This window comes from Fukomys damarensis, unplaced genomic scaffold (assembly GCF_012274545.1).
Source record: "Fukomys damarensis isolate Sample0158 unplaced genomic scaffold, DMR_v1.0_HiC HiC_scaffold_33, whole genome shotgun sequence".
Taxonomy (NCBI): Eukaryota; Metazoa; Chordata; class Mammalia; order Rodentia; family Bathyergidae; genus Fukomys; species Fukomys damarensis.
In genome coordinates, this window is record NW_022900945.1 from 12,983,042 (window position 1) to 13,045,237 (window position 62,196).

The 62,196-nt window shown below is 36.6% G+C and overlaps 1 long non-coding RNA gene across 1 annotated transcript; it reads right to left on the bottom strand.

Moving 5' to 3' along the window:
* Positions 1-54,337: 54,337 nt before the first annotated feature.
* Positions 54,338-58,273, bottom strand: LOC104848964. Its single transcript, XR_776615.1, has 3 exons — positions 58,231-58,273; positions 55,585-55,711; positions 54,338-54,404 (listed from the first exon to the last, which is right to left on the bottom strand). It is a non-coding gene; the product is annotated as an uncharacterized LOC104848964 (long non-coding RNA).
* Positions 58,274-62,196: the final 3,923 nt, after the last annotated feature.

Sequence of the window (62,196 nt, forward strand, 5' to 3'; positions counted from 1 at the left end):
ACAGGTGTGTGTCCAAAGAAACCCACTCAAACTTTAAAGATAAAGTCCACCAGCTAAAATGAAACTTCCAAATTATTTTCTAGTTCAGTATAGCACACAAATGAAAATGGCACACAAAATTAGTGCCAGAGATAAAGAAATGGCATAATGCACTAGTATAAGATCTGAACCTCAGTAGAAGTGTTTTAAAGAGCTGACCAAGGTCATTGGCCATCACTGCTATTAAATAGCCTTGTCCTGGAATTACTGGTCAGTGAAAGTGTAAGAAAACACAAAAAGGAGAACGGATATTAGAAAGTAGGAACAAATTTTATTATTATTTTAAGATCATAAGATAAAATATCTAGAAAAACTTTTAATAGTTAAGAAATCCAGTAAAATGGTTAAAGTTTTAAAAAGAAACCTCCTGTGTAAGCAATAACCAGTCAAAAGTGTAGACCTAGCATATAAAAAATTATACATCCCTGAACAAACTTATTAAAAACTGTACAGGACTTGTGTGAAGGAAAACTTAAACATATGTTTTTTAAAAATGTCTCTTTTTATCTAGCAATTTTGTTAACAGCAGTTGACTCAAGATGTGAATACAAACATGCTTATGTGTCTACTAACCTACACAAAATCATATACCTATACACAAGAGAAATGCAAACATATAACAAAAAGCTATTCTTTTGTAGGGAGCCTGTGTGTCAATTTGTAGGAAATTTGATTTTGAGCTCGGGCTCAGAGTAACACTAAGTGGAGAGGGAAGCAATAGGATTTCTTAGATCTTTCGTGGTGATTTAGTGAATAACACTAAGCAAAGCATTTAGTACAATGCCCAGTGCAAAGTAAGTGCTGTCTAAATCCACAATAACTGAAGGAAGAGAACATAGTAGACTTGCATTACTGAGATGAAATCTCTAAGAAATGGTATCATATGAAAACTCAGATAGAATACTGAACCTTTTTATAAAATCTTTTACACAGTACAACTTCATGTATATATGTTGATACTTAGAAGTGTATATGTGAAAGTATTTAAAATTAATTTTTTTCTGGAGAAAGATATAGTATTTATCAACTCTGATTATCCTTTGAAGAATATTTAGAATTAGTCTAAAAGGAAACAAATTTCTATTTTTCACTCTGTGTCTTTTTAGAACTTTAATTTATTTAGTTATCAGCATATTTTACTTTCTGGAAGCCATAATGATATTCTTAAATATAAAGAAAATAAATTCTATGCTAATTTTATGTTTTAAGACCCTAGGTATATGAGTGATATTGTACTAATTTGCATGCTCTGGGGAGATTATAGAATGAAAAATGTAAAAATAGAAAAATATTTTAAGGAAAAAACTGAGAGTGATAGGTATTTTTTATTAACTTATGCTTTCACAAGCAGGTGAAGAAGTTATTATTAATGTACCTTAGTGAGAAAATTGGTAGATACTCTAGGTTGCTCACAGTAGAACTTCAGCAGAGATATTGGTGGAAAAATATTCTAATTAACCTGTATTTTTAAAGAAAAGCAAGAGATTTGTGCAATACTTTTTGTGGCCATGATTAATGTTCACATTTAGCAAACTGCAGTTCCATTTTCTTTTTTTAAGTATTTTTTATTGGTACATTTTAGATATGCAATACAGTTACATTCATCATTAGGATCTTGTACCTTTACATGACATATTTAGTTCTTATTTGTTCCCCACATTCTCACCCTATCTCTGTTGTATAAGTCAAACATAGTTCATACTGGTATGAGAAAATAATAAATTTAGTAACTGATATATCTTTTTTCTGGTACCAGGGATTGAACTCAGGACCTTGCACTTGTGAGGCAGGCGATGGCACCAGTGAGATAAATCCCAGGCCCAGTAACTGATATTTTAAGGTGAATGAATATGTTAGGAACAATACTGTAGGAAAATGATAACTATATTTGGAGTTTTCATAGGGGTATGATGGTTTTGACACCATCTTTGTTAAAAAATCTCAAGTGAGTATCCACGAACTGCTAGAAATCTAAACATTTGCAAATCCGATACAGGGACAGGAAGTATAAAGGGGCCTCTGAGAGTCTCATTGAGTAATTTGGTGATGAGCTCATTGAACAATCTCAGTTGACTTTGTAACAGTGGTGTTAGAGCAGAAAGAAAACCAACCTACTTGAAGGAGGACATTAGCCCCAGAGGGAGTCTTTAAGGACCGTCCGTCAGAGCTGTGATCCATTTCATGTGGAGAATTTATGACTGACACAGATATACGAACTTTTATTGAACCCCGAGCACTTTCTTCTTAGGAAAAAAAAAAAAGACTTTTTGAAGTAGCTATTCTTATAGATGGCTATGTATATACAGATTCAGGTGCAGATAATGACATGAAATATATTCTTTCATAAAGCACTATATTACTATGTGATCCTCCATCTTCTCCCCAAGTTAAGTAATATTGCTTTTATGATGAAGAGATTGAGGGAATTATTTTCATATACTTCTCCACAATATAGAATTTAGAGTGAAGACATAGACTAATGAAAGATGGTAAATGTTAATGCCAGCATGCAATAAGGATATAATTTTTTTTTGCTGAATAATACATGTAGTGTGAGTACTTGAAATACAAAACCAGAAAAACACAATAATTACGTTAAATATCAAGTTGCATTGAACTGTTTGCTTTGCATTTGTTTTCTGCTTATGAAATGAGTTGATTAAATAATCTGAGAGTATAGAATTTTGGTACAATTGAATTGATCTTGGAATGAACTGCTGTGCATTCAAAATTATGCTGTATTGTCTCCCTGAGCACAAGGCAGAAGAAATCCCTCAAGCCCAAGGTTGGCTTGAGCTGAGAATTACCTGGCAAAAGTGTGAAATGGAATTTAGGCAGCTGTATTAAAAAATAAAGTCTTAGCTACATTCTGCATGAGTAAGCAAAACACGATGAAACTTAATTATTTCTCCGAAGCTTCAAAAGTTGTAGAGGAAGGTAATTTCAGCTTTCAGGTTGGATACATTTTCTTTGCCTAATAAGACTGGATTTTAGATCGGTGCCTGTGATTTCCACTTTACTTTATGTTTACATCCAGCACTGTTGTGGCGGTACACTAGGAATATGCTTTCATGTTTGGAATCACAAATCATCGTTTTCTGGAGCTCAGTTTCTGAAAAATAAAATACAGCTCTAGAATTACAAGCAAATTCAGTTCTATTTAGTGAAATATGGGGAATAGCTTTAAATAACGGGTGTGCTTCTATTTCTCTGCAGAACACATGCAAATGTGAAAGCCACACTTACATTAAAGGGTCGCCAGGATATATCCTATACTTCAGATTCAATCTTGAAAACACTACACAGCACGCATACTAATACGATGAAATCCAGTAATTAGATGAAATAATACCATCCTCGAATCCATGAACAGCCCCAGAAGTTGAAAACATTGCAATTGAAGAAGACTAAAGAATCATTCATTTTCTCCACTGCACTGCAACACCATTTGTTTTTGTAAAATGTCCGTTTTGTCAATTTGGTCTTCCTTTAACTGATGATCTCCATCCTAAGAAGCACATGAAAATAGTTTATTTCGTTATTATTAATACACTGAAAAATTTCCTGTAGGTCTATTTGTTTTTCATAGAAAATGCTGGTTTTATGTTTATAAATGTTCTCAAAATCAATAATCGGTCTTATGTGTTATCCATCATGCAATCTTCAGAAAACTGGGCAAAAATTTACATTTCTTCACAAACCCATGTAACAAAAAGAAGAAATAAAATAGATAATTTTATTTTAATGGGATGTTTACTATGAATACTTTAATATTTTACCTCAGAAAAAAATATTTAGCCCAGTGATTATTTTGGAATTGAACTCTATATGATGCATATTTTCAGAGTCAATATAGATCTATGGTCACAGGCAAAGCAGATATGTTTTTACTTTAATCAGATTATTTGTTCCACTTTTATCTGAGTAGTAAATATATCTATAATATTAATAGCTTTAAAAATTTCTAGTCACAATCATCTCATACTCTAACATTAAAATATTTGAGAGACTCAAAATAAAGAAAATATACTTTTATTCTAATAGTGTTTTATAATGTAGCAAATGACTGTTAAATCTACCTGTTCTTAACAGGACAGTTTACTTCTGTGGTTTTCAGCTTGCAGACTTCATTTGAGTCTCACGGCATCCTGGGAGTGTAATAGACAATAAACAAACATGACAGCACATATTAAACAGTTGCCTCTGGCCAGGCCATGTACCATGAGTTAACTTGCTTTATCTCATTTAATTCATTAAACAACACAGTGACACAAACAGTTTTTTAGGCTTAATTCACAGATTCTGAAACTGAGACCCATAACAATTAAGCAACAATATTAAGGCTATTCAATTAATAAATAACAAAGCAATAAAAATGGAAGGCATATTTACTGTTTCCTTGTGAAAAATGAAATTAAGTGTAAAAGATGAGTTATTTGGAAAAAGTCTCAGCAAGTAGGTAGGAAAAACACAAAGATCTAGTTCTCTAGCTCTAAATCTTAAACTATTTCTTTTTTTTGTCTTAAAATATTATGCTATTTGTTTTATAAACTGAACTTGAATTTCATAGAAAATTGCAAATCATATGACATAAAGTAATATGATGTGGACCTGTTATTTTCAGCCTACATTTATAAAATTTTATATTATCCACAACTCTTCATTCTATAGTGAATTAAAAATGTCCTTTGTGGAGTATTTTATATGGCCTCACATACTTCTCATTTTTTGTGTGTTATTTCACTTACAGATCATTGAAAGTCTGTGAAGAAAATATAAGTAATTCGCTTTATTTAAATAAATGTAAATGTTGATTAAAAATTACAGTTCAAATGGCCAATTCTAAAGACATAATTGAGTTACAGATTTTCCTAATGAAAACTTAACTTACTGTTCTATAAAAACTCTAAAGTATACCAGGAAATCATATACAATAAACTAACATAACTTGAATTTAAAAATATTGATATTTATTGTTTTTGTAGAAAGTTTGATATATTGCATTCAGTTGTGAAGCCAACCGGGCGTATGCTTTTCTTTGTTGGGAGATTTTTAATTACTACTGCAATGTTTTTGTGTGCTACTGATCTGTTCAGTTTTCTATTTTTTCCTGATTCCATGTGAATGGTCTGAATATTTCTGGGAATTTATCCATTTCATGTAAGTTTAAAAATGTTTAGAATATAATTGCTCACAATAGCCTCCCTGATCCCCTTAGCAGATACTGAGAGATGTTTACTATTATTCTGATTAAGCTCCTCCTTTCTATTTCTGTAAGTTTAAATGCATTTTTATAAATAATTGATTTTTCACATAGCTGTGCAATATATGAAATAAGCCTGCTAAACCTAGTTTTGTCTCATATATTCTTGAAACCTAGTGGGGAAGAAAGTAGATGATTCTTAACTAAGAAAGGAAGTTAGAGGTTATCGTTACTCTTCCCCCTGGACACAGATGAAGGAGAGGGAAAGGGAAGGCCATTCTAACAATCAATGAGTCCCTGCAGAAACCAGATCTACCCTTTTCTAGTCAAAAAGAAACAGACCTTCCATCATTGGGTTTTATTATATGTAGCAGCAGTGTTCTGGATGACATGAGGGACGCATGAACCTAGGAGCCCTGCAGCCCTGAAGATGGTGGTTAATCCCTTCATTTTACAGGACAGCCAGAAGTATGTTGACTCTTAAGGAATATGGCCCCTGGCCAGCAATTGTGTTACTTCTTCAAAAGTAACACTACAAAAATGAGTCAATCATCTTTTAAAAATATTTCACTAGAAGCCAATTGTCCTTTTATTTGTAGGCTAGTGTTTTTACCTAAATTTATACTCTTATGCTGTCATCATTTTATGTAATCCAACTTAATAACTAAATTTTAATAGAGAAGACAATTTTGTGACCAGTGAAAGAATGCCTATCAAAGTGATGATTTCTTGATAATGCGAGATTTTTTTTTTTTTTAATGCTACTTCAGGTCCTCTTCGATTCACCTGTCACTCCATTCAGCTGTAAAAGTAGGTGCAATTTGCCAAAGCCTCAACTCCGGGAGACACATTTCACCTCCTGTCCCAGGGTTTGTCTGCTGATACCATGATGTACGATTCCACAAGTTCTCCCTCGGTTTTCATGCATGTGCCACCCAGTGTGGTAAACTTAATGCCCTCTTGGGACAACTGTTTGACAAATGAGAGAAGGGAGCTAGTAAAGAAATCATTTTTTTTTCCTCTTTTGCTAACCTAAAAACAAAACAAAACAAATCAAATAAAAAAAACAGTAAAGTCTCCACAAATAACGATATTTATTTGGGTAAAACACTAGTGGAATCTTGTTATGCTATAGTAACTATAAGTGTATTCAGAGGTTGTGGTGAAGGAAAGTTTTTAAAGACAAAAATCAGGATTACACAGATATTTTAAAACAGTGAGCTTTGGCCATAATAATCGTAAGAAAGGCATCAGCCTCAAGTTGAACAGACAGCTGCTGGGCAGGTGTCCTTAATGAAGTACTTTGTATAAAATTATGGTGGTCTCTGTTTCTAAAGTGTCTTTAGTGATAGTTACTATTAGACATTCATGTATAAGAAGCCTTACATCATGTCCTTCTGTCCTTTTTACTTTTTCTCCTGGTTGTGGTTGACACAAGTGACTCCATTTTGAGGCAGGTGGCAGAACCACTGAGCTAAATCCCCAGCAAAGTGACTCCATTTTGATTCTGACAACTTTCACACTTTCTTCATTCACACCTCCCCACACCAGGCTTCCTGAGATATAAATATCAAGTATCCTTCCTAGAGGACAACTGAGCCATATTGAGGCACCATCTTGATAACACAGCCTTCTGTGCTTTACTTTACTTGGGCCTCATTACTTTTTCTTCAGCTTGGGTTAATAAAAATGTAGCACAAAGTTCTTTGCCTTAGGGCCTGTTTTCTGCAAGCCCTGTGTAAGACAATTGGTAGCAGGTAAAATTTTAATATAGCATATATTGGTAGTATCATTACTAAAAAGACATTATGTGTAGTTAATTAGAATGAGCTATAGGAAAAATAGGAAGTGGCAGAATTTATGTTTGTTGTAATTTTCTTTAAGAATCACACTGGTCTATGACAATTTTAAGAATTATAATTGCAAAAGGGGTCAGCTTCTGTTAACTTCATCAGAAAACTTGGATAATAAATGATAGTCTCAGTCCATCAATTGTCAACTGATGGTATGTTATGAAAACCAAAGGGCCTCTATGACAGATTTTAAAGACAGTTTCATCTATTGTAACTAAAATAATTCTGAGTCACTAAGCTTAAAAAATGACTGAATATAGGGCTTCAAATAGATTTTTATGTCAAAGTTAGGGAACCAACAGATAAAGAATGGGACACTGAGTTCATGGATGGTGGTACTTCAGTGGATGAACTTTTGAAATACCATATATGCTTGACTATTCTAAAGTAGAGAAAATGGACAGTTCCCCCTTTCCTAGAGATGAGACTCTTAGATACCTCCATTCCTGAGGTGACTCGCAAAGTGACATTGTTCTCCCTAACATATGGCCTCATCACTTTTCATTTCTTCCAGGTAGATAACCAAGATCAGGTCTTAACAGAATTTGGGAGGAAAAACACAGTGCATGTTACAGGAAGAAATAATTTAGAGAAATCATAGCTTGACCTCATCAATATGTATTAGAAGGAAACAGGAGGATGTATTGAGGTGGATTTTGAGGGTGTTAGATCAAGTGGAGAAGAATATAAGGCTGGAATGAAAGGACTTAGTATCCTAGAAGACTTCACTCATGAATCAGATTTTAATGTCTGGTTAGGACACTTGGAGCTGGTCTTAACAGTCTGTTAGTTAGTCTTTGGGTAACTTAAGCGTGACGATAATGTAAGTTGAGAAGTGTCAAGATTTCCTTGGCACACTGTTGAGGAAGGAGTCTGAAGGCTCAAGAAAATGGAAATGTTAGAATGGATATTTACCAAATAAAAGCTGAGAACCACCATCTGAGTATTTATAAAGGTATTAAGGATAGCACTGGTAGTGTGGGCATAAATCATTCATGGAAAGTCCTGAAGTAGATTGGTGGAGCTGCTGTATGGACTATGATAATATGGGAATGACAAAAGACGTATTGTGACACTAACCATCAGAGTTATGCTCAATTTAGTTATTAAAATGGGCAATAAGGCTATCATTTGAATCCGAATACCTTGACCTGCAGGCGCCTTCGACACTAGTTATGATTAATAAACTATGTTGACTCTAGAAGAAAAAAAATGGCTTAATAGGATGTACTTAATATCTGTCAGAACTTTCACATTAGTTCTTGATCTATGGAATATCATGCCAGAAAGAAGAGTTTGGTCATCTGCCTTCCTCTTTTACCCAAACATGATAGTAAATAAGAAGAAATACCATATATCATATTTGGTTTCAGAGGCTAGTGTTGCCATCAAACACTAAAATCTTTAGATATGGTCATCACAATCTTATTCCAATTCTTTTTCACTGGCATGACTCCATCAAACTAAGCTGATTATAGTGGATAATAGTGAATGGCTATAAAGGTAGTTGGTAGTAACCCCAGTTTCAACTTCTAGGTCAAGTGTGGTACCTTTACTAGAAAATATTCACACAGTCTTTGGCACTTAGTATATATTTATAAATCTAATGAATATATTATTCTCCATTGCCAAGGACTTCATGGCAAGTCATATGGTAGAAACAAAAATAATATACACTTTTTGTTCTTGCACCTGTTTTTAACAGTCACACCTGCTAACACAGTATAGTCCTCAGAGGATTCAGTTTCCTTTATTTTTTCTGGAAAACTTCCTATGAATGACATCATAGCACTAAAAACAGGTGCTCAAGAAGCATGATTTCCTCAGAAGCCCTACTGTATAATAAACATACCCAGGAACAACTGTCCAACTAAAACAGTCAAATGATGTGATGCAACTTTAGTTACTATGCCAAGTTGGGGTGAAAAGCCTAGGGTGCTGGCCCTGAAGATGTGGTATAAGTGTGTGCCAATAACCTAAAAATGGTATTAGTGTCGTCAGTGGTTTATATACATAGATCTGGGAATCAAGGTCTAGAAGTGCTTGGTCCCTCTTACATCACTTCAGTATTTTACTTACAAAGTTTGTAAAGCCATTGCCACGTTTGAGGTTCTGATTTACAAGGAGGTACATTTATCCCAGAGATACAAAGAGCATTCTACTGAAAATGTATCTACTACATGACCAGTTTGAATTTTTCAATGTCAGTTATCAAATGAGTAGAAAAATATTCATTCTAGTAATCAAACCTTGATTATCATGAAAAATTAGTGTTGTTACTTCAACATGGTTAGGGAGAGTACTTTTGGAAACCATGGTGTCCCCAGTAAATATAACAAATAGGTTATTGCAGCACCCATGATCTAGGAAGAACACGTAACTAACAGACTTGTAGATATCTCTCTGTGCTAAAGATGTGTGCCATATTCTTCAGCATTTACCCAAGACCAGTTTGGTCAGTGGCCACAGCAGGGCTTTCAGCTGCTTTATTAACCCCCTTCCTTTGAGTTTCTTTAAAGATTCTGTCTGACCTGTACTTTGAAGGTCTTTTTGCAAATTATTAAACTTGGATCACTTCTGGGAATAATAAAGATCATTATATTGGGGACCACATTTATATTTGGGGGCTAGTGATAATGGAGGCTACAAGCTGATCTGGCAAATATTCAGCCAATAGCTGATGAAAACAAGTTAGTAAATTCTTCCTTTCTCTTAAAAGGTATTATGATATCAGATAAAATTTCCCCAAGATTGACTATTCCTTGCTCTTAGCAACCATCTTGAAAATTATGGAATTTTTTCAGAGTGACATCTTGTCTAAGTTCAACATTTCCCAAAATTGCCTTCTTGCTATATTTCTAGTTAGGACAGAATTTATTGTGATCTTTTATATACTTACACTTTTATATACTCACACACATGTATAATATATATTACTATATTATACTTCTATATACACATGTATAATATATTTAAATGTAAATATTAATTATTATATACAAATTATATCAGTTGTTGAAGTAGGCATATTGAAATTTCCAACTATAATGGTAAGTTTGTTTCTTTTACTTCCTTAATTTTGTAAGACTCTCTTTTATTTATTTTAAAGCCATTATCAGGTACATACACACTTGTAATTGGTAAGTGTTCCTATAAATTGTTACATTTTTAATTTTGACAGTTCTGATAGGTATATGATTTTATCTCATTGTAGTTTTAATTCATATTTTCCTAATGACTAGTGATGCTGGACATTTCCTCATGTGTTTATCTATCATATGTATGATCTCTTTGATTAAATGTCTGTCACGATTTTTGCACATTTTAAAATTGGATTCATTCTTTTTTTATTTTTTCAGACCTAAGTCTGAGCAAATGCCTTGTGGTTCTCCTTGTAACATATCAAGATGGGTAATTTTGTGAAAAACTGTCACAAGACTTTCTCATCTACCTCTCTACCTTCTGTGAAGTTTCCTGTCCAGCAGGAGGCTTCCACAAAGTTATTTCTCATCCCTCTCTCTCAGGGTGACATGGGAGTCCCCCCACCCCATACCACCACCACCACTCTGACATAGGATACTGGTGCAGGGCATGAAACCACTACTTAAATACATTGTAGAGATGGCTTTTCCACAGTACAATGATGTGCGAATTGTGTGTCATCTGGCTCTTCACATTCTGTGTCACTTTGTGATATTAGAAGCAGAGGGACCTGAAGTCATGCTGAATTTGCTTTTGCTTTAATTTTCATAAACTGTCAAAACCCATTTAGGTCCATCGTCTTTTCAGACTTACCAACAGAAATGTGCTAAACTAGCTTAGCAGCTGCCACCATACTGCCAAGAATTCAGCAACTACTTGACAACTTCATAACACTGGATTAACCTACCCAAATACCATTTTTTAAAATCTACAATTGTATTTCCTTAGCTTATCTCCCTCCCCATAAACTTGATCTCTGTAAATCTCTGTTCTACACTGAGATGAAAGTGTTGCCCCCGCATCTAAAATCTTCCAAATGAAGATAAAATTAACCATTTTACCACAATTTACAATGGCTTCCTTGAATTTGCTTTTGACAATCTTTGTTGTCTCATTTTTTTTGCTACTTTACCCCTAAAAGAGTAAGTTCTAGTGAAATAGAAAATACTCTGTTTTTGAACTCATATCTGCGGACTCAGAGTCCAGAGTGCTAATCATTACACCATGGAACATGCCTTATTCTCTGTTTTTGAGCTGAGACTTATATATATCAAGTTTTAAACATTGAAAATGATTAATTTGTAACAATCCTGAACACAGAATATGATAAGATCTGAGGAAAAGACAGCATTAACACTGCAGTCTTGCCTGAATTCTTTTTGCCTTAATAAGATGAATGTGTATATGTAAAATATAACCATTAATCCATGATTTGCACCTACATATACTACACTTGCCTTGTATATGACAGAAAACTCTAAATCCAAACTCATACCTTAGTCCCCTTCTCTTATATTTTTGGAAAAACAATGAGGTATGAATTAATTTAATTTTATACAGTTTCAGGGGTATTACAATGCTGAGCTGATTCTGAAGCAATTTTATTGAGCAATATATGTAGCATTATTAGCTGGCTCTAGGTGTAATTAGGATTTGTTACAGCTAACATTTTGATGCATTGCAGCAAAACTTAAAACAAACAGAACAAAACAGGTCTCCCCAACCTTAAACAATTCTCTTGCAGACTTACCCCCTTGCCATGGATGTTGTAAACTTTGTTCCTTTAATTAAGATTTAATTATGACCCCTCACTTCTATGAAATCCCATTTTTTTCACCAAGATATGCTAATTTAAAAAAGTATAACTTGCTTAACTGTCTTGTACTGCTTCAGAAAACTTGCTTGCCCACCCACCAGTTTAACACCACTAGGAAGACCAGTCCTATTGGCCAAATGTATAAAACAAGAGTCTCTTTTTTGGGGCTCAGCCTTTGGATATGAATGTGCTGGGCTAGTGCACAACTAAGTAAGTCCTCCTGCTTCATCTATTGGTCTCTCTGGTCTTAAATTTTGTGACATTCCCTGTCAACCACAAAGGGGTTGGAAATAATAATCTTGCTGTCTCCTTTGCCTGCAGGCCCAGCAACCTCAAGTTGGAAGATACCCTGATATCCCTGGTGCCTCCATGTGAGACTTAAACTCCAAGAAGGAACTGGCCCTTCTGGATCCCATCACCCTCCCTGTTAGAGCAGTGGAACTTGAAGGCCTACATAATGATTCTGTAAGAGTATGCAACAGGATGGTGGTAAGGCTTTGGGGCCTGAGGCCCCGTAAAGATGGAAAGGGAGCTTTATCACCTCCTGGGGTATACTGAGTAGCCTGGCTCAGATTTTATCAGATGAAAACCTAGAAACAAACCCAATTCATGAATGAAAGTGTGAATCATAGTAAGAATGGCTTGTAAGAGGTGTACCAAGTAATTCAACCCAGCCAAGTTAGGAAAAAAACCTATACCCAAGCCAGGAAAGAGAACTGAAGATGAGGAGATATGTATGATTGTGCATGGACAAGCAGAGTGAATTGTGTGGAGCTGCAGGTCTCTTATTGTAGGCCATATGCCCTGAGCAAGTGTGGGACCAGCTAGGGTAATAGAAAGAGGATACATATGGGAGGGAAAGTGTTGAAACCTACACTATAAGAGTGTATGTTAAAGAACTTTCAGAAAGGCTACATGGGGGACTTCAGAGTAAAGCTGAACACCCAGAGGTTGAGAATTCTTTGTGAAACTGATTGGCTTTCCTTTGATGTTGGATGACTAGCCAAAGGGACAATAAACAGGGAAACAACTGGGCATGTGTATCAGGTGATGACCAGGGATGGAGGACAACCAGCACATTCAAACTATTTCCCTTACTTCAACTCATGGCTGAATGTAGTCCAGACCTGACCCACATGACTACAGCCCTTTCTGGTAGCAAATTGCAAAACACTCATGGCCCAAGATGAGCCTAAAACAAAAGTGAAAGAAATCAGCTCTTCAGGGATCTTCAGGAACAAAGAAAAGGCAGCAAAAAGAGCAAGAAATAGTTCTACAAGAGCTGCCAGAGGAGGCAGAGATCGCTCCTTCCACCTCAATTTATCCTCCCTTAACAAGACCAGCCCATGGAGAAGTAGGATCAGATGACAATGAGTCCCAGACATCACTCCAGAGGGAAAAATTGGAGCCATTGTTGCAGGTGGGAAACGAAGAAGGCCCTAATGATCAAAGGAGCCACCTCTAAGCAGGCCATGCAAGGGCTTTGCAGATGCCTTTTCAGGAAACTAGGGGGTTAATTTATTATTATATGAATGGCCAAATCCAATGAAAACAATGGAGCTTCATATATTAGCTCTTCTCAACCACTGACCTCCTTAACTGGAAACACCATATTCCCTCCTTTAGAATGAGGCCACAGGTCTTTATAGATTTGATACAATCTATCATCCAAACACATGATCCAACCTGGTCAGATTGCAAATAGCCTCTCCCGATGCTGCTTAACATAGAGGAGTGCCAGAGAGTGACTCAAGCAGCCCTCTGCTGGTTAGAAAACAGTGCACCAGTAGACATAAGGAGTGTTCAAACATTTGCTCAGGACCAGTTCCCTGAGGTAGACCCCCTTCATTGAGACCCAAATGATGCAGCTCAGTTACAGTGCTTGCAGACATACTTAGAGGCTCTTTTGCAATGTATAAAGGAAGGCACAAAGAGAGCCATCAAGGAAAATATCTCAGAAATACTCCAGGGAACTGATGAAAGTCCCAGCCAGTTTTATGAGAGGCTCTGTGAGGCATTTCAGCTCTACACTCTATTCAATACTGAGAATCATACCATGGTAAATGCTCCCTTGAGGCAGGCTAAGGGAGACATCAGGTGAAACTATTGAAGGTAGAGAGTTTTGGCTGGCATGAATGTGACCCAGCATTTAGAGGTGGCCATTAACTATGACCAGGAGGCCAAATGGAAAATGAATTGGAGGCTCAAAAAGAAAGTGGATCTATTGACAGTGGTGCTCATGGGGAGGAGAATGGTGAGAAGGTAGAGGTTCAGATGTGAACAGGGACAGACAAATCTGAAGAATCAGCCAAGGCATGTGATGCAAAAAGAAGGGACACTGGAAAAATAAATGTCCAGGCAATGATAGAGGAGATGACAAGAATTATAAAACCAAGAAACCTCCTGCTAAAGGCTACCACCCCTAGAAGTGGCTAGATGCTGACCTCATTAGACTGGCAGGAACTAAAGGTTATAAGATTAGGCAAGACCAGGCTTCATCTTCTTAGGTCCTCAGGAGCCCATGGTCACAACGAAAGTGGGGTTCCAATTGATGGACTTTATGGTAAATAGTGTGACTGAACACGCATTAGTGATACAACCCATTGGGCTGTTATCCAGAAATCTTGTTGGGGCCACTGGGGTCCAAGGAAAGAGGCCATTCTGCCAGCCTAAAAAGTGTGTCACAGGGGAACAAGAGGTCCAACATAAATTCCTATATCTTGAAGAAAACTTCCCAGTTCACCTGCTAGGAAGAGAGCTACTCCAAAATCTGTAGCCCCAAATTGTCTTTGGTCCACAAGGAAATATGACTTTAAATCTGACTCATCAAGGGGCCATGGTGTTAACCTTTACCATCTCACAAACCAAAGAATAGAGACTATAATCAGAAAGGTCACCAAAAGCTGAGCATAGATGAGCTACATGGCCTTCCTGGAGGTATGGAACAAAGATATCCCACCTGGGCTGGCTATAAATCAAACACCACTGATGATGGGACTAAAACTGGGAGCAATTTCAGTTTGAGTCTGCCAATACTCCTTTCCTTGGAAAGCCATACAAGGCATTCAGAGGCATTTAAAACAGCTCCTAGAATATTAAATCTTGGCTAGATGCCAGTTATTTTGGAATAACCTGCTTTTGTCAGTACACAACTGGGAATTAATTAATATAGACCAGCTGACCTTAGGACATTAGGACCATTCAAGTACTGCACTCAGCTATAACTTGAATGGGTCAGAGAGGGGACCATTGTTTATCAAATCTGAGGATGACTCGGTATCAGGGTCTCCTATGCAAAAATTCTCTAGAGGCAGTAAACACTCTTAACCCAATTACTTTGCTCCCAGTTGAACAGGAAGCAGCACCCTTTCACGGCTGTGTGGAAACCATGGGCAAAATATTCTTGAGCTGAGGAGATCTCACAGGTCACCCCCTTGGAGACCTAGATGTTGAATACTTCCCAGTTGGAAGCAGTTTTATACTAGGAGTCTGATGGACAAGATATGCAATGGTGATGCTAGACTCTGTGGTGGAGGCTCAGTTTCTGCCTACTAGAACCTCAGCCCAGAAGGCAGAGCTGATCACCTTTACAAGGGTGCTTTTGTTAGCAAGAGAGAAAAAGGTTACCGGCTATATAGATTCCAAATATGCCTTTGCTATGTTACATGTTCATGAAGCTATGTATTAGAAAAGATGGCTCCTAACTGTCAGGGGAAGAAATAAATTACAGCTCCTAGATGCTATATGGACCCTGAAAAACGTGGCCATTATATACTGCAGTGGACACCAATGGACTGGAACATTGCAAGCCAGAAGAAGCCAAAAGACAGACAGAGAAGCAAAACGGCTGCTATGAAAGCCCTACAACCTGAGAGAGGGGCCCTGGCCAGGGCCCTCATCCCAGAGTCTCCTCTCCTGTTGACCCCAAATTACTCTTCAAACAAAAAAGCCTGGTTTTCCCAAGAAACTGTAAGTGATATAAAGAGAGAATGGTAGAAATTCTTTAATGGGAGACTGGCTGTCTCTGAAATGATGGCCAAAATGTTTGTAAAACAATTCCATTAAGGGTCTCACATGGGAAAAATGACACTGGATATGTTACTGGCCATCATTTCTCTGTGCTGTGGCTTGCTCACTTCTGTCACATGAGCTGTTTGTGAGCAATGCTTAACCTGTGCTCAACACAATCCAAGGTAAAGGCACAGCTTGCCCCTGAGTATTCAAGAAACAGGTGCTACCCCTTGTGAGAACTTGCTTATGGACTTCACTGAACTATCTCAAGTGGGAAGCTATCAATATATGTTGCTCCTTGTCTGCATCTTTTCTGGTTTGGTTGAAGCTTTCTCCACCCAAACCAAAAAAGGCACAAAAAATGACAGTGGTACTGTCAAGGGATATCATCACAAGATTTGGACTGCCCTGACCTTGGAGTCTGGTAGCAGACCAGCATGGTTCAGGGACTGTCACAGATGTTAAAAATAAAATAAAAGCTATACACAGCCTGCTGGCCACAGAGCTTAGGAAAAGTAAAGTGGATAAACTGGGCACTCAAACAATTACAAAATATTGCCCCCAAAACCACTTAAGATGGGATAAGGTTCTGCCCATGGTCCTCTGCTGAGTCAGGTGTACCCCACTATATAAGCTTGGTATCCCACTTATGAGATCTTGTTTGGCTGTTCATATTAATTATAATTCAAACCAAGGGTGATCTCTGTGAACTAGGGAAACTGACCTTAGAAAGGCAGACACAAACTTTGGGAAAAGCCATTCAAGATATTCATGGCTGGGTACATAAGTCTGACAGACCCAATACACCCCTTCAATCCAAGGACTATGTTTGAGTCAAGAAATGGAATCCAGCCATCTGAGACCCTTTGGGATGGGCCTCATACAATAATCTTGTCCACCCCTGCTGCTGTTAAAGTTACAGAAATTATGCTTTGGATCCATTATAGTTGGCTGAAACTGGCAGCCTGAGACAAAGGGTTCAGCCATCAGGATCCAGATCATCTGAACTGGCTGATCCTACAGTGAAACCAAGCCATCACTGAAAATGGCAGCACTGTGCTTGTCACCCTGGCAGCTGATTCATCTATGCACACCTGAAGCCTGAGGGAACAGAAGCCCTGCTCTGGTCACTCCAGAAGCTGACCAGTCCATGCACAGTTAAAGTTTGAAGATCAACATAGATTTACAGTGACAACATAAGTCTCTTTTCCTTTTTGTTATATATTCTCTCACTTTGCCCCTGCTAGGAGAGAAGTCCCTATAGGGATGCTCCCATGGCATCTGCACCACGCAATCAGGGAGCATGATAACAAGAATTCTGCTACATCATACCTATTACAAATGTACAGGGACACAGCTGGAACCACTTTTCTTTAACTCCAAGAAACTAATGGAGCCTCTGTAAATATTTTCTAAATATTTTAAATATATAATTTATAAAAACTGAAAGAAAAATAGAATTATCAATGATTTTTTTCTCTCAAATTGTTTTTCAATAAGAAACTCACTAGGAAACTTATGACATTTTTCTGTAAAAGTAAAATGATCACAAGGAGAGAAATTTAGAGGTTAAGATGTTTTTTATCACTTGTGAGGGAAAATATGATATTCTTCCTTAGTGATAAGGAGAGCTGACATTTGTGAATTACCCATTTTAATACATTTAATGTGCATCTGGTACTTGGCAGAGTCGGTAGAAGTAAAAAGAAGAGTGAACAGACTATAAATGTGTAAAGATGAATATAGGGTGCTTTGAATTGCAAAATCCCTGAGATATGAAATGAAAGCACATTTTAATTTACATGTTAGAAATACTGTTTTCACATTGGTATTATTTCTTGCAAATATATTCTTAGCAGGTAATTGAGTCAGGTAAATGGTTGCTGAAATTTGACAGATATTCCTGCATATACCCCCCCCACTGTATCCATGGTACTGAGTTATGGTTTAGTGAAACTATTATAGACAGCTAAATTAGGTAGAAATACAGGGCTGGGCCCTTAATGGAGTTAGTACAGAAATAAGAACACCCTACATCTGTAGTTGGAGACACATCTGAAGAAGATTAAGGTCACTATGGCCAGATTTATTCCTTCAGGGATAAATGTAAGCTGAGATCATTGGTAACACCCTTGTGAGATTTCCCATATAAATAAACCATTACCTCATTAGGGGAGGACCATTCTCTCTTACCCACTAAGACTAAAACTACTAAGACTAGATTATCAACTAAGGCTAATAATGTTATCCATATGCTGTTGCTACTATTGAATCAATATTAGCCAAGCAGCTATACTTGTAATCTTATTGGTTGATTATAATTTTGATTCCTATTGTATCTACCTCATAACTTTGCTCTATAAAACTTTCTCAGAGAAGTAGGCTTGTTGGCAACCCATTTGGGAGTCCTCCTGTCTCTCAGGAGCTATTCTGATTCCCCATTCCTATCCCCAATACATTTTCCTACTCTTAACCTCTGTTGTTCCTTAGAATTCATCCTTCAACTTCAGGAAACACAACTAGCAAGTTGGGAGTTACATATTTTTCCTCTATATCAAAACCACTTTCATATATTGTTTAAGGACAAAGATGAGATTTAAAAAATTGCTTCCAAGTCACCAAGTAAATTTTCACCAGAACAATCAGTTGGCAGCTATGGTAGATGATACTGCTTTTTATCTTGACTTCTGAATATAACATCATTAGAATGGAAATGGTTTTATGCCATATCTCTAAATGTACATATTCTGTTTAAGTATCCTTTATTGTTGAATTATATGTCCTAATATTAGTGTATTCAGTGTTGGTATACAATTTCTCAAAACAACGAATTCTTTTAATATTCATTTTTTCTTTTCTAGTTTGATATTTGGGGTCATTGATACAAAGTCAGAGACATTTTTATGAAGTGTCTGGTACTTACACTGTCATTGTATGGGGGTAAAAGTGACTAACAGAATATTTAACATCAACAATTAATTCTGCATGTTCTCTTAAGATTCTATATATGTTTTTCCAACTCCCTAAACCACTCATGAGTTTAAATTGTAGTTAATTTTTTAAGTGACAGCTTACACATTAAGGAAATAATTGCATGACCACAACGCAGACCAATCCATTTTAGTAGACAATGTGGCACTAATTATATGCACATAGTTTTCTCATTTAATTTTTGAGAAAATATTTTAAGAAAAGAGTATTGCTAATCATCATGTCAGAAGCTAAACTGTAACAGCAATCAACTAACTTGGAGTTTGTATTTTAAAAGAAATGCCTTGTCTGCAGTGAATGTTCCTGATTGCAATGTACCAAGAGGTTCATCAGGCTTTCTTCTCAAAACTCTGCTGAACAACTGCATTTCAGTTTCATGGTTAAGATAATTTTACCTGTGTTCAAGTTTTAATATCAAAAGGTCAAATCATAGCATAAAAAGAAATGAACCATACTTATATTCTACAGAATTTATTCTCTTTAAATTTAAAAATATTGTGTACTTTCTGTGTTATCATGAAAATGAAAATATGGAAATCCTTATTTCTCACCTAGTCATTTTTCCTTAAAATTTTAACATGGAAAAAGCAAATTGGGATGTTAGTTGATTTATACCTTCACCAAAACATATTAATGTTTATAGACCTTAGCTTTCTCTTCTATACCATGAGACAAGGTCCTCCATAAAGTTTCTTAGCCTTCACATGTTGTAACTCAATAGTATTGGAGAATTTGCTTATGTAGTAAAATTTTAAAGTTAATACCATGAAATTTGATGCTAATTATCAGGTAATTTTAAAATGAAACCTTAAAAACCTATGTGTGGCTGTAAGAAAATCAGAGCTACTTTTTAAACATTTAAATGAAAATGTTTTCATATATTATATTTTCATTAAACAGTAATAAAACACCACTTCTATAATAGTATATTTTAAAGTGAAAGATATAATTTGGTTTATCTGAAGATTTGATTTTTCACTAAGATTTATCTTTTTGGATGATACCTTTATGTTATTTTTCCTACCTAGAATTGATTTTTATAGAACATAATAACATTTTGGAATGGTGACAATACACAAATCAGTAGCTGAATGTCATTAGAGGTAATTGCAGAATGTGATGCTTTTATTTTTTCATTTCCATGTCACTGTGACACATGGTCAGGATGATATTAGGTCACAACAGAGATAAGCAATTCAACACCAAAAGAACTCTTTGTAGTAAATCAAAAGTCCTTGTGCCAATTCAAATAGAAAGCTTGATTTTTCTCTAGAATCTCTAATCATGTAACACTAATGTGGCTTTAGAAGAGAAAGTATTTTTGAATCTGATCATAAAATGCTAATCATTGCTTACTTCATACACATTCAAGTATTCTTTGGCTCATGCCACATAGTTTTTTATTTTGTTTTTTTTTTTATATTTTTTGCATTTTTATTTCAAATGTCATTCAATGGAGCATTGACCTCAGCTTTCGATATGGTAGAATAATTTGCCTTTATCCATGTTGAGTTAAAGTTGAAGTGGAATTTCTCTGTGGGCTTATGAGAGTTTATTTTCTCTTGCATAGTAAAAAGACAAGGAGATGTGTAACACAACTGAAAAAGGAAAGATGCCAAATGGGTAGCAGAGATTCAGCACTAATAATAAAGATAGTGACTAAAATCAATATTAGACGAGATAATGATTGATTTTTTGAGAAATTTATGTGATTGCATAATACAAAAATCATTATGCACAGTAAGTAGGAGAAATGAAAAGATGATAAAAATTTGCAGTGATATTTTGTAGTGAAATAACTGTATCATGCCAAAGCAAAAACAAATAAGAAACACACACTATATTTTTTAAAGAGCTACAAATTACCTTCAAATGAACAATAATTATACTGATAACAGCTGTCTCAAGAGTAACACTATAAAACAGACAATAATGGAAAATAACTTGTAAATGTGAAAAGGATTTATATACTTAACTCAGCAATATATATATTTTCTTTAATGAATGAGGGAAAAGAAAAGTCACTCGCAGGCAAAACCCTTTTATTATCATCACAGTCTTATGAAAAGAACTTTCAAATGATATGCATATTTTAGCAAGAAGAAAAACAATCCTGAAAGGATTCTAGTATGTAAGAAGAAATGATACATTGGTCAGCTTTCCGTTGCTGGGTCCAAATACAGACACCCATATTTAAAAGAGAAAATAATTTATTTGGTTCTGTTTCAGAAGTTTCAGTCCCTGCTGACTCCAAGGCAGGAATATCATGATGGAAGGATGTGGCAGAACAAGTCTTTTCAGTTCATAGTGGCCAGGAAGCAACTGTACCAGAGGGGAGTGGGTGGGGGACCAAGTGTAGGGCCAAAGGTCAAACATTCCCCCTCACGCAGACACTCCCAGGACCCTGCTTTGTTAACTCGCTAGGTGGGTCCCAAGTCAGTCAAGCTGACAAGCTTAATTAGCCACAAGTGGCAAGCAAATAAGATGGTAAGCATAGGGGTAAATATCTATTCATGTCAATTGTATGAAATGATAACATTGAGAGGAGCCCAGAAACAGCTTGCGAACCTTTGGTGGTCCTGCCTCTTAGGTGCAGAGCAACAGAGGAGCCTGGAAGTGTGAGACACTCTGGTAGGCCCATCTCTTTGGTGCAGTGGCAGCAGCTTTCAAACCTCTGGTGGTCCTGCCTCTTTGGCATGGAGCAACAGAGAAGTCTGGCAGCAGCACGAGACTCCCAACATAGTGGTGTCCATGCCCCTCCCCGGAGCAAGAGAAAGAGGGCCTCTCTGGGCCCTAGATTGAAGCCCACTGCAAAAGTGAAGGAAATCTCTGCCATACAGGCACATCAGACCACCGTAGTTGGTAAGTTGGAGGGACCAGCACCTCACATGGTCTAACTTCAGAGGAAAGACAGAGGGAACCTGCAGTAGAACCTTGCAGAGGTCAACCCTCCTGGAGGTCAAAGATCCCAACTTGGGCCTTGAAGCCAGAAATCAGGGTAAACCTCAGGAGACAGCTGCCGGCTCGCTGAGACTAACTGACTTAGATCTGCAATCTCCTGACCACGCTGTCTATTGTGTCAACAGAGCACACCCTAAAGGAGGCTCTCTATTTGTATTTTTTATTTTCAAGGTAATATTTTTCTCTTATCTTTAATCATTTAAAAATTTTTGTGTATCTTTTTATTTTCTCAAATTTTTTCCTTTTTATTTTCTTTTTCTTATCTTCTCTCTCTCTCTCTCTCTCTCTCTCTCTCTCTCTCTCACTGTTTCTCTCATCCTGATTGTCATTTCTCTCCCTATTTGTTCCTTTTCCTATCCTAATTCAAATTTATTTTCTTTTCTTCTCATTTTCCTTCTCTCAATTGCCATTAGTTTTAAAAGGAAACGATTACAGTCTCCTGCCTCCCTATTGCTGTTAGTTTGTTCTCTTCCTGTGCATATTTTGTTCTGTCTTCTCCTCTTCTCTTCCACAGCTTCCTAGAGTTTGTGTGATCTTCAAGTGTCCTCTGACCTCACTTGATGCTACTGTGTTGCTGATTGTATCAGTTGAGCTAGGAGGTTGTGATTGATCCAATCAGTTGTCCTCCCTGGTATAATGAAAATGAGATTGTCTCAGAGTCATTAGAGACTCAAACCTAAAGACCAGCTATATCTGGAAGATCAAAATATTAACCAAGGAATTAAACCAAGGACAGTATCAACAACAAAAATAAAAATGAGAAGACATTTAAACAATGCACAAACACAGACTTTCACCCCAGCAAAGGTAAACTCTGGGGGATATTAGGTGGAAAAGTCTCACAGTAAACCATCTGGACACCCTGAGCCAATAGCATAGAAAATAAAAAAACAGATAAATGAGGCTCTAGAAAAATTAAAAACAATGAAAATACTAGAACTGAACCAAGTCTTAGAACAAATGGACTTAATGGATGTCTACAGAATGTTCCACCCCACAAAAGGAGAATATACATTGTTTTGGCTATACACGGGTCATTCTCCAAAAGAGACCACAAATTACCTCATAGAACATGCTTAAGTAAATGCAAAGGAATTGAAGTTATCCCTTGTATATTATTATACCATAGTGCAATTAAACTGGAGATCAATAACATAAGAAACTGCAAGAACTTCACAAATACATGAAAATTAAATAACATTTTGCTGAACAACTGCTGGTTCACAGAGGAAATTAAAGAAGAAATTAGACAGTTTCTACAATTAAATTATGTTGCCAATACAACATACAGGAGTCTAGGGAACACAATAAAAGTAGTTCTATGAGAGAAATTCATAGGAGTAAATGCCCATAGTAGGAAAACAGAGCAAGCTCAAATAAACAACCTAATGCATAACCTTAACCTCCTAAAAAAAGAAGAACAGGACAAACTGAAAGCTCATATAAGGGAGGAAATTATAAAGATCAAAGCAGAAATTAATGCGATGGAGACTAAGAGAATGTTACAAAAAAATCGACGAATTGAAGAGTTGGTTTTTTTGAAAGTATAATTAAATTGATAAACTCTTAGCCAACCTTATCAAAAAAAGGAAAGAAAAGGCTCAAATTTATACAATTAGGAATGAAAATGGTGAAGTCACTACAGATCCACCAGAAATGCAGAGGCTCATCAATACCTACTTCAAAAACCTGTACTCTGATAAAATGGAAAATACAGAAGAAATGGACAGATTCATGTATAGAGATGAATTTCCAAAGTTGAACGAAGAAGATATAAAAAGTCTAAACACCCCTATTTCACATTTAGTGAAATGGAAAATGTAATTAAAACACTACCAACAGGGCCGGGGATTTAGCTCAGCGGTTCGGTGGCCTGCCTTGCAAGCACAAGGACCTGAGTTCGATTCCCAGAGCAAAAAAAAAAAAAAAGAAAACACTACTAACAAAGAAAAGCCCAGGTCCTAATGGCTACACTGCTGAGAAGAACTATTGCCACTCTTTAAATTTTTCAATGAAATTTAAAGGGAATCCATACTTCCAAATTTATTCCTTGAAGCAAGTATTACTTTGATCCCAAAGCAGGGAAAGACCCAACCAAAAAAAAGAGAACTACAGGCTAATCTCCCTAATGATATTAGATGCAAAAAGCTTCAATCAGATGCTGAGAAACAGAATACAGAAGACCATACCCCCTAACCAAGTCAGATTTATCCCAGGGATATGAGGAAGTTTCAACATATGTAAATCAATAAATGTAATATATTATATTAACAGAGTCAAGAACAAAAACCATATGATTATCTCAATAGATAAAAAAAAAAGCACTGGACAAAATTCAACACCCATTCATGTAAAAACCCTGCAGAAAATTGGAATAGATGGTCTTTATCTCAACCTGAGAAAGGCTATCTATGAAAAACCAACAGCCAACATCATATTAAATGGTCAAAAACTGAAAAACCTTCATGCTAAAATCAGGAACAAGAAAAGGATGTCCATTATCAACACTCCTGTTCAATATAGTTTTAGAAATATTAACCACAGCAATTAGACATGGAAAAGAAATAGAAGGAATAAAGATAGAAAAGGAAGAAGTTAAACTCTCACTATTCGCTGATGATACGATAGTCTACATAGAAGACCCAAAGCTTCTAGACTTAATTGACACTTTCAGCAGAATAGCTGGATACATGGTCAACACTCAAAAATCAATAGCCTTCTTGTACACAAATACAGACTCACTGAGAGAGCAATTAGGGAAACAATTCATTTCACAATAACATCCAAAAAAAAAAAAAAAAGAAATATTTAGGAAGCAATCTCATGGAGAGAAAAAGATCTCTACACTGGAAACTTCAGCACTCTGAAAAAAAGAGATCAAAGAAGATATAATAAAATGGAAAGACATCCCTTGGTCCTGGGTAGGAAGAATCAACATAGTGAAAATGGGCATACTTCTAAAACTACTGTACAACTTCAGTGCAATCCTGATTGAAATTCCAAGAGTATATTTCACAGAATTTGAGAAATCGATCCAAAGATTTATTAAGAACCAGAAGAGATCTAGAATAGCAAAATCCATTCTAGGAAACAGAGACATGGCAGGGGGTATCACAATTCCCAACTTGAAACTATACTACAAAGCCACTGTGACTAAAACAGCATGACACTGGCAAAGAAACAGACCTGAGGATCAATAGAATAGATTAGAAGACACAAAAACAACACTGGACATACTCAATTGCCTCATCTTTGACAAAGAAGCCAGCCATCCTAACTGGCGGAAAGATAGCCTCTTTATTTATTTATTTTTTGTAAGATAGCCTCTTTAATGAATGGTGTTAGAAACACTGTCTTTCAATTTGCCAAAGATTAAAAGTACATCCCTATATTTTATCATGCACTAAACTAAAATCCAAGTGAATTGAAGATCTAAGTACCAAAACAGAAACACTAAACTTACTGGAAAATAGGTAGAACTCTCAAAGACATTGGTATAGGAAAAGACTTTATCGACAAATCCTCAGCAGCACTAGAACTTGCATAAAGAATCAGCAACTGGGATATCATTGTATTAAAAAGTTTTGTAGTGCAAGAGAAACCACCAACAGAGCTAAGAGACAAGCTAAAATGTGGGAAACATTTTTACCAGCTGCTCCTCAGACAAAGGACTACTATCTGGAATCTATAAAGAACTAAAAAAACCAAACAAAAACAAACAAACAAAAAACAAGCCCCCCAAATATAAAGACCCAATTCAAAAATGGGCATCTGAAAAGAACAGATATTTCCACACAAACAAGTAAAAGCAGAAAATAATCATATGAAAAATGCTCATTGTTACTTGTTATTCAAGAGAGTCAGATGAAAACAACACTGAGATTTCACCTTACCTCAGAAAGAATGGCTGCTATCAAGAAATCAACCAGTAACAAATGCTGGCAGGGCTGTGGGGAGAAAGGAACCCTTCTCCATTGTTTGTGGAAGTGCAGACTGATGCAACCACTATGGAAATCAATACAGAGATACCTTAAAGTACTAGCATTAGAGGTCCCATTTGACCCAGCTATCTTTCTGCTGGATATCTTCCCAAAAGAATTAAAAGAATCATATCACAGTGATATATGTGCACCCATGTTTATAGCGGCACAGTTTGTAATAGCTAAAACTTGGAAACGATCCAGTTGCCCTTCAACTGGAGAATGGATAGAGAAGATATGGTTTTCCTATAAAATAGAGTACTATTCAGCCATAAAGAATGGGGCACTAGAGACATTTATAGCTAAATGGACGCACATTGAGGCCATACTCTTTTTTTTTTTTTTTTTTTTTTTTTTTTTTTTTTTTTTTTTTTTTTTTGACAGGTCTCACTATGTAGTTGAGACTGATCTGGAACTCACTATGTAGCCCAGGCTGGTCTTTAACTCACCGGGATCCTTTGTCTCAGCCTTCCAAGTGCTGGGATTACAGGTGTGCACCACCACACCCAGTTGAGGCCATACTCTTAAGTGAAATAAATAGGACACACTTGAGTAACTACTGAATAGTTTCACTGGTGTAAAAAACCAGAAATGTAAATAATGTTGAAATGGTATAATCAATAGTGTGAAACAGGAAGAAAATGGCTACAGGGGAAGTGGGAAGGGGAGGGGAAAGGAAATAAGGGAAAAGAAAAAAATGTGAAAAATGGAAAAAATGGAAACAATGTCTTTGCAAGTAGGGAAGGGTGAAGGGGTTGAAGGGATGGCAGGGTATGGGGGAAAATAAGAACGAAGACATATCATGTAAACGTACAAGATCCCAATGATAAATGTAACTATATTGTTTGCTTTAAATGTACCAATAAAATTAGTGGGAAAAAATTAAGAATGTCAACGTCTAATTAGAAGTAGATAATTCCACATAAATTGGACTGTATAAAGCATTCTAAGATTGTAGTATTTGAAAAGAGAGATGATATACTGATTATATTTAGATTTAAAAATTTAAGCACTTATGATGAAGTTGTTAAGATGACACAAATGAATGGAAATAAATCTAGGCCTGTGGTGTACTCTTGTAATTCCAGTACTCTGGGAGTCAGAGGTATGAGGATTACAATTTCCAGTCTACTTTGATCATCCCAAATACTTAGTGAGTCTATCTCAGGAAAAAAAAAAATGTTTAAAATGAGCTGATAATGGCCTTGGGTTCAGTCTGTAGGAGAGACAGAGAGAGAGAGAAAGAGAGAGAGAGAGGGGAAGAAAATAGCAAATAGAAAAACTCATTTAAATATGGAAACAAAGAAAAATTATATATACAAAAGGATAACAGAGGCCTAAAGTAAAATGATGTAACAAGTCCCAATATATCAGTAACGCCAATGAATGTATGTAGATTGAACCTTTCCTTCATAATACAGAAATACAAGAGTTTAGCGGACCTATAAGGTGGATATAAGGCAAAACAAAACTAATAAAATACTATAGATGTTATTATGACAGAAACAGTAGACTTTAAAACAAGATAATTGTCAGAAAGGGAGTCACTATAATGATGGCATCATTAGTTTACTAGGAAGATATAATAATCTTTATTTATATAGCTAATACCTGAAGTGTACCTTGATTAAACCAAATGACATTTGAATAATACATTTATCAAACTTTATTTAGTAATATATATTTACCAAGCCAATATTTACAGAATGTAAATCCTCACCCAAACAGCCAGGAAATAATTACATTTTTAAACAAATTTATTTATGTAATACAGATTTTTTTTTACCGCAAGTCATAACACAAATTTAAAACAAATTAGAAATCAGTTATAGAAAGATAGTTAAGAAAACCTCTTGGTTTGATCCACTTTGTATGCACCTTGTGATTTTGCCCTATAAAACATTATCAGAGAAATGACATAAAAGGCAACCCACTCCCAGGCCCCCTCCTGTCTCTTAGGAGCTATTCATATTCTCCAGTAAACCTTTGCTACTCTTAACCTCTTTTGTCCTTCGGAATTCACTCTTCCATTTCAGGGGATATGATCTCAGCACATCTAAGGTCTAGCAGGTTGGGAGTTGTGGGGACCTGCTCTTGGAGTTCCATATCTTGAGAACATAAGTTCGGAACCGATGCATGTCAGCATATCTGAAAATACATGGATGGGCAAACTTCCTAGGAAAATGACTTATCACAGCCTACTCAGGAAGAAATAGGAACACAGAGAAATCCTAGGAATATTATATAAGTTAAATCAGTAAGTAAATTGAACAGTATCTCTGTAAAGAGATCACAAGACATTTTTAAGCAAATTCTATTATGTAGATGAATTACGTCTCATCTTGAACAAATTACTTAAAGAATTAAAACAGTGAGAATATTCTCTTCTCAATTTATGAACCTCCTATAATCCTGATTCTAAACCACATAAAGCAAAAGAAATAGATAAATTTGAAGCCAGCAGATGGAGGAAATTAGACAGAGCATAGGTCCTGAATAGTTAACCTAAAGTAAGTTAAAAGTCAAGGCTTGTGTGAATTAACACACCAAACGGCCCAAATAATTAAGCAAACTGACCATCCAGCTGGGCTTAATGGAATTCAAGGGACAAGGAAAGGGTCCTTAACCCAATGAGAGAAACCCTGGAGAAAACGAAGTGCACAAGAAGCAGCTGGCTTTTTGCAAATCAAAGGCCTACCTGTAGCCAGAAGCACCCCTGCCTTTTGTTAGGTACATTAGACCCCCAAACTGAAGAAAAGGCCAATGGACTTAAACATCTATGGTTTGCCTTATTCCTCCCAGACAAGCAGGTAGCTCTCTTCTTTTATTCTTTCTAATAAACACAAATGTGGACATTCCCTACCATTTGCTGTTTACTGTTTTGTTAGCTTCATTCTTCCTCGCCCCAAAACAAGGACCCTAGAGCTAAAAGGAACCAGTTACAAAATTACGAATAAGGTATAGGGAAGTAGAATACAGCAATATAGAAAATACCAAGTTCTGAAAATCATGTTTGATTTAAATACACATTCTATACCACTTACTTATTAAAAGCTAAACTTTCTATTCTTTTCATAAAAATATTTGATAAAATTAAACATCCATACTAAAAATTACAACAAACTAATATCAGATTGGATCTTCTTCCATATCATTATAAATAATAACATTATCAATGATAAAATATTAGAAATATTCCTTTAGACCCAATATCATTCCTAATAAATCATAGTGAAGATCTTAGCATAAAAAAAAAACATAAAAGGCGCAGGATTGAAAACTCAAAAATTTAATTATGTAACCTTGCCTAAATAGAATGAGAACAAAATCTATATATTAAGAAACAATAGAAATGAATAAAATATTGTAATACACTTTTTTAGAAATAAGAAATGTATAACAATCACCAGCATGCCTGTGGTAATAATAAATATAACAAAATATGCATATGCCATTTATAGAGAAAATTAATGAAATATACATTCCACAGGAAATGTTATTTATATCTGAATTTATCAAGAGAATAATGCAGTTCCAGTTAAAAAAACTCAAATGAGACTTTTAATGAAATATTACAAAGCTGACTTAAAATATATAAATAAACAAGAAAATGAGAATTTCCATTGTACTCCTGTAGAAGTGATACAGGAAGAAAAATTGTTTATGAATGTAGTATGAAGTTAATAAACAGCTCAGGAAAAAAATGAAAATACAAAAATTCAAGCATACACTATGTCACTATGTGACAGGAGTGGCTTTGCAGAGATCTTTGCATATGGACCATTTATTAAGTAATTTAAGACGAAGTGGTAGCATGTAGGAAAAGCAGCGTGTCTGGATCATAGTTGATGAACTCAGATCAGAAACTTGATGATCACATTGTTATAACTTTGCTCGAGAAATAATACAGATGCAAATGCTAATGAATTATAAAATAATAGGAATGATTAATAGATTCAAGAGAATGTTTGAAAAGCAATTAAATAAATGGACTGCTTTACTTCATTTTAAGAAGGGGTGGGAGGAATCCAAGAGAATGACCAATTTAGAAAAGAACAGAAGATATTAGGTTGCATTGTGTTAAACAATAAGAATTTGCTGCAGATTTCATCAATTTCCCCTGGTAGTAAATTCAGGCCAGGAAGCCTGAATTCAGTGCAACCAGATCCCTGCAATAGCTACACCGAGGGGTTCCCCTGGAATAAGACATTCCAAAAAATCTGTCAGATAGGCCCTGTGAGGCGGAAAGAATACTCTTCTTTTTTTCTTTTCTCTTCCTTCCTTCCTTTGTACACCCTGCAAAAAAAGTTTGGTTAATTTTTAAATGATCTTGTTAGCCTATGTCCTCCACCATATTTCTAATAAAAACCTCTTTATGCAAGATTACATAAATCCTCTTTTATTTATAGTTAAACAGTGAGCCAGCTGCTCTTTTGAATAATTCCATAGACCTGTACACTTAGTCTTGAAAACGAGACCTGGAGACTGTCATATGTTTATAAGTCACTGCCCACCCAGTCATGCTAGATGCTCTTTTCAGGGTGAATAGAAGACGAATAATTCTTAGAGAAGTGATGAGATCATAAGTTAAAAATTCCAGGAAAAAACAGTTGCTGACAACTTAATGAATATTACTGTCTAAACTGCATAATATCCAGTCCACAAACAACAATACTATAACTTGAAAAATTTAAAAAAAAAGTGTTAGTCTGGGTAGAAAATAAAGTTTTCAGTGAAGAAAAGCAAGTCCATTTACTTTCATCTACAATGGCTGAATTGAGTAGAAAGAATAAGACTTCCACTCATCTTAATTCTTTTGCTAAAATAGTTCATCACAACAATTTTTATGATAAGTTTTAATCAAATAAATATAATGATGTTAAATTCAAACTGAATGTTTCTCAAAATGAAGAATTTGTCACTCTATGATTTAGGACCACAATAAATATAGACTTTCCACGTATTAGAGACTTGATTTCAGTTTTATTAGATAGAACATACACTTTTTATATAAGCATTAATGCTCTTGTCAGCCTTCATGGAAACTATGGTTAATATAACATACCTATTAAATTTAAATGAATCAGTATAATGCCTTACATTGCTAAAGAAGAAGGCAGGTATAACAGTTAAGAAACAATGTGTGTAAATGAAGTAAGATGTCATGAAAATTGAAGGCAATGCCACTGTAGTTGGTTTTTTGTTCATTTATGAGATCTGGTGAAATAAAAAGATGAGAAATTCCTGTTTTAGCATGGATTGAATGCACTATCTTCTATGCCGTAAGAAGAGAGGATTTCAACAGAAGAATATGAATTATTAATATTAAATATTCAGAAAGAGGGTAATAATTAAAACTAAGTATTTTATGGTTTTGTTTTGTAATATATCAAGAATAGTGAGTAGAAGACTAATTACAAGACAAGAGGGGGGAAAAAAGGTATTGTAATCCAAGGCAGACACTGTCTCTAAAAGTGTACTTTGACTTAGCACAATTGCTTTATATGTTGTTTGGCCCATTAGTTTGGTTTTCAGTCTTTATATATGATAATTAACTTTATAAGGTCTTATAAAATAAATAAATGAATCTGATGCTGAAAAAATAAAACAGGGGTGGAGGTAGTGGGGAAAAAGAAGGGAACTGACATGTGTTATGTACATGTACTAATCCCCTACAATGAATGTACTACAAAATGTACTAATGAAAAATTTAAAAAAAGAATCTAAGGATTGAACTGTAAAAGGAAATCACAGGCGTCATAAAACTTAGGAAAATGCTAGATCAGGGTAAAGAAATACAACAAAATAAGCATGACTTCAAGGAATTGTGAAAAGAGTCCAGTACAAAATGAAAGTCCAAAGTTATTTTCAGATGTTTGAGATTTTGAATAGGTGACTTGATTCTTACTTCTTCCACTTGTTACGGTGAAAAGACATAAAGTAATTAACACTACAAACTCTGTATTAAAGCTTGGTTGAAGATGCGGACTTGTTTTGCTTTGTATTTCAGCGTTATGTTTTCAGGCAGAAGAGCTAATCAGCTTCAGCCCTCTCCTGTAGGGTAGATAACCGTGCTGCAGTGAGATTTCTGCAGCATGAGGAAAGAAAAAGGAAAGAAAACCAGAGCAGGACCAAAGAGAGAGAAAGCAGGCTACCTAGACTCACCAAAAAACTCACCTTTATGAGTGAGCAGAGGTGGGCTGAGAAAACAGAAGTTTCTGGCACATAAATGCTTTTCTTCACTTGGATTCTCGCTTGAACCCTAAAGCTCAGGTGCACAGGACTCCACAGGGGAGCTTTCCAGGTGATGACAAGGGCCCTCCTTTCCCAGCTCCCATGCTCCATAGCCCCGTCACTTAAGAGATTTTTGATGCACCTTCTTATGGCCAGAAACTATCAGTTAAATTTTTCCTATGCTGATTCTGAAATAGGACTAGAATGATGCATTCACGTTCGAAGGTCATACTGTCCTTCAGGGCAAAATGTATGATTTTTAGCCCAAGTCAAAATATTCTAGTCATATAGTCTAATAGAGATCATCACATGTTGGGTAAACACAAATACACAATTTCCAAATATTCTAAATGGTATAGTGTCCTATTAAAATAGGCTAATTCTGAGCAATATAAATCTTTGGTGCTCAATTTCCAGGACAAAATTTGACTTTAAATGTAAGAATCTTCAATTAAATTTTAAAGGAATTTAAATTGAACATTTTTCCCTCTCAAGTCAGATGGGAATCCTACAATATCTGATTTGGTTTGTCTTCCTCTTCAAGGTGTGATATTTCTTTTGCATATCAAAAGTTGAATTTATTACTTTGTCTTGAGTTGTGTTTTGACATTTTTAAAAAAATGTCAAAGGTAAGCAGAATATATATGAAGACATGCCTGTGAAAAAATTGAGTACAGACTGAATTCTAGAGCTTTTTATGTGTTACATGTTATAGTTGACATTGCTGGTGCCTTCCAGAGATTTTGTAAAATTGAGAGGAGTAAAGTTACACACATTAAAAAAAAGGAAAGAAAAAAGGAAGTCATTTTAGTTTTATCAGGATGCTAGTAAATCTGTGCTATTTGTTTTAGGTCTCGGATCTTGGAGTTTAATTTAGCTCATTGTGAGAACTGACTCATGAAGGAGTTGAGGACTGTATTTACCATTGAAGTGTAGATATTCCTTATACACATTTCATGCCATCTCGCAGAAAGGGCACTTGAGACATCCTTGTTTTCTAGCATATTTAGAGTGTACATTACCAGGTAATGACATTCTCTTTTTAGTTTCTATTGTTGTTATAATGTATAAATTGTATAATGTACAAGTGATGAACAAATATTTTATGTATGCAAGACATACCACGTGGTGATTTCTGTGTGTGTGACAGCTGAGGGCACTGGAGATAGTCTCTGCGATATAGCATTATTAACTACAAACAGGAGATTCTTAAACTACTATTTTCTTATTTTTTCTGTGTTTGTTTTTTTTGAAACGGGATCTCAAGTTTGCCCAGGCTGATTTCCAAATAATCAACTCAACTGATCTTTTTGCCTGCTAGGACTACTGGTGAGCACCACCCACCATTCCCTTTTGTGACATTTTTTATCTAAGTGTAACATGTGTTCAGAAAAATGGAGAATGTTGTGTGTTGAGTTTGATACATATTCATTAAGTGAAACTATTGTATAGCCAACACACGGATTAAAACATAGGATCCTTAAACACCACAGAAGCCTCACTCAGGTGAGAATTTATTAATTTACCCATTAATTTATCAATCTTTTATTTATAAAAAATCACATATTTTTCATCTTTTTCGTGATTTGAATATTTTCTCTATTCAAGTTATTTTGTACTTTTTAAATTTTAGTAAAAACGCTTAGGAGATCTAGGCTCCACAATTTTTAGGCATACAATACAGTATTTTCAAATATAGGCACTATGTTGAACAGCTAGCCTTTAAAACCTCCTCCTCTTCCATAACTGAAACTGTTCAGTTGCTAGCAGTCCCGCATTTCCCCCAGTCTCAAGCCCTAGCAAAGACCTTTGTACTCTATGCTTCTGAGTTTGATTATTTTAGATCTTTTATAAAAGGAGAATCACATAGTATTCTTCCCTTTGTGATAGGCTTATTCCACTTAACATTATGTTCCCCAAATTCATCAGTGTCGCATATGGCAGGCTTTTGTTTTTTTTATAAGGCTGAATAAATAGTATTCTATTGTATGTATGTAACATATAAAAAAGTTATTCATCTGATAATGACCAATTGTTTCCATATCTTTGCTATTGTAGAAAAATGCTTCAATGAATATAAAAATTCAAATGCCTCTTTGATACTATGATTTCAGGGTTTTCATATTCATACAAACAAATCTATTTATCTATGTATCTATCTATTTATCTATCTATCTGTCTATCTATCTATGAACCTAGGAGTGGAGGTTCTGGATCACATGGTAGTTTTATTTTTACTCTTTTGAGGAATACTCCATTCTACTTTTCACAGTGCTCGCATAACTTTATATTCACACAAATAATGCACAAAGACTCCAATGTCTACATATTACATTATATTGAAATGTCACAAATATATATATGTATATATACATATGTACATATATATATATATATTGTGTATGTGTGTGTTAATGTTCACATATTACACACAAATACAAATATCTGCACTTTATGGTGTTTCCTCGTGAATAGAAGGTGTTGATACAATGAAGTCTAGTAATCAATCTTTTATTTTGTAGTTGGTACATTTTTTAGTTAATAATTCCTATGTCCTTTTAAGCAATCTCTGGAATCTGGGAATGCGGCTCTGTAATACATCAGTTGTTTAATGGTGAGAAACCCTTAGTTTGATCTCTAGCATCACAAAAAAGAAAATAGAAATCTTTGTGTAGTCTAAAATCATGAAGATGTGCCTCAATAACATATTAGTCTTAAAGTTTTCTTGTTGTCTGACCTTTCACATTTAAATCCACAATTCGTATGGAACTTGATTTTTCTATTTGCGGAGATTTATTTTTTCTCATAAAGCTCTCTGGTTTCACTGAAAAGGCTAACTCCTCCAATATGTTTCACTGATTGGAGCCATAAATCAGGTGATCATAAACATATGGGTTTCTGTACTCTGTCCTGTTCCATTGGGCTATTTGACTATCCACATGTAATGCTTCAGATACAGCAGGATTTGTGGTTCACAAATACATACACAGAGACACACGTACATCAACACCTATCTATGCACCTACATTTACACTTTCCTTTCATTAAGGAATTGTTGAATTTTTCTACATCTATTGATATCATGTTATTTTTTTACTCTTTCCTTGTTCTATTAACAGGTTGAATTGGATGGATAGATTTCCAGTTGTTATCTTGGAATTTTGAAATAAACTCAGATTGAGATGGTATGCTCTTTTTATTTATACTTAACTTCAAGTTTTAGAATTTTAAGACTCTGCTTGTTAGTGAAATCAGACATATTTCCTTTTGTGTAATCTCGTTCTCTAAAATTTTGCATCAAGATTATATTGAATGTAACTGTACTGTATCCCTAAAATGTACCAATAAACTCAATAAAATTAAAAAAAAAAGATTATATTGACTTCAAAAATTAGTCAAGAAGTACTTTCTGTTTTATTCTGTGAAAATTTGGGGATTACACATTCTTTAAAAATATTTGATAAAATATTGGAGAACTCTTCTGGAAGTAAGTGTGTTTCTTTATTTGTGTGTGGTCTACACGGAGATTTTAAATTACAGACTTAATTTCTCTAGTAGGAAAGGGCATTTAGGCCTGGGACATTTCTTTCCCCCAGAAATTTGTCATATTTAACTAAATTTTTAAATTTTCAGGCAAGAGGGTGTTCATAAAATCTTCCTATTTTTACTTCAATGTATATAAGATCTGTAGCAATTTTTTCTTTGCATTGCTGATATTTTAAAATTTATTCTTTTGTTATTGTTATTCTTTTGTTCTTTTATCAATTATATTTCTCAACTCAAATAACCAACATTGATTTAGTTAATTTTCTAGGTTATATTTGTCCTTAATTTATTCACTTCTGCTCTTATTCTCACTTTCTACGTTTGGGTTTAATGTGCTCTTCTTTTTCTAGCTTTTGAGATATATAGATTATTGATTTTCATTCTCTCTGTTGTAATTAATGTTTTAGGCTACAAATTAGACTTTGAACACTACTATTGTAAGAAAGGCAGAGTTTGATGCATTACATTTTTTTTTTCTGTTTTAAATTCTTCTAATTTTTCATTGGGATTTCTTCTTTGGCCAGTGGATTGTTTAGAAGCTTTAAAAGAGAAAATAGCAAGTGAAGACCAACTTGTATGCACAATTTGGTTTAAAGGAGAATCTGTTCAGGTGTTTGAATATGCAAGTATTTAAATGGGAAAATAAGAAGCCATAGAAGGTATGAGAGCACAGTAGGGGGTTCCTATTACCTGCTCAGTGTTACGTGAAAGGTTTAAAGAAAAACTCAAAGACAAAATTAAACTGACAGAGCAATGGAGAGCCAGGGCAACCAGTGCTGAGCAACCAGCAAAGACCCTGGTCAGGCCAAGCCACTGCTGTTTACTGATGACATCGTGGTTAGATTGGGCTTAAGAGGCTATGTGAGGGCCTGCAGTTACTTTGGCCACGTTACTGATGCAGGCAAGGCTTGTAAAGGAAGACAAAGCATTCTCGAATTAGGAACAGAATGGACAAAATACAGGTTGTGGTTAATAATTAACCTGGTCTTTTAAGTAAAGAAGATTTTAACTCTGGAAAAGGAATTTGGGTAGGAGGCACTCTGCCCTCAGCAGGTGAGCTTCTGCCAGACTTGCTTCTCAAAAGAAGTCATTTGTAGGGTTAACTCTTTACAGCCTGCACTGCTCTTGGCCTGCTTTGGGCATAATCAATGGGGTGGTCCCCACAGGAAGGATTCAAACCACCCTGTTATCATTAATAATATCAACAAAATTTATTATATGAGATTAATGAGAGAAAAATATGATTTTTAATGTATTTTTTCGATGTTTAAAAATCAAGGCCACTGCACTGTACAAATTCAATGTGCCAATTGTAATATTTGTCATGTGGTATTTCCTCAAGAGAGAAAACACACAATAAAATTTGGATAGTGTATCTAGGTAAAACCCCAAACATCTGTGCTGTGAACTGCTGATGGAGAGAGGTTGCCTCTGGTAGCTGAAAGTAGTTTCTGACCACCAGTTTCGAGGAAAATAGGGATCTTAATCACAAAGAAGTGAGTTTTGTCAAAATAAGAGAGCTTAGAAGAGGACCTAGAGCTCTGGGTGAGAAGAAAATAGGGAATGATTGATTTCAGCCTTATCCTATCTTGAGTAGAGGACTCAGAAAACTCATACCTGGGCTCCTTGACCACAGAAAATATGAAATCATTTATGCTATTCAAACCTATAAAGTATTTTTGGGGGGCAACAAAAAACTAATATAGAGTCAGAAAACTAACGTGGAGTTTTTTTCTTCTTTCCTCCATAAGTTAAAATTTAACTAAAAAAACAAAAAAAGAAAAAGAAAAAGCAAGTTGATGATACTATCTGGGGCTTTGCATTTCCAAAAGCAAGAGTACACAAGACCCCAGGTACTCTGTGAGCAGTGACCTTGACCCAGTTCAACAGCAGAGGCACTCCCACTATCACGAAAAGATTGAGCAAATCTGGCAGAGAAGATTGTAGGCTGCCTACTGTTTACTGTGTTTCCATCGAAGTCTGAGATCAGTGCTTCTTTGGCTGTGATTTTGCAAGCTAGATGACAACCAGACTCTCTGGCTTACTCTTAGTTCTGAGAAAAAGAGGCACTAGAGAGAGACATGAAGCCGAGTTGGAGGAAGAAGGTACTTCCTTCCTGTTTTCCTACTCCGGCTAGTGTGGACCCAATAGCAGTGGATGGCGCCAGCTTCTGCTGTCTGACTGTCCTCTCACATCAGGGCTCTGATCACTCTCAGAGACTCTGTCAGGACTCAAACACTTCTTCCTCCTCAGAACACTAAGGGTCAGCTCCATGGTACTAAGCCATCAAAATCCTAGAATCTGGTAACTCACTATCTTCTCTTCTGTTTTTTCACACTTCTACAGGTCTCATCACTGACTCCCTACAGTGTTCTTTTTGTACTCTTTCAGGGAAATGATATCTAATCAATTCATCTTTTCTATTAAATTTCTTCTCTGATTTCTACTCTGACTTCTGTTTATACAACTGAGTCTTTGCTAATAGTGCATGAACATTATTATATTTCCTCTTAGGTTTTGGAGTCTAAGTACTTTCCCTCTGAAAATTGAAGTAGCACGTAGCCCTGCTCACTCTTTAGATACACACCAATATTCAAATCTGTTCTATTTTATATCAAGAAGCATCTCTAGTTCAGGAGTCACTGCTAAACCTTTGACCAAATTTGATTGGTATATGTGTTTTTATATGCAAGTATGCAAGCATTGTTGATGAAAAAGTATTTGAATTTAAATGTTGTTAGATGGACTATATAATTTCATTTTATTTAACTGGTACTTATCCTTATTGCATTAATATTTTACTTGTTTGATTTTTACATTTTCTCTCAGGTTCATCTAAGCCCTGTTCCTTGCCTGCCTTAAGTAAAGCTTAAATATAAAAATATTTGCATGTATATTTATTCCTTCAATGGTTTGTTATTCTTACTAATATATATTCATTATATGTTAATGATTGTGATTAGGACTTTCACCTATATTAATTTCTGTATCACTCAGCACTTCAAAGAATGCATTAATTATTTCCATTCTGCATATTAGGGCCCCAAATTTAATGACATTAAGTATCTAAGTGAAATGTGGAAAATTCCTTCTTGCAATACAAAATAAGGGTTATATTTAATGCATCAGCCATGTGTTTCATATTTATAAAACACTTTCAGGAACATATCACTTAAACTCCAGAACACTATACATTTCTTTTTATCAAAACATAAAGGACTCTTAAAGGTCCTGATAAATTTAACTGTTTTGTGCTATGACTGGGACCATCACTCAGATTTCCTACAAATTGAACTAGTGGTTTTTCATTTGCTTCATATGAGTCATTAATGATTTTAGTGAGTTTTAAATTGCTAAGAAAAAAGTAAAGAAGTTCATAGTCATACTAAACCATTACTCTCTGAGATCAAGATTGTCATACAAGACACTGAAAAATAATTATACTTTAGACATGGCCACTTTTCTTGAAGCTAGTGCCTTTCTCTAGGATACCAATCTGGTGATAAGATGGAGAAAAGGTATAATTAGAAGAAGAGATAAATCATAGCGAATATTGGAAATGTATAGCCATGGAAGTTTCATTAGTGGTAATAAAAATAGCCTCTTTTGGGAAATTAGTTTGAAGGAAACAGCAATATTCATATCCTTGAATGGAGTAGCTGAGTGATCCAATGGCAAGGAAGATAGTAGCAAATCAGTTGATTCAAAATAAAATGAACGTCTTTCAGGTAAAAGTGGTTTGACTGAAGAATCACTCTTATTTGAACGTTGTTACTGTGTGTTATGGTTTGGATCTGAAATGTCTCCAAGGATCATGGGCTAAGGCTTGATTTCCAATGCAGCAGTGTTGAGAGGTGAGGCCTAGGTAAGTGATTAGCTCGGGAGGGTGCTGACCTCATCAGTGGATTAACTCATGGCTGAACGGCTGAATGGACCATCAGGAGGTGAGCCAGCCTGGAGGAAGTATGTGGCTGTGATGTGCCTTTGAAGGGTGTGCCTTGTCTGGGAGCCTTGTCTCTCTTCATCTTTCTCTTCTGACCATTGAAATGAGCAGCTTTGCTCCGCCTTGCTCTCCTGCCACGATATTCATTGCCACTTAGTCAGGCCCACGGTGAGGAGGCCAAATGAATGTGAGGTGAAACCTCTGAAAACCTGAGCCAGAGGAAGTCTTTCTTCCTTTCAGGTATTCTGTCACAACGAAAGAAAGCTAACAAAATGGTTTTTCTTATTTTTTTAACTCTCTGCTTGGTGAAGAAACTGCATTCTATCTGGCAGCAGAGCGATGGTATCGAGTATGTATTTTTTCAGTTTGTCACTTACTTCATAGTTCCAACCTAGTTGCAATTGTTGTATCACATTTCTTGCATCTCTAGGAACTGATGGTTTTCCCCATTTACTCCCTCCCACACAGACATTCTGTCATTCTTATGAAAGCAAATCATTTTGTATTCATTATTAGTTCTTGTTTAAATATGGAAAATTTTACTGAAGATTTTCAGAAAGTACAACGATTCTGATCAAATAGCTAACATATACTCATCTTCTATCTCAAGATACCATGCTTATGTTTCACTTTTTTTTTTAGATCCAGCCTATGAATATCTCCTTATTTCCTGATTCATTTATTAAAAATTCAATTAAATCATTTGGTTTCTTTTGCTAAATTTTTTCCAAAATTTAAATTTTCAGTCAGGACCTCTGCAAATATTTCCAAAATATATTCAAAATTGAAGACTTATCTTCATTGGTATTGCTCTGGCTTCAAGAATTATCTTCTGCCCCTCGGTTTACTGCCATGATCTCACAATTGCTCTTCCCACCTCTCTCTGTGGAGTTAAAGCCCATTGAACCAAATGGCTCACTTCTTTGCCTCCTTCAGGGTTCTGAAAAATGTCACTTCTCAAATGGAGTCCAACATAAAAATCTTACTTAAAAAATGAAACTTTGCCCACTCATTCCCCTTCATTCCTACTTCCTTCTTTCCCATTTGATCATTTATTTAATCTAATATGACATTCATTATAGTTATATTGTCTGGGTTTGATCACTCTTCGAATCTCTAGATGTGGGCTAATGCTTGGTGTATAGAAGACTCAATAAATATTTGTTGTGTGGATGAACGAATGCTTGAAACAATGCTCTGGAGCGCATCATGTGTCATTCCATAAGGCAAATCAACTGTACGATGCTTTAAGGAAGACTGGAGACAAAAATAGAACTGTAGATAGTGCAAGTGATTCATCCCATGCCATCCCACTGAACAAGCATCTACCCAGAGTGAGAGCAAAATGGTAGAAGAAACCACATTCTGTATGCTGTCTCGGTGGCTTTTTCACTCTGTGAAAATGGTGCCATGCTGAGAGGGATAACTCTGCCCTTTTAAGGTGTAATTTTTTCATATTCATGGACCTTAATGAAAGCCCCGTGAGCTCATCTGAAGCTCAATTAAAAAAGTGATTTTCCAAAGCCAAGGGGGGAAAACTAAAGAGTGTGCCAGCCTGATGCATCAACAAAAGGCACAAGAGAATCTATCGTGGTACTTGCTACATAGTCTTTGACCACGCATTTCATCTTACAAGGTCACTGTAGAATTTAACACTGTATAGTTTGGGTTCTACCATCATTAGTTATTTATATCTATATTTATATCTATATCTATATCTCTTTGTCTCTCTTTATATCTGCATATATCTGTCTCTATAAATATAACTGAAATGAAAAACTGCATAAGACACACTGGTTGTGCTACGAGAAGACACTTTCCCCATACCCTACATTTCCCCCACACATCTCACTGAATGCGTATCTTTTATTTTCCTTACATTCACACCTCCTTGCTTGTTGTCCTATTCTTCCTTTTGGCAGAATTCTTCTTCTCTTTGAGATTCAGCCCAAGCACCTTGGACAGAGGAACTTCTGCCGAACTTCTAGTCTTTAGCAATCTTTCAACTCTCCACTATATTCTGATAGTTGCTAATCTTTTTTCCAATTTTCAGTCTGTACAGCGTTAAGTTTACATATTTGACTAATTGCTCTTACTGGACTCTTGCAAATTTCTTGTATTTGCAATTTTGGGGTTGATTGATTGATTGATTGTGTTATTTATTGATTTATTTAACAGTATCCTCACTTATATCTCAGTGATTGCCATGTGTTAGGGAGTCAGTGAAAATTTGATGGATAGTAGGGATTAAGGCACATGGACCTACGTCTAGGTCTGACTTAGCACTGATCTAACTTGTTAATGGCTCAACAAGGTGACTGTTTAGGACAGAGAATTCGTTTGCCTTGTAGGATTACTGTAGGAGTTGGAAAATGAAATAATGTAGAGAAATCCATTGAAAAAAAGTTCATTAAATGCAAAGTACTTTTATTATCGCAACTTCCAAGGTAAGAGAAAAAGAAAGACAGTGAGATCCTTTCTCAGTGTTCCTCTTCCTTCTCCCTCTCCTTCATTTCTCATTTTCTTTATTCATTCATTGTTTCCATATTTTCTTTCATCTCTCCCTTTCTTTTCTTTCTTCTTTTTAGGTAAAATTCTGAAGATAAAGTCTTTCAGGAAATTACTTATTTTTTGAATGCACATCTCCTATAATACTGTGAAATAGTATAATTGGAAGCCCCTGAAAATGCACCATGATACTTTAAGCCGAATTTTGAGGCTCATACATACCCACCTTTCTCCTCAACTCAATGAGTAAATTTCCCTTTTCAATGAATTTTAAATCTTTGAGGAGACCTCACTTGGAATTTTCTTGTCTTCATTTAATTGGATTCAATCAGAAGCTATGACCTTTGCCCAAAGAAAGGATTGGGAGAGTAGGAATACAAGAGTGTGTATGCATCATTATTATTTCAAAATTTATATTGAGGATAAGTTATTTTAATGCATATATATATAAATAATAAATATTTTAACTTTCAGTAGAACAGGTTCTGATTTTTTTCATTCTTCTGGGAATTTGATCAGTTAGCAAAAAGTTACATTGGCCATGCTAAATCTGAATTTTAAAAATTCAGTAAAATCTAGGAACTTAGATGTCATAATTATAAATTTTGGTTGTATAAGGAAGTCCTTTAACTTCATTTATATTATTCTTTGTAATTAAGTAGAGTATAGATTAAAATTTTATAGTTTCTTGTCTTACCTACCTATGTCATATTCCTCTTCCATTGTTTATACAGTTGGGGAGATAAAGTTTAATTCCTTTCTTCATTACTTGACTTTCTCTCCCCACCCACGTTTCTCTTTTTAAAGACAAGGTTTTACTATGTAGTTCAGGTTGGTCGTGAACTCTCTATGTAGCCCAGGCTTGAATTGGTGGTGACTTCCTGCTTCAGCCTCCCGAGTGCTGTATTTACAGATGTGTACCATCACACCTCTTGGCAACCGTCTCTCTTCTTTTAAAAGAAAAAATATTCCAGTGGCAATTGGCAAGGATATAATAAACAATACATATCATTGTTATTGTGTTGGGAATGTCTTTTTTTCTTGAGAAATTACCCAAAATAGGAGTAAATGATTAATTAATAAATGAATAAAGAAATAAATGAAGATAAAAGGCTTTAGTTTTTGTTCATCCCATTTTATTGAGGTGCCTTTAACTAAAGATCCATTTTGAGGCTACATTTTTGCTAGTGGAATTCACTATCGTGATTCCTGGAAGATACTGCTGGGGGTGCCAAGTGTAGGGACCCCAGTGGTGCACCAAGTTTAAAATTACTTAGTTGCTGAATACCATGTGTAGATTTCACACCCTTATCTTATTATTTTCCTCCATGAAAAAACATGTGGTTCCTAAATAAACATAACTATTCCCATAGCTTAAATCCAATTCTAGCTCAAATACTTCCTCTTACAGAGTATTCCTTTCCTAGCACATTTAAACTTATGTCCAGACATCCAATGCATTCAAAACTGACACTTTCTCCTGAGCAGAAGAACCAAAAATTGCTTTTTTATTACTAGGTCCATATGATTATTCTCCATTTTAAAATATCAATGAAAGCAAATAATATTAAAGAAAATGTGGTATATGCACTATGAAGTTTTCATGGCAGTACAGTAAATTAAATTCTGACAAATTTGAGACTGCTTTTATTTTGGGTCATTTACGTCTTCACAATGGTCTCTGCTGCCAATCAAAATGACAGCTGCAAACTCATTCATGAATTTGATCTAAGGAAAAGAGAAATCCCTAAAGATGATTTAAGTAAAGAATGAGTAGAGGAGAAAATATTTGCAGAAATGAGGTGTTATTGCCCATTATGTTTGTTCAAATTGCTACTGGGTCCTTAGAGAAGTGACCGAAATGGTACCCTGGTGCTGGCTAATAATTTGACAAAACATAAGTTGAGATTAGGAAGGGAAAGTTTACAGTCCATATGACGAATATCTCTGAACTAGCATGGCATATTTTTTCACCTAGAAATAAACAAACAAAATAACCTGCTTTGAAATGTTAATAGAAAACCTTAAAGTTTTGGAAAATTGGCCTATCTGTCAAACTTCATAATATGGTTTAGGTAAGAGTTTCTGCTCGCCTCAGGGAGATGGAGAACTACTGGGCTTAACTAATGAGATTTCATGGAAATAGATGGATTCAAAAGAGAATAATTGCTCTAATATTTCTACCTCCTTTAATGGACAGAAATCGAAGAAGTTGCCACTCCGTGTACACATGTTCTTGTGGTCTTTTCACATGATTTAGAACACCAGTGCAAGACGAACATCCAGAGAGAAATATGTGTATTTTTGCATCATTTTCCCTGGTATCCAATAGCCAGTACCTGTGGGATCGAGGGGGTGAGAAGGAAAATATGGACAAATCAGAGAAGTGAAGAAAGAAAGAACAAGAGAGTGGTAGCTCTGAATTTGTCATTTAGTATAATAGCGGGGTTTAGGGTTAACATTTACTAAATAACTTTTAAGATATTTGAAAAGTTACGAGGGACATTGTATACAGTATCCATGTGTTTAGCACCCAGTTCAATACCTTGTAAGCACAGTTAAATATTTTCAAACCTCTACATGCAGCATGAATTTCCTCTAGAAGCAACCATTATCCTCAAACTGTTATTTAGCACTTTCGTGAATTTTTACAGTCTTCTGTATCCCTACGTCATACATAGGAAGTGAGACAGAAATGTACGATCGATGTTTAAATAAAAAATATTGTAGGAAAAGACACTTCACCATTAATTCCCCTCGAATTATGCACCCTCCGTTTGAACACACTCATCCCATTGTGCTCGCCACTTTCTGAAGCAATTCTGGAATTCCTCTTCTGCGACTGTCTTTAGGAGACGTGATCACAAGTGCAGTGAATTCTGAAGCCTGTTGAGTCACATCTAAAGGAAATGCAGGCTCAGAAAAGCACGATGGTGTGTCCTCTTCCACCCTGTTTACCAGAGCTAGCATCCGGTGACGTCTGGCTCTCCCCCCAAGTCAAAAGCACCATGAAAGGTAAGGGTTTCGAATCCACTCAAGACGTCATGCACAGTTCATAGTGCTTTTCTCCGTACTTACCTTTCCATAATTGGCTCGTCTTGTGACTTCATTTTCGTCGGACGTCATGACATTTGTCTATATTTTTGATTTCCTCCCTGCTATGAACATGCTGACATGTATTTAACTACTATCCTCTTACTAGTTATGGTTTCTTCCTTCCCTTCCGGTTCCTCCCTTCTCTTCCCTCCCTCCCTTCCCCCTTCTTCCTTTGTCCCCTCCCTTCCTGCATGTCCCTCCCTCCCTTCCCCCTCCCTTTCTCTCTCTTGTTAACAAATGATATCGTTTTGCACATTGTCCAAGGGGTTACGTCGATTCCCAGCCCTACCAGCGACAGTGAATACGCATTCCCGATGCTTCCTTTCTTTGTGAACACTTGACTGTAAATATCTTTTAAAAATTTTGCCAATTCAATGATCATAAAATGGTAACTCATTGTGACCCTCCCTTATTTTTTTCTTACTGTCAGTGAAACAAAGCATCATTTCATGTCTCTTGGCCTATCCTGTAACTTGCATATGCATTGTGTTTATTTTTTATTGTTTTAAGGAGCTTAAAAATTTATTACAGTTCTCCGTTAAGCATATTAAGCATACATATAACTTCTTTACAATCCAAAGGGTCCTTCTACTTCTGTGCTGTTTTAATAACGATAATTTTAAATTTTAATGCAGCAAATATGAAACAAATTCATTGCCCACCTTCTTATTCTTACTAAATTCTATACATGCTGAGACCCGTATCCTGCTGAATCTATAATCTTTTTGCTCTCTTCCTCTTTATGGATCACTCCCTTACATATAATTGGTTATTTTGTCCTCTCCTTGTTGTTGTTGTTGATGAACAGGGCAAGGAAACCAGGGCCTTTGCATCAGCTACTATCCCAGCTTTTAATTTTTTTTTTCTTAAATTTTGAGACAGGTTCTTGCTAAGTGGCTCGATTCCCCAGCACAGGCATGAACTTGCAGTCCTCCTGCCTCAGCCTCCCAGGGTGTTGGGACTACAGGGATGTGTCACCACGACCACCTACCTTGCTCTTTATTGTATAAGTCTAAAAAATCCCAAGCCCTGAAGGCATCTAGCTCTCTGTTCTCTGCATCTACATCTGGGTTTCTCTTTATATTGAAGAACAGTGCACAGCCACTGTGATGGACCTACTGGAATTCTTCATCCTTTTTTTTTTCTGCTGCTGTTGTAGGTAACTATTTTATACTTCTTATTTTAAAAAAAATCAATACTTTGCAGTACATGATTACATTCATCATGGGGAGCTGGCGTAGACAATATAACACATCTTCATTCTTTTTATGTTCCCTTTCCCTCTCCTCCTTCTTCCTCCCTTCATTTCTTGGTCCCTGTCTATTTTACAAAAGATCTCTTTGCCTAAATGTAGAAGATTCTCTTACTTGTCTTCACTTGGAGCTTATGTCTGCTTATTTTACTTACTTGCAAAACAGACACAGTTGGAGTAAAAATCACATAGTGCCTTATTCACATTACACAGTTAACATCAGTAATGCCTGTAGACCAACTCCTAAAACCACACTGTGCTCCTGTGGGCAGTGTAATGATTGCTGTGTAGATGATTCCTTTCCGTTTCATCTTCTCAGTCACCTATCCAGCAAGTCTCTCCTTTTCCTTTTGTGCACACTTTTTCCTTTCTACTGGGTCCTTGCTATCAGCACATACATAGGTTATAATTTTTCATATTTTTGTGAAAAGTCATTCTTCACTGCGCTTCCTTTCTTGCAAACAGCCCTGTAGAATCCTATTTCTCAGATTTTTCTAACAAAACTACTTGCAGACACTGTATATAATTGCTGTCTCTAATTATGCTTTATCCTACACTTGCAGGACTTCTTTTCCTCCTCCTCCTTTTCCTCCTCCTCCTCCTCCTCTTCTTGTCCTCCTCCTCCTCCCTCTCCTTCTTCCTCTTCCTCTCTTCCTCCTCCTTTTTACAAAAACTCAAATATAAAAAGAAAGAATAGTATATTAAACCCCACATTCTTACATCGTTAACATTTGTCATTTGGCTTTATGTCTACATCTACCCTTTTCTCTTTTTCTTTTTGAGTTTAAGTCTATGAAAGCAAATTGCAGATAGAATCATATGTACTCTTTTGCTTTTACTACTTTAACTGGTGTTGTTGTCAAGGTCAATTCTGATATTCAGCTGTGGTGGTTAATTTTATTTGTCAGCTCGATGAGGCTAAAAGATGGTCAGATAGCTGGTGAACTATCATTTCTGGATGCGTTTGTGAGGATGTTTCTGGAAGAAACTCTAAAGAAATTCCACACTTACCAACATGAGCAGGTTTCATCCAGTCTACTGAATGTTCAAATAGGACAGAAATGTGAATGGAGGAAGGGTGAATTCTCTTTCTTCTTGACCCAGATATTCATCTTCTCCCGCTTTTGGATAGTTAAGCTCCCAATCTTAGGTCTTTGGATTCTGATTTATACCACTTCCCCCTGCCCCCTCATCCTCAGGATTTTGGAGTGAGAATGAATTATACCACTGGTTTCCTGGGGCTCCTGTCTTTAGATGACATGTGATGGAACTCCTCAGTTTCTTAAACTTGTTATCCTGTCTCTGTAGGAAATATTTTTATCTAACTACCTGCCCTTATCCTACAGGCTCTAAAAAATCATAAGGAGCTGGCTCATCAGCACCTGTTGTAACACGTCCTGCATGTGCCTCCCTGATACCACTGATGCTCTGGTGTACACCTGCAAAGGTTTCATGAAGGGCAACTTCCAGTAAGCAAGTGGTCATTTCTATAATCGTCTGCCACATCAGCCATGCCATGTTAGACACTTCATGTCCTACATTCCTGCCTGTCTCTCCTAACTGTGTCTATAGTAGCTCAGTGCAAAGTCCCTCAGCTCCATTCCCAGTACTAGACAAAAATTAAAAAATAAAAATAAAAAAGACCGAAAAGGGAGTGAGAGGCTGAATTTGTTAGCATATGAAGGGCATGTTCATCTACTCCATGAGCACTGAGTATCTCTTGTCAGGCATAATTGCCTAATTGCAGTCTTAAATCAATAAACTCCAGAAATAAGTGAGCCAATCAGAGAAGGCATTTGTTTCTGTTTTCTTAAGTTGCTAAAAAACTTTTACAACTGGCCTATTGTTTGGATTGGTGGCCAGCATGAGTGTTCTCTCTACGAGATAAAACATTTACGGTCCTACAGCCCAAAGGGTGACCCCAGGGCTCTGTCCATGATTCTCCTCTGAGGTTGCTTAGGGTGTTGCTAGGCACTGAGAAGCAGTAGTGTAGTGATATAAGAAATTGGCTATGGCACAAGCCAGAAGGGATATATGCTTTACGAGATTGTTGTAGGTGCTAGAGAAAATACACGTGAGAAGCCTAATAATAATCACACTGTAAGCTCTTGATATTAGGAAGTTGCATTTCTTAAATAATTTTCCTCTGCTAGTTCTCCAAGGTATTCAGCATCAACCAAATACCCAGCACCATTGACAAGCGCTTCAGGAATGCAGCAGAGCATGATGGCCAAGCATCCATGATCTGGAGACTCATCACTCTTATTCAAATCCCAGTTGCTGCTCTTATTGGCTGTGTCACCACGGGCAGAGCACACGCTTCAGTTCCATCATCTGTTAAGTGGTTCTGGCTCCACAGGATGGTAGCAAAAACTCAATGAGTCAGTACAAGTGAAACTCCCAGAACACTGCCTGGTGGGCAGTAAGTGACATTAATAGATGTTAACTGCTGTTATTAATATAACGAACAAAACACCAGAACAAGAAATAGTTGGAGAAAAAATTTAACAGAAGATAGCAACAAAAAAGTGACAAAGTCAGTCGAAATTCTGCAAATGTTCTGATAGCGGTCATTTCTCCAATAGTTATCACTACCATCACCTCCAGTGGGACCTTAGCTTAGAAAAGGCTAGAGGGAAACTTCTAGAGGCAGGAGTCATGAAAGTTAAAGCTAGGAGAGCATGAAAATTTTCTTGCATAGATGATGTTTTGAGTTTAAGGAAGTCAACTCTTTTGAAAATCTATCAGCTTGGAATCTAAAAACTTGTCCTAGCCATGGCCAGCCACGTTCTATTTGCCTGGTGAACTCTCAAAGCTTAGCCCCCTTCCTTACCACCCGTACCTCTTACTGTAGTGTAGCCTTTTCCTTTCCTCAGGTACTCCAATCTATCCTCATTTCAGTCCTGATATTTACAGCTGAAATTGCTCTGAGGTGCTTCCGTGTGTACTTCCTGCTCCCCACCTGGATCCTGACTCCAAGATGCATTTCAGAGAGTTTCTCTGACGGGACACACTTGAGGGCCAGAAGACTTGTCACTTTCTGTCTCATCACCTTGTTCTCTGTTCTTGTTTGGACTCATCACGGTGTAAAATCGTCTTTATGTGCTCATTTGTGTAATGAAAGCATGGACTTTCTCCCAACTAAGATTTTTCCTCTGTTCCTAGAACAGTGCGTGTCACGTAGAAGAACAATAACTTTGTTAGATGTATGAAAAACATTCTGAGTTTTGAGCAGAATGGGGCTAGAACTTTTAAGCAGAATATGTTCAGAGCCTGCAGCTGAATGTGGCTGCTAAAGTTAGGGACAGACATCTTCAAGCTTTGCCACTTACAAGATAACATTTCCTGTCCATATATGAGCTTTTTGGGTTCATCTAAAAAGGGGGCGTACAAATCTATAATTCTCCAGGTACAATTTGGACTAAACATGATATGTTTATATTCAACTTTTTTTCTCTTTCAACTTATGGTTCAAAATACAGGACTAAGCAAGATTTGAAAGGTGAATAAAAAAGGAAGCAGGAGAATCTGAGACTAGTTTCAGCCTTGCACGGGAATTTTTTTAGAATTTTGTTAACGTAATATTTCAAATTCACGGATAACAGATTGATTATTCAACAATGATGCCGAGAAAACTAGTTAGCCTTTGGGGGGCAAAATGTAATGAAAACGCATACTTCGCTGAAATCAATTTCAGACAGAGTAGTGAATTTCATATTAAAAAGTAAAATTCTGACAACAGTTGAAGAAAATGGAAGTGAATATTTTAGAATCTTTGGTAGAAGACAACTTTCTATGCATGATATAAAGCCAGAAGCCATGGGAATTGCTCGGCAAAGCGGCCTACAAAAACATTAAAAATCTCTGTGAAGAATAAGTGTCACAAATAAAATTGAGACATAAAAACCTGGAAAAACACACTTATAAAACAGAATTATATTTACACACACAACGCTCAGGCGGACCCAGACACAGACATGGACATGCACATATCCTCACACTAACATCTCTTCCGATTCAGTAAAGAGGATCTTGGCCTTCCTAACACAGATGGTACAGGTGGTCCAGCCATTCGTCTCTCACTTCTTCCTCATTTCCTCTTTTCCAGTGCATCAGAGCTCCCCACTCACGGGCTGAGGTGTCCTCAGAAACAGTCTTCGCTGCATCCTTGAATCTGCACCAAAAGCACAACACTCAGTCGTGGTCACCGTGATCTGAGTTGTAGCGTCTGGCCATCCTGGGAAGTACTTTCTCTCTAATTAAAAAGGCTTTATAATAGGAAACATTGCTCACCTGTTTGCCTTCTTTGTCATATCCACCTGGAAACAGTATTTTATTCCATTTGAAGGATAAGCCAGAAGTTCCAAGCTTGAAGACCATGTTCGCCTGCTAAGGAGTTCAACTCCATATTTACTTTGAGAAACAACTAATCATGCCAAAAGCTGAACATGATTTCATACTTCATCATTTTTTTCTAATGGCCATTTCAGCTTTCTTTTGTACCCTAGAAGCCTAGACAGGTCACATCTGTCAACTATCTATACAATTTTTAAAAATTGCGAACATTTCCAACATTTGAATTAACTATCACTCAGAAAGCTAAGCAGATGAGTCTGCCATTTGTGAATCTGCTGCCAGTCAGCCCATACAGTGTGTTTCATTGACAGTTTCTGATTCTTCCAGTAGCCAGGCTGCATAATATGTCGTATTCAGGAGATCTGGTGTCCCTGTCAAATAGGCAGTCTGGGTGATGTACAATGTCCTCAGCAATGCTGTTGTATTAACTCCATACACAGCCAAGTCCTGTTTTGACCAAGTAAAGCTCTGACTGTCTGCTTCCTGGGCCACCTGTGCTCAATGCCCTACGGTCCCCACAATGCTCTTCACTACTGTGGGCCTGGACTGAACATCTGCCCCTCTTAGACCATTTTGTTTGTTCTCTGAAGTGCTTCTCTGTCACTGGTGAACTCTCTGTGCCTTCAACTTCCTGTCTCAGAGTTTCCTCCATCTTTTGAACTGAGCAGTGCCTCCTTTCTGAGGATACCATTTGAGCCTTTTTCTGCTTCTTTTTTAAATCCTGGGCATAACTCATGACCAGGAATTAGGGTTTGGTGTGTTTGGGGTGTATTTATGAATCTCCATTGTTCCTTCCAACCCATTACTTTCCAAGCTCAGTAAAAGTACCATGACTTTGTTTAGTTCAAGCCATCTATTGAAGACTGTATTGCCCAGTTTGTGGTCATCATCGTCTGTGTCTGCAGAGCTCACGGAAGGCTCCTGGGGGGTTCTGATATTCTCACAACTCTCTTTCACTCATTTTCACAATCTGCTTTCACCTCTCTTTGATAATCTGGGTGAGGGTCCATTCCTAACATTATGCAATCACCTGCAATTTCTTTTCCTCTAAAAATACGTAACTCAAAACCTACACTCTTTACCATCCCCTTGAACAAGCTCAGCTTACTTATTCAACTGCCCATTTTGCAGTTTCTCAACACCATCTGCATTGCTTGTCACTTCTTGTTCATTTATTCCTTTGTATGCCAACAAGTATGCTTCATTCCTCTTCCACAAGATCGAGTTCCATGATTCACCATTTTGACAGCATTCTTACTACTATCTTAAATTTCCTTTCTTTCTCTTCCTCCCATTATGTTCACTTGGAAATGTCCCAAATTTGGATCATCTTGACTATTTAGTTTTTTTCCTGCTTCACGGCATTAGCTGTCAGGGTTCTAGTATCACGCCCTCTTTTTCTCTCCTTCCTCGGAGCTTCTCTCAAACTTCTCAACGTAATTCTTTCACATTTTCCACTTCCTTCCTTCCAGTTTACTCCTTAATGTAGTCCTGTCAGAATTTTGACCTCATCCTTCTGCCAGAACAGTATTTGGTAAAGCCACAAATGTCTCCATCTTCCTAAATCTTTCAGGCAATTATCAGTAATTTATTTGAACTTCCAGCAGAATGTTGCCCTTTTGACTCAACCTTTCTGAAATGATCTCTCTTATTGGTTGCTGTGTCATAACGTGTTTTGTTTCATTCTTCTCTGGTCACTCAATCTGTTTCTTTTTGGGGGTTCATTCTTCTCTAGTTATCAGAAACAGAGCATTACCAAGAGTCAGTTTCAGTGGTCTTCTCTCCTTATTTTATACTGTACCTTCTATCGTTGGGTTCCATTTGGTATCTGTCAGAACTAGTATTATAGAAAAGGATAATTAAAGGAAAGTTTTGAGTTTTTACAACTACTTTATACAACTGTATAAAATGGCATTTTTTCCTTAAAAGGAAAGCTGCTTTAAATTCTGTCAGTTGGCAATATGACTGTAACTTGTGATTTACAACTTCATAGGCATAAAATGCTTTTCTGTTTAAAATAATGTTTAATGATCAATATATAAAGAAAATTATACACATTCTACAGGGAAGAGAAGATCTAAAATATTGTTGCTCCACTTTCCTTCAAAGTCTGTAAGTCTTTTTGTCTGAATACTCATATAATTCTTTTCATTCAAGATAATTTCACTTCTGAACCAGTTCACATTTGAAGTGCTTGAGTTGGTTGATTCTTCGTTAACCTATTTTAAAAGATTTTTTAAAAATGTCATAACAAAACAAGGTAGAATGCTTTTGGGATACAGTAAAACAAAGTGGAAGTTAGCCGTGAATTTAAGTTAACATAGTAATATCTCAGGGAAACTTGAAAGTCCACAAAAAGAGCACCACCTCCTGGGGAATACTCTCTCTCTCTCTCTCTCTCTCTCTCTCTCACTCTCTCTCTCTCACTTTGTATGCCAGCCAACAATTATGTTTCATTCCTTTTCAACAAAATCAAATTCCACAATTTGCCATTTTGACAACATTCTTACTGCTATTTTAAATTTCTGTTCTTTCTTTCAATGGTACAGTCTCCTGTTACACTGGAGTTCCTTATCAACTTCGTGTATATAAGGGAGTGGTGAGAGACAGAAAACATGATGACCAGCACCAGATGGGGATGAAAATACAATTTAGGAATTTACAATATTTTTCTTGGAGGTGAGAACTTTTGCCACTGCTTGGAGAATTTCTTCTTATATAGAAGGAAGAGTAAGCCTGAATATCCCAGTTCTTGGGAAACTGAAGAAGGAGGATCATAAGTTTGAATCCAGCCTGGGCCACATAGTGAGATTCTGTCTCAAAACAAAACAAAATAAATCTTTTCTATGGTGCTCTGGATCAAACTCTGACTTCATGTATGTTGAGTAGCTGCTCTCATTTTAGCTTGCTCAAACACTGTGAAACCAGTAAAACTCTTTTCACTTGGTGCTTGTTGATCTAAATAGGACTTTTCTTGATACTCTTGGAGAAGGGACAGTTTGGTTGGGGTATGAGGAGGCAAGAGAGAGAGAGAGAAAGAGGAGGGAGGGAGAGAGAGAAGTGAAAGCACATAGTAGGACAAGTTTTCTATCACAATGTACCAACTGGTTTGAGCCTACACCTGTAAGACAGTAAGAACTACAACCATGAGAAATACTTTTTATTAGATTTAAGCGAATTTAAATACAAATTATTCTTTTTTGATGGTCCAGGTAGGATAATGCTGTTTTTATGCACTTTGCCTGGAACATGGTTCCATTAGAACCCCCAGATAATGACTGCAAAACATTTGGAAACTAGATACTGATTGGCTCATCTAGGCTACTTTCAACTGGGTTCTATAAAAGTACCTTTAAAACCTCCATTTATCAATGTTCTACAATGACTGTATTCCGTATGTACTACTAATAAAATAAATTTAAAAATAAAAATAAAAAATAGCACTGTACAACCCTTTAATAAAGTATCTCTAGGCTATGGATATGAAAAAACACTGTATAAACCAGAGAGAAAATGCACAAGCATGACAGATACAGCATGGTGATTTTTGCTTACAAGTTGATCTACTTTGGGTTTTCACATCCAGCCATTTCCAGAAATGTCTGTATGGAGACCTGGGGAGAGTTGCTACAGCTAGAACAAAAGAAAGAGGAGTAGAAATGGAACTCAAAGACATTTTCAATTAGTCTTCATAAGTGGATGAAACATCATTGGTGTCCATTGGACCATAAGGCTAGGCAAAGCTATAGCATTGCGCTCTTTTACATCAATAGAGATGTGTGAAGACACACCCACTGAGTGTTAAACAGCTGTTCATACGTTGTCCTAAACCAAATTCAAATAGTGATAGTTTGAGCTCTGTCTTTTGCTCTCCAGCCACATGATTTCAGGGCAGGGCGATTTGCTTTCATAAAGTACATTAAGGGAAATATAACCCATTTTAATTCACGGCTAATGCACATCAGGAAAGTATATCCCATATTCCTATCTGTGGAGTGCAAGCTGCTCAGGGCTACTGTGTCTTCAGGATGTATGTGTGGAGTCACCATTAGTATTTAATAGAAACTGGGCATGTGCATCAAGAAGGTAATATTACAGTATTCAAGAATGTGGAAAGAGCTATATAACATTAAGGCTTTTCTTGTGGAATAGACATAAAAATGATTGAAATCTTGGTTTAAGAAAAAAAGTATTCATTTTAAGTGTCTTCTTTGGTGGTATTTATAGAAATAGCTTTTATTCTTTTACCAACAGCTTCTCTAACTGTTGAAAAAAATAAATGACCTCAATATGATTCCATATAATGTATAAACTCTTAGCCTGTGATTGTTCCAGGCACTCTTCAAGTATGAATAACAGTTGCTTGGGATCTGGAAGAGAGGTCAAGAGTGTCCTGCCTAAGATTTGCTTTAAATTGACGGAGTTAAAAGGGTGTTGTGTGTCTGTGCATGTATTTGTGCATATTTGTGTGAATTAATTCCATACAACATTAAGATATGGAGGTAAAATATGGTCTAAGTGAAATAAAAAATGCTTCATTTTCTAAATTCTGATTTGCTTAGCATATGTCTTTTCAAAGTTGTTAACCTAACCCCCAAAATAAATAAAGCATGTTTCAAGTGTTTCTTTTAAAAATTTCCTTTTTCTATTTCCAGACAGATAAAACATAATTTATTTTAAAAACATTTTAATAAACCTGGAATTGATGAAAATGAAGAGATTTAAAACATTCTAATTATCTTCCATAATTACCACTAGGCCTAATACAATGAAGCTTTAGTGGCCTCCGTTCCATTTTCAAAGTCATACTTACCTGGGTCCTCATATTCGAATCCGGTAAACGCTCCGTGGACTGCGTTCACAACGCTGTTTCTTCAGCTGAGGCGTTGGGTGGGGATCTGGGCTGGAATCTCTTAAACGCTTGATGTCGTCACGCTGAGCTACAAGGAGGGATAGTTTGAAACCCCCACCGGAGAAGACATGGCCTTTTAGACCTTATGCCTTCAGAGACTCCATGCACTTGGTTAGAAGCTGTATTGTTAGAGTCAGATAAATTAGCACTTGATTCTGCCCAGCACTGTGCCTTTGCACTTTATTTTATGCCGAGATCAGGGTAATTACATTTTTAAAATTAAATTTTCTTTCTCAAACACCACATGTGCTGTTTTGATTGTGATGTTGTGAGGAAATTCCACTTCTAAAGAAGTCAATCCTATTATTATTTAAATCTATCTGAATTGCACAGTCTCCTGTTGTACTGGATTTCCTTATAGTAAATCATAAAAAAATGTGGCCTTGGCTATTCGTGGTTCCATGATTTTTGAAGTAATTCATTTAAAATACTTGTTATTTCTTTATACCCTCTATAAACAATTATCTTGGGATTTTAAAAAAGTCTACAAAAATAAACTAAGTACTAAATACTACCAAAAAAACATTTATATCAGTCCCAACCCTATGTGTTCTTCCTGTGGTTGTTCCCACCCATTGTCCTCTTCTTTATCCTTACTTAAAAGGATGTAAAACACAGTTCCTGTGTTTTTCTTCATTTTTAAATATCCTTTTCTTTTAAAAATTCTTAATATTAGTAGAGTCTTCAGTTACTTGTTTCTTGGCTTAGGCAAGGTAAATTCATCTAATTTTGGCATCTCTTGCTTATAAAGGCTTTTCCAGCAGGTGGCACTAAAGCACTGTGAGAAAGTTGAGTCGCAACTATCAATTTTAAAATGTCACCTGGAAAAAAATTCTCTGAGGGATCATGAGGTTGCTACAGGTAAAGAAGCTGTGTTTGCAAACAAAGAACATTTTGCATTTGGAAGATCTTAACACTGCATGGATTTAAACTACTACCAGTAGTTTAGTTAAACCTTTTGACTACAAAAGAAATCAATATTGTGGAAATAGTAGGAGTTCTTACGAATACTCGACTGTGTTGGGAAGAATTAATTGAGACAATCTTTGTCTCCAAAGGTTTTGCTAAGTGTTGTATGAAATATTATGTTAGATCTGTATAAAATCAGAATTAAAAATGTATTTATTGCTATCCATATGGTTATGTTCTCATTTTGGCACCAGGGAATTGGTATGCATACTCTAAGTCCTATTAGTGTTAATGGGAATTAGATGTATAAATCCCCAAGTCCCAGTGCACAGAGATGAAAATCTCCACAATGACTTAAAATCTGTATTTGTACTGCCTTTGGTTATGCAGAAACTGGAAGTGTGGTGGCTGTTCTTACATCTTTAAATTGAGTAGGGTAAGTTGCACCTGAAACAACAGAACCAGAAGTGTTTTTTTTTTTTTTTTAATTCCAGTTAAACATTCAGTTTTGTGTGATGATCAATTCGGAGCCAAAAGCTAGAGAGGTTTCTAGAATTGCCAACTCTCAGTCCTGGAAGTCAGCCATCCCCAAAGAGCTACTACAGCTGTTCCCATAGTAGCAAAGGTTGCTCCTGGGTCTAGCTTCCAAGAACAAAAAAATCTTTTTGATGCCAGAGCTCGCACATGAAAAGGAGCGTTTTCAGCCTTCTCCCTGACCTTTCCCTAGAGGCTTCCTCAGCTTCACACAGTGGGACTGCTCAGTCTGACTGGCACCCGGGGCTCCCAGGTCCTCGGAACATTACCTGGACTTGAAGCTGCTCTACAGTGGCCCAGTAGAAGCGAGTTCTTTCCATAATGCCCCAGGCTCGGGCAGCAAGCAGTGGCCTGCAGGTCCTGATTGACAGTACTGCTTTGGCACTGAATCAGGAAAGTGAAGGGAGAGTTTTGACAGCTGGGAGATCCCCGCCCCGCCTTGCAGCCCTGGGAGATTTGTGTGTGTGTGTGTGTGTGTGTGTGTGTGTGTGTGTGTGTGTGTGCCAGAAGAGAACCCTAGCATCCAGGAATGCAAGGAGCCAGCCAGTCTTTCTCTCAGCTGACTGTCTTTCCTGGCTCTGCTTTCCTGAGCTGCGCACTACTAAATGACTAATAAGTAAGATTGCTTGAAGAATCTGTGTGGTCTCCATGCAGCTGCATTCTCTGCCGAGGGTTTTCTGACCTTACTTAGAAGCTCTTGAGAACATCCTTCCCGCAGCTGGAGACTTCAGTTTTCAGTCAATGGATAAGTTGATTGGCCAACATTTATTGAATGGCTCCAAGGTGGCCAGTACTCTTTCACTCTGATTACATGAGGGTGAAGAGTCCCACTCTTTTTCCATTTTTTTTCCTCAAGGCTCGTGATTCTAACTGGCTTTGAAAGGAAATAACCTTTTATTTCCTTTCCTCTTCCTGGGTTGGCTGTATCAACGACTGCTGGCATTACTTGCTGTATTTGCCAAGGTAATAATTGTCACATATGAGTCTAGCCTTCGTGTTTAATGAGTAGGTTTTATGAGGCACGACTGGAGACAGTGTATATTTTAGATAGGAAACTCTCTTTGGTTTTAAGAAAAAAGATGAAAAGGAGTCTTTTACGCTCACCTGGAAATTCACTGTCCTTTATATCATCCGGGTTTTTAGTTTCTAAAGTAAAAGAAAATATTTTCTCTTCTCTCTTTCCCACTTCATGCTCAAGACAGAATGGAAAACTGGAACAGCAGCCCACGTGTTGAGTAATGATGTGCTTCACTGATAGGGCAAATTGGCTGTTGACAATGGCTGACTGCAACCGACACTGCCTAATAAGGGAAAGAGGCCTTTTATTGATTACAGGACAAAAGCACCCAAACTGAGTTTTGTCCCTTTAACTTATATTGACTATAAAATGGCGACCTTGCATCCCTTAAGTCTGAATTTAGTCTGATATTACAATTACATTTACTTTCTTTCTATTCATGTTCCTTAAAAGGGAATATAAATTTATTCACAGGGGGGAAAAAATCCACACCTCTTCTTAGAAGGTACTTTGCCTGGGAATATTTACACATTCCCATGTGCAGAGAAAAGCTCAAAGAAAGAGATACATGTACTTTAATTTTTAGGTCACTGTTGAATTTTTTTGATTTGAGGTCACTGCCTCCTCGTTGAATATATAAAGTATTTCTTTAGCACAGGATCCTGAATCTGTATTTCATTTACCATATTTAAGTCTTTAATCCTCGAACACTGCTTTAAATAACAATCCACTTACTAGATTCCAGCTTCAGGTCACCGTTCAATGAGAGGTGACAGGCAGTGAAATCAGAAGGACTCACTGCCAGGTAATAATGGATGTCAAAGAAAGCCTGCACTCCTCACGAGCAGCCAGAGTTTATCAATTATCCAGTAAACAAATACTTTCTGAGCACTGCACTAGGCAGTGACCGAAATAATCACCATTCTCAGAAAGTTGTCACTGTTCTCAGGGGCTCCTGGTCTAGCGAGGCGGGTTGATAGAGAGCAGTTACAGGAGCTAGTAACTGCCGTGCACCTAGTGATTCTAACTGTCACAGACCTGCTAAGCACCTGGTAGTCACCATTTTGCTAATTTCCAAAACCACCTCATGAAATATAGATATCATGATCTTGTTTTTATCAATAACACAATTAAGTCTCAGAGAGGTGACAGCACAGGGCCAAGGTGTACCTCACTAAGGGACAGAGGCATGGATTAACCCAGGATTGGCACACGGCTGAGCTGGAGCCCCTTCTCTGCATCTTGCTTGTTCCTTCTCTGGGGAATGGAAATGATCACATCATGTTTTCTTCCCAGAACACTGAGGGGAACAGGTAAGAAGACTTCACAGAGAAGGCACTGCTTGGGACTGGGGAATAAATTTTCTCTGCATTTTTCATTGGCTAATTAAGAAAAGAAAAGAAGTGCTGGAGTGCTGCTAGGTAGTTTATATTTTATTCCATTTCAAGTTGGGAAAATACCTTGCTTCAAAGCTTTGTTTTTGTATGTATTTTTTTGTGGGGTGGATCACATTGTAGGCAATTTGAAGAAAATGTTTATAGTTGTACAGGCTGAGAATCTGGTCCTTCCCCAACACATATTTTAACATATAGCAAAACACAGCCACAATATAGTCCTGCTGTTCACCAAGCAAAGCCCGATTCTGGGACATATAAACAGGAGTGTAACTACAGAAAACTTGAGTCAATCCTCTCACGGTCCTTAGCCTTTGCGATGCTGTCATTAGAGCCTCATGTGTACAACTGGCTGAAGTAATTTAAGCAAGATATGTGGAAACAGAGAATTCGGAGGGGGAGAGTCAAGAATGGGGTAGAGCAATTCCTCAGTCAGCTGCATGTAAGAAAAGAATTCATTTCAACAAACACTCATGTGTAAGGTACCACAGGAAAGGCACCGTCCAAGCCAGTTGGATGCACATCTATTTTACTATTTAACAGGCCTGTCATTCCTAGCCTTGTTCTGGACACATAGGAGGACCTCAGTCCATATGCCATCACTTGGATCAATGGCCTTAGTATTTGGTAAGGATGCAAAAATTACAGAAAGCCTGCAATATAAAGAAGAAGATATAAATAGATGTGGTGAATCTGCCAAAGAGAAGGGAAGGATCCATTCAGACTGGGTTATCACTGAAGATGTTACAGAGAAGAAGCAAGTCAGATGTCCGAGTGGAGAACTGTGTACAGGGTGGTGTGAAAATGGAGATGTCTGCTTCTGGGCTCAATCTATGAAATGGCATAAAGATGGGATAGTTTAGGGCCATGGTTGTGAAAGGCACAGTAGCAACCCTGTGATGTAAAGTTCATGGGAAAGAACAAGATTGAAATTAAGGTGAGTGTCAGGTTGAAAACTTTAGGCGCTAGACAGCAGAGGGAATTAGAAGTAAAGATTATCAAACTAAGCTAAGATCAAATTCTGTAGTGAGTAAATATGCAACTTACAAACATGATCGTGCTTAATTCTCAAAACTACTAAGGCTTATGGTGTTTACTGTTTCCGAGGGCACATATCTTATTAACAGTATAACGTAATGTCGAGTGAAATAAATCAGATACATAAGCTTAAATACAGCTTATAGGAGGGCTATAAATTATAAATAAAGAGCAAACTAAAAGATAGAAAATAGGAAGCAGAAGATAGATCTTTCTCAAATGGGAAGGGGACCAAGAGATAGAGAAAGGGAAATGAAGGGGAGGAAAACAGACGAAAGAAGAAATTACATTGTGTGACGCGTGTGTGCCATCTTCACACAAGCAGTGTAAACATTTTGGACTGCAAAGATATCCTAATAAAAATAACAAATCTTTCTGAACACGGATCTGCCCGATCCAGATCCAGGTTAACCAGCTATTAAACCAAACTCCATCAACTGTCAACCGTTTTCTTGGAGGAATAAACGACACAACTGGAACAATATTGTAAGTCAGAAAGATGCACTAAGAATATGGGGAAGAGGCAGTAATAAAACTAGTACGATTACCGTGGTGGTCCAAGTACAATATTGTTTAGAATGTACTGGTAAAAATGGGCCTTGAGGTGAAAAAAAGGACCAGGATGTAAAGCAGGGTCAAAGGCAATCTATCAACGACTCAGTTTAAATATAGGAATGCAGTTATCTTTAGTGCTATTAGCCAAGTAATTCAGGTTTTTTTTTTTCCTCTTTTCAGACACACTAAATGTACTATCTGCCCTGTGTTTGGGTAGGGTCATGTGGTTAATTTGCAATAATAGGTTTTATGTAGCAGTGAAGTGTGCTACTTCTTCCCTGCCAATTTAATCATCAATGTATGACTGCTCAGAGTTCTCTCTTTCCTCCGCAGTTGTGACAACTTCTCCTGGTCCTTGAGTGCCCACAAGGAGCAGAGGCCTGTTGACCTAAAAGGGACCTGTGAATAACAAAGATCCCTCAGCTGCTGCAAACCACAGTTCAGGTTTATAGTTTACTCCCATAAACATAGCATGGGTGTCTTAGTTACTTTGCTTTCATTGCTGAGACAAAATATCTGACACCCAAAGTTGAGGGAGGGAAAGCTTATTTAACTCACAGTTTGTAGAGCTTTGAGTCCATAATCGGCTGGTTCCAAGGCAGGGTGGATGGCAGACCGGCATCACAGAGGGGAAACAGTTTGTGGTGGGTAGAAGGTACTGAAGCTCAAGGGCACCACAGCCCTTATATCTTATCCAGGCTACCCACCCTTGGGGCAGGTAGCATCTACACTCTTACTCCTCATGCTTTGGATCCTAGCACTGCACCATGAATAGATCCCAGGGTCACACAAACTAGATCCAGCTACCTCTGAAAAAGCCCCAGCACATGAGGTTTTGGGTGGACATCTAGACACAGGCCAGAACAACAGGCCATGAGGGAACTAGCTAAGACTTACGAAGTGCTGACTGTGTGACATGCACTTTTCAAGAGTTATTTTAATGAGTTCTCAGGAGGAATCAATTAGGTAGACACGGTTTTTATCCCTCCATTTAGTGAGGATATGAGATGTCTCATTGTTTTTTTTTTTTTTTTTTTTTTTTTTTTTTTTTTTTTTTGTTTTTTT